At 36.9% G+C, this 68932-nt stretch overlaps 3 protein-coding genes, 1 long non-coding RNA gene and 1 other non-coding gene across 6 annotated transcripts; 2 read left to right on the plus strand and 3 right to left on the minus strand.

The window, feature by feature from the left end:
- The first annotated feature begins 3144 nt into the window (after positions 1-3144).
- LOC141709461 (small nucleolar RNA R71) lies at positions 3145-3251 on the plus strand. Its single transcript, XR_012570036.1, has one exon. It is a non-coding gene; the product is annotated as a small nucleolar RNA R71 (small nucleolar RNA).
- Positions 3252-7674: 4423 nt separating this feature from the next.
- LOC141705889 (uncharacterized) lies at positions 7675-11022 on the plus strand. The gene is made up of 3 exons (XR_012568521.1): positions 7675-7862; positions 8955-9065; positions 9250-11022. It is a non-coding gene; the product is annotated as an uncharacterized LOC141705889 (long non-coding RNA).
- A 2657-nt stretch (positions 11023-13679) lies between these two features.
- LOC141707242 (protein NRT1/ PTR FAMILY 8.2-like) lies at positions 13680-16868 on the minus strand. Of its 2 annotated transcripts, none has more exons than XM_074510289.1 (5): positions 16694-16868; positions 16055-16219; positions 15543-15760; positions 14771-15147; positions 13680-14630 (listed from the first exon to the last, which is right to left on the minus strand). In XM_074510289.1, the coding sequence occupies exons 1-5, from the start codon at positions 16722-16724 to the stop codon at positions 13796-13798; spliced, it is 1626 nt and encodes a 541-aa protein (XP_074366390.1). In that variant the 5' UTR covers positions 16725-16868; the 3' UTR covers positions 13680-13795. The 2 variants fall into 2 exon arrangements, with proteins under 2 accessions (XP_074366390.1, XP_074366389.1); XM_074510288.1 differs by having other exon boundaries at positions 14771-15324.
- Positions 16869-23600: 6732 nt separating this feature from the next.
- Positions 23601-29403, minus strand: LOC141687479 (uncharacterized). The gene is made up of 7 exons (XM_074492773.1): positions 28305-29403; positions 27246-28183; positions 26141-26833; positions 25825-25959; positions 25579-25689; positions 24591-25058; positions 23601-24307 (listed from the first exon to the last, which is right to left on the minus strand). The coding sequence occupies exons 1-7, from the start codon at positions 29401-29403 to the stop codon at positions 24053-24055; spliced, it is 3699 nt and encodes a 1232-aa protein (XP_074348874.1). The 3' UTR covers positions 23601-24052.
- A 501-nt stretch (positions 29404-29904) lies between these two features.
- LOC141707243 (large ribosomal subunit protein uL4c) lies at positions 29905-32719 on the minus strand. Its single transcript, XM_074510290.1, has 2 exons — positions 31726-32719; positions 29905-30216 (listed from the first exon to the last, which is right to left on the minus strand). Exons 1-2 carry the CDS (start codon positions 32579-32581, stop codon positions 30179-30181), a joined length of 894 nt encoding a protein of 297 aa, XP_074366391.1. The 5' UTR covers positions 32582-32719; the 3' UTR covers positions 29905-30178.
- Between the last annotated feature and the right edge of the window lie 36213 nt (positions 32720-68932).

Here is a 68932-nt window from a genome sequence, read left to right on the forward strand (position 1 = left end):
CTGTTACTTTCGTACCAAGTAGATAAGATCGAAATTTCTCAAAACCAAAGACTATAGCCAAAAGCTTCTTCTCAGTAGTGGTGTAGTTCAATTGGGCACCATTTAAAGTCTTACTCGCATAGTAGACCACATGGAAGAGGTTTTCCTTGCGCTGTCCCAGAACTGCACCTACCGCATAATCACTCGCATCACACATCATCTCAAACGGTTCTGTCCAATCTGGCGCTGTAATAACTGGTGCAGTGATCAAACTCTTCTTGAGAGTCTCGAATGCTGCCAAACATTCATCATCAAATTTGAAAAGCACATCTTTCTCAAGCAAATTGCACAACGGCTTAGATATCTTTGAAAAGTCCTTGATGAATCGTCGATAAAAACCCGCATGACCAAGAAAACTACGGATTCCTTTCACAGAATTAGGTGGGGGAAGATTTTCAATGACTCCCACCTTGGCCTTGTCCACCTCCAGACCCTTGCTAGAGACCTTATGCCCAAGGATAATGCCTTCACGCACCATAAAATGACATTTCTCCCAATTGAGCACCAAATTAGTTTCCACGCATCTTTTGAGTACGGCGCGCAGATTATTCAAACATTCATCATATGAATGTCCAAAGACGGAGAAGTCGTCCATGAACACTTCGACGTTATTTCCAATCATGTCAGAGAATATAGCCATCATACATCTCTGAAAAGTGGCTGGGGCGCCACATAACCCAAACGAAACTCTGCGAAAAGCAAATGTGCCAAATGGACAAGTGAAGGTAGTCTTTTCCTGATCCTCTGGTGCAATACAAATCTGATTATACCCGGAATAACCATCCAGAAGACAAAAATACTCATGACCCGCCAATCTGTCAAGCATCTAATCAATAAATGGAAGAGGGAAGTGATCCTTCCTTGTGGCTTTGTTCAATTTTCTATAATCCATGCATACTCTCCATCCTGTAACTGTTCGAGTAGGGATGAGCTCATTCTTTTCATTTTTGACCACAGTGATACCTCCTTTCTTAGGTACACATTGTACGGGGCTCACCCACGAGCTGTCAGAAATAGGATAAATGATGCCTGCATCTAGCCATTTCAGAATTTCTTTCTTCACCACCTCCTTCATGATGGGATTCAGTCTTCGCTGCTGTTCCACAGTTGGCTTACTACCTTCCTCTAGCAGAATTTTATGCATAAAATATGAAGGACTTATCCCCTTGATGTCTGCTATGGTCCATCATATAGCCGATTTGAATTCTCTCAAAATCCTTAAGAGCTTGTCTTCCTCACTACCTGAAAGGTCAGATGAAATAATAACAGGTAACGTAGATGAATCACCTAAAAAAGCATACCTCAAGTGTTCAGGTAATGGCTTGAGCTCCAAGGTAGGTGCTTCCTCTATTGATGGTTTGAGCTTCCCTTCAGCATTCTTAAGGTCAGAAGTACCAAGAGATTCAAATGGTATGTCCAGCTTTCGCTTCCAGGGAGAAGCGTTCAGATATTATAATTGCTCGTTGCCATCTTCATCATCGCTGTCAAAATCCCCCACTAAGGCCTTTTCCAATGCATCAGACATTAGCATGCGATCGAGTTCCGAAGTAACCGCAGAATCAATCACATCCAATTTTAAGCACTCCTCATCTTCTGTAGGGAATTTCATTGCCTTGAATACGTTGAAGGTCACATCCTGATCTTGGACCCGCATAGTAAGTTCCCCTCTTTGCACATCTATCAAGGTACGGCCAGTAGCCAAGAAAGGCCTTCCCAAGATTATGGGAATCTTCTTATCTTCCTTAAAATCCAGAATAACAAAATCTGCAGGAAAGAAGAGCTTATCCACCTTGACGAGCACATCCTCAACTATGCCCCTTGGGTAAGTAATGGAACGATCAGCCAATTATAGCGACATGTATGTGGGTTTTGGATCAGGCAGATCCAGCTTTTTAAAGATCGACAATGGTGCAAGAAATGGTGAAGCTTCCTGGATCTTTCAGTTTTGGTGGTAACTTTTGCTGCAGAACAGCGCTGCATTCTTCCGTGAGAGCAACGGTTTCAAGGTCATCCAGTTTCACCTTCCTTGAAAGAATAGTCTTCATAAACTTCGCATAACTAGGCATTTGTTCCAGAGCCTCAGCGAAAGGTATATTGATGTGAAGTTTCTTGAACACCTCCAGAAACTTCCCGAACTGTCTATCCAGCTTTTGTTGCTGCAATCTCTTAGGAAAAGGTGGTGGAGGATAGAGCTGTTTCTCCTCTGTATTAGCCTCAGGCAGAGTGTGTTCAACAGTAGTCTTCCTTGGTTCCGCCGCTTTCTCCTTTTGCTTAGATTCTTCATCTCTAATTTCAGCTTCTCCTTCTTTTGCCTTTTCAGCATCAGCCACTTTTCCAGACCTTAAGGTAATAGCCTTGACTTACTCTTTAGCTTCCTTCCTGCCCGGTACTTCCGTGTCACTGGGAAGAGTGCCAGGTTGACGATTGAGCACTGCATTGGCTAATTGACCGATTTGATTTTCCAAGGTCTTGATAGAAACCGCCTGACTCTTGCACAACAGCTTAAGTTCCTCAAAATCAGCACTAGTAGGTGCAGCTGTACTTCCCTGTTGAGGATATGATTACCTTGTAGCATACTGCTGTGGTTGCTGGAATCCAGGTGGGTTAAACTGTTTACTCACTCCTTGCTGATATGGTGGCTGAATAGCATTCTGATTATTCCCCCAGCTGAAATTTGGATGATTTCTGTTGTTAGGATGATAGGTCGCTGGCACAGGCTGCTGTTGTTGCTGATAATTATTCACATACTGAACAGATTCGTTGACAAGAGAACACTGATCCGTAGCATGAGAACCTGCACAAAGCTCACAAACCATAGCTATTTGATTAACTCCATATGTAGCCAGAGAATCAACCTTCATTGATAGCGCTTGGAGCTAGGCTGCAATAGCGGTGGCTGCATCAACTTCCAGAATACCTGCTACCTTGCCTGACGTCATCCTCTGAGTTGGGTTTTGAGGCTCATTTGCAGCCATCGTCTCTATAAGATTATACGCCTCAGTATAGCTTTTAGCCCATAAGGCGCCTCCAGCTGCTGCATCGAGCATGGGCCGAGATTGGGCCCCCAAACCATTATAGAAACCAGTGATCACCATCCAATCCGGCATTCCATGATGTGGACATTTTCTCAACATTTCCTTGTAGCGTTCCCAAGCCTCGCACATAGATTCTGTAGGTTGCTGCGCAAACTGAGTAAGAGCACTCCTCATAGCAGCAGTCTTTGCCATCGGATAAAACTTCACCAGAAACTTTTGCGCAAGATCTTTCCACGTAGTGATGGACCCAGCTGGTTCAGAATGTAACCAGTCTTTAGCCTTGTCCCTCAGTGAGAATGGAAAAAGCCTCAACTTGATAGCCTCATCAGTCACGCCATTATACTTAAAAGTGCTGCAGATCTCGACAAAATTCCTTATGTGCATGTTGGGGTCTTCAGTTGCCGCTCCTCCAAAAGAAACAGAATTCTGCACCATCTGAATAGTGCCCGGCTTGATTTCAAAGGTGTTAGCTTGAATAGCCGGATGAAGGATGCTTGACTGAATATCATCAATTTTAGGCCGAGAAAAATCCATAAGAGCTGGATCTGCTTGAACAATACGATCTCCCATGTTTACTGGTTCTTTCTGCTCAGTTCCTGAATCCGAATCCTCAAAATCTAACTTCTCCGGAATATCAAGAACTTCGTCTGTCTCCTCAGCTGTATCTAAAGTCCTCTTGCGAGCACGAGAACGAGTTTGCATAAACGCTTGCTAAAGTACCTGAAACACAACCGAAAAAAATAAGTAACTACTACTTCCTAATCACTGAGTCCTAATGACCAATGATGGTAAGTACATAAACTAAACGAATACGCCGAGTCCCCGGCAGCGGCGCCAAAAACTTGTTAGGGCGAAAACACGCGATAATATTCACGCAAGTATACGCGTTCGCAAGTAATATAGAATACTTTCTAGTTCGTTCCCACAGAGACTCAGACTAAATTATTGTCTAATTTAACTCACTCACCAATGTATGATTACTTCTCAATGTTAAGATACTAACACTTAAAATTGTTGATTAAATATTAACTACAATCAACTACTTAATTAATCACTTAACTAACACTTCAATTTATCAATAATAAAACACTCATGAGATCACAACTTCATTATTACTTCCTTCTATAGCCATTGTTATTACCTTTAGCATGTGACAGTGATGATATTAATCGAATAACACAAAACTGATAAAAGCCAACTTTCATTGTACTAATACCATTCTACCAAGCATCCACAATTAAGATAGAAGTTGAATAGTCATCAATTATGTTGAGTTCCTATATGTCTACAGAAATTGACAACACAACGATTTAAACACAAGTTATTCCTTTTGATTACATAGGGCAAATAAAACTGTTAGAGTTACCCACTAATCATGCACAACGTACATGAACCTATGCTAGCATGGCAAGTTCTAAATCTCAAGATCCACCGTCGCTTCACAAGATATTAACACCCTATCTTATATGTTCGCGACGCACATAAGACGAATACGCACAACCAATACTAGATATCATACAATCATCACACACTAAAGTATTAAACAATTAAATAAGGAATTCCATAATAAATCCGTTATAACCCCATGATCACGATTAGCCCATAATAGCACTTGTCGTTATCATGGGTTCATATGAAATCATGATAAACAAACACAAGAAAATAATAACTAAACTAATTATATTAAAACCGAGTACGTCACAAGAGTAAATAAGTTCAAAGCAAGAAAACTAGCATCCAACGTTACAACGAAACAAGAATCACAAGAAGATATGCTTCCTCTTCGTTGCGGTGTGCTAAATCGGTCTTCTTCCTTATCTCCTTCGCTTCTTGCATAAAAACACAATCTTCTTCAATCCACACTTGTGAAAACGTCTCAAATCTACTTATATAATAGTCCCATAAAACTCAGATTACATAGAAGTGGAAACCAAACAGAAGTAGAAGTCCAGAAATATTATATCTTTTTTCCCGACCCTGCGCGGCCGCTCAGCATAGCTGAGTGGGCGCTCAGCTTGCTGCGCGGCCGCTCAGCAATGCTGAGCGGGCGCTCAGACCTCTACTGGAAAAAATCTGATTTTGCTCCGTTTCTTCACCGTAATCTGCCCGTTTCTTTCCTCTCGCAATGGTGAACACATGCCCAGGCTTATTCTTGATGATTCCTCCCCCGAAATGCAACTAAAACCCTGAAATGCATAAACACTAGAAAAACGCATCAAATACACAAAATACTTGATTTCAAGACACCAATTTAAGCCATTTTAAGACGTTCTAAGTGGTATAAAATGCCACTTATCAGGGAGCGCAGTACCATTTCTTGTATTGTATGTGGATGACATACTTCTTATAGGAAATGATATACCGATGCTGTAATCAGTCAAAGTGTGGCTATCGAAGAACTTCACTATGAAGGACTTGGAAGAAGCATCATACATTCTCGGTATGAAGATCTATAGAGATAGATCTAGAAGAATGATAGGTCTTACCCAGGGTACATACATCCAAAAAGTGCTTAAAAGGTTTAGCATGGAAAACTCCAAAAGAGGTCTCATACCGATGAGCCATGGAGTATCCCTTTCCGAAAAGATGTCTCCTAAGACACCTGAGGAAAGAGAGCGTATGAGTAAGATTCCTTATGCTTCAGCAATAGGATCTATCATGTACGCGATGTTATGTACTAGGCCTGATGTTGCTTACTCAATGAGTGTGACGAGCAGATATCAGTCCGATCCAGGTGAAGACCACCGGAAAGCAGTGAAGAACTTCCTTAAGTACTTGCGAAGGACTAAGGATATTTTTCTTATTTTTGGTGGTGGATCTGAGTTGAAACTAGAGGGTTATACTGACTGTAGTTTTCAATCAGAAAGTGATGATAGCAAATCCATGTCAGGGTACGTGTTTACTCTGAATGGTGGTGCGATTAGTTGGAAGAGTTCCAAACAGTCAACAATGGCTGACTCCACAGCGGAAGCAGAATATATAGCTGTAAGTGAGGTTGCAAAAGAAGCCGTTTGGATGAGGAAATTTGTTTCTGAGTTGGGAGTTGTTCCTAGCATTGAGGAGCCTATTGTGTTGTATTGTGATAACAACACAACAATAGCACAAGCCAAGGAACCTAGGTCTCATAAAAATTCCAAACATGTTTTGCAACACTTTCATTTGATTAGGGAAATCATTGAAAGAGGAGATGTCAAGATTGAGAGAGTTGACACACATAACAACGTAGCAGACCCACTCACAAAGTCATTGTCTCATATTCACTTTGATCGTCATAAAGAGAAGATGGGTATTAGATACCAGGGTGATTGGCTTTAGTTCAAGTGGGAGATTGAAAGTGTTTGTCCTAAATCCAATCATGTATGATGAGTTAGGAAGAACTTTCTTGTATTCCTATTTGATTTCATTGAAATTAATAAAAGACTTATTTTGGTTTTATTATGGGCTTTATCTATTTAAAGTGTATTAAATAAGATGCTCCATAGTTTAGAGTAAAGTTTCTAGAATTATAATGAGATTATAATAGTGAGATATAGAAGATGATAACTCTAGACTTAAACAGTTTTTGATCATAGGATAACTAATCGGATGTTAGTGGATCCGCAAAGATTGGTACATACTATGCTTGCTCCCTTCAGGAGGATGTCTGTTCTCATAGGCATTTGTGTGGTGACACTATAACTAGTATGTAGGTGCTTATTAGGGATTAAGTTCACTGAACATGACTCGATAAGTTGAACAACTAATGGAGATTACTCGTGTGTCAATAGTTATTCACTGAGTGATAGTTGTACAAGTGTCCTTAGACTTGAGATCGTTAAAGTTATCTTGTATATAATGAACTGTGCTTTGGTTTAGTCCTTTGTCTCAAGGACATCCATTAGGTCTGTTTTGGGCATAGGGATTTGTGTATAGAGATAGTTAATATCAATAGAGGATCTACCCCTTCCAGTATAGGAAGAGAATATCCTATGTTATTCTTAGTATGCGAGTTCTGGAATCTCTGGCCAGAGTGTATGAAATTAGAAAGGAGTTTCTAATTTGCATTAATATGAACTTTGCATTATGAATAAGAAATCATATGATTAAATTTGATAGGCCTGACACAAGATCCATGCCTTGTATTTAATCAGGATATTGTAAGGGTAGAAGGAATTCATTGTACGGTAACTAGTCACTGACAGGTTCTTTGTATTCTAAGCAGTGAATTCATATTATCCGGATAGTCGCGATATGTTGAGAAGCATCACTCACGATATAGAATAAATATAATTAATCAGTTAATTATATTTAGTGAATTTTAGTATTCATGTAAATAATTAATAAAAGTTTATTATTATTTATTTCTACTACCGGTATAATATTGAACCTACAGGGTCACACCATAAAAGAATATTTTCTTTGATGAAATAATGAGAGAGAATTATTTTCTAAATAGTTTAGAAAATGAAATAATGATTAAAATAGTTTTAATTATTATTAAAGCATTTTATAAAGATAAAATGTGGGGATAATATATATAGATATATTAAAAAAAACCCTAGGAGAGCCTTATAAATAGAATGAGATGGCTCATTCTAAACACACTTGTTTTTGTGAAAAATCTAAGAAGAAACTAGCCTCCATCTTCTTCCTCTCTCTCTTTCTCTCTCCCAAAACTCCATTTTTATAAAAGCTTGGTTTTATAAAAAGCTTCATCGAAGAGGATTATTCTTGGTGGATACTGGTAGAGTGATTCACACACTGAGAAGCAACTGCTAGCAACCATTTTATAAAGCTTCGATTTTTAAGGTATGGTTACGATTCCTCCACTCCTTTTTGATTTATACGTTTTTCTATATGTGCGATACATGGTTTTTACGGAATAATTGTTATATCACGCTTTCGCTCATCCGTAAATTTCTTCAATATCATCATCAAATATATAACTTTCCTGAATCACCCTGTCAATATTAACACAATATTTTTGCATTAGTAACTCTTGACAAAGCATCTGCAGCCAAATTCTCCTTCCCGTTTTTATATTATATTTCATAATTAAAACCTAAAAGTTTTGAAAGCCAAAACTGTTGAAAAGGAGTAGAGATCTTCTGTTGTAATAACCATTTTATTCTCTTTTGATCAGTTTTGATTATGAAATGATTTTCAGTAAGATATTGCTCCCACTTTTGTACAGGAAATACAATTGCAAGCAATTCTTTCTCATAGACTGACAATTTCTGCCATTTTGTCCCTAAAGCTCTACTAATGAATGTTAAAGGATGGGAATCTTGCATTAAAACTGCTCTTATACCAGTTTTAGAAGCATCAGTTTCCACCACAAATTCCTTGTTGAAATCAGGAATAGCCAAAATAGGGGCAGTAGTTAAAGCTAATTTTAACTTCTCAAAAGATTCTTGTGCCAATTCATTCCACTGAAAATTTCCATTCTTTAACAAGTCCGTCAAATTTCTGCTTATAGTCGCATACCCCCTCACAAATTTCCTGTAATAATATGTTAGCCCTAAAAAACTTCTTAATTCTTTTACAGACTTAGGGACATGCCAACTATCCACAATAAATATCTTACTAGGTTCAGTTTCAATACCCTTCCCAGAAGTAAAATGACCAAGGTATTCCACCTTGTCCACAACAAAGAAACACTTGCTCTATTTAGCATAGATCTGATTGTCTTTCATCAAAGTAAACACAACAGCTAAATGAGACCAATGATATGTTTTACTCTTGATATACACCAATATATCATCAAAGAAGACTAATACACATTTTCTTAATAAAGGTTTAAAAATTGCATTCATCCAACTTTGAAAAGAAGCCAGTGCATTTGTAAACCAAAAGGCATGACTAAAAATTTATAATGGCCAGTATGTATCTTAAATGCAGTTTTGAATACCTCATCTGGATGTAGCCTGAGTTGGTGGTAGCCTGCTCTCAAATCCAATTTGCTAAAACACTGTGCTCCAGCCAATTCATCAACAAGCTCATCTATAACAGGTATTGGGAACTTATCCTTAACCGTCTTCTTATCCAATTCCCTATAATCGATGCACAGTCTCCAAGTCCCATCTTTCTTTCCCACTAACACTACTGGAGACGCAAACGGGCTTGAACTAGCTTGAATTATACCTTTGTCCAACATTTCCTGAATTAATTGATCAATTACATCTCTTTGTTTCAGGGGATACCTGTATGGCCTGATGTTTACAGGTTTAGCATTAGGTTCCACAAGAATTTTATGATCATAAATTCCTCTATGTGGAGGTAGCTCATCTAATTCTGCAAAAACAACAGCAAATTCCTTCTGCGACTTTTCTAGTTCTGACCCATGTTTATTCTTTTATGGCTTACTAGAATGAACTGATTGGTTAGGGCTTATTACAGATAGATCTTGTACCTGAATAAAAAAATATTGAGCTGCTTGCTTAAGCAATTTGGAAGAAGGAGGTTTATCCAAAACCTTCAGCTTATGACATGGTACTCCCTGTAATTTGATAGCAGCTCCTTTGAATACAAACTCCATCTTGAACTCCTTAAAATCCCACTTGACAGGACCTAGTGTACTTAACCACTATACTCCTAATACCATATCACATCCTCCTAATGGAATCAACATAGCTTCTGTACTAAAAAATCTACCACCCATTTCCCAACACAATGACTTACACAATTGATTACAGGGTATGTGATTACCATCAGCCACAGTAACAACTCGAGTATCAATACTTTCCAGATCACAATTCAAGGATTTTATCAGATTAACATCCACAAATTATGAGTACTACCAGAATCCACTAAAATAGAAATGACCTTATTTTTAATAATACCTCATATTCTCATGGCCTAGAAGTTTTGCACTCCTGCTAAAGCACTCACAGATATGCAGGGTTCACTTTCTTCTAAAACAGACTGAATTATTTCTCCTTCTTCATCAATCTGTTCTACATCACCTGGTACTTCCACAGTGAATAATTGTGATTCTAAACTTACATTTATGGTCTCTTTCATAAGGTTTATCACAAAAATAACACAACCCTTTTGCAATCTTTTCAGCCCGTACATGAGCTGGTATAAATCTGTTGTTTATAGCCTGCCTTGGGTTAAATTTTGTTAAATTCGGTTGATCTGATTTAGTAGCAGGTGTTGGTAGCAAGGGAGTTAGAATTAGCTAACATAGGAATAGATTGTATAGGTTTTGGAGCATTTTTAAAACTATACCTAGTTGACTTCTGAGAAACGACAACTAATGATTCTTCTTGCAATCTTGCATACTCTATAGCTTGAGAGATTGTTTTAGGCTTAAAATCTCTCACAAACGGTTTCACAGACGGTTTCAGACCACCAATAAAACTATCAATAATGTAATTATCTGGTAAATGTGATTAATCATAATCATAATAGACCTCAAATCTTCAAAATCATCAATGTACTTCTCAAGACTCTCATTCTGCATCATCTTGTTAAACTCTGTTCTACTATATTACTACCATTTTCTTCCTTATATCTTATTGTCAAATCTTCAGTAAACACCCCCCATTTTACATTTTTTCTTATAGCCAAAAGCTATTAACCCAATTTTCTGCCTTATCCAACATATGCAATGATGCTAAATTTACCCTTTGATCATGTTGAATTTTACACAATTCAAAGTATTTCGTAGCCTTCTTAATCCATACCCTAGAAATTAGACCCATCGGACTTTGGAAATGCAAGTTTTGGCAAGAAACTTAATGATCGAACACCAGAAATTGTACCTGAATCATTGTTAATTGGTACTTCTTCGCGTCACGATGCATTCTCTAGAGATTTGATTTATTCCTTTATGTCTGTAATTACTTGCATCATCTTTATCATGTTATCTTCAAACCTTTTAATCTGAGCTTCTTGTTTTCTTGTACTTGTCTCCGGTAAAATCTTGAATTGCTCTTCCATAGTCGTCGTTTTGCGATTTCTAGACGCCGGATTTGATGAATATACTAACACACCATGTGTTTGAGTAATTGCGTCAGAGAAATACATGATAGAACAACTCTGATATCAATGTTAAGGGATTATTCTGAACCCTTAAAGATTACTATAACATGCTAACATACAACAAATCAAGAATAAGAATTTACAGGAATTAAAGAGAGAGAAAGAGAGTTTAGAGAGAAAAGAAGAGAGATGAGAGAACAGATTGATAAGTTGTTATTTCATTTCATAAAATGAATCAGGTGTCTCTTAACGGTATTAATACAATATGTCGATAACAGAATTTCCCGCTTAAAGTTCAGTTTGAGTTTTTTCTACTAAAAGAATAAAATTGTAAAAAAAAATGAAAATCATTTCTATTTTAATCCTGTAACAGAAATCAAGTTGAAATTCGAGTTGTGAACAAGTTCGAGGCGAACCGAACTCAATTCTTTATCAACCTCAAATGCCTATTCGCTCGAGTTCGAAATCAAGTTGACTCAAGCCCATTTTATTTGACCGACTTCAAAGCCACTCAATTCAATTTGAATTACAAGCCTAAATACAAGCTCTCAAGAGAATTTCATGTGATGATGTATAGGTAATTCTTGTATTCTGAACAAGGTATCAACATTTATGAACAGAAGAAGGGATATCAACATTAGGGCTGTTCACGAACCGAGCTGTTCGTGAACAAGCTCGAGCTCGGCTCGTTAAGAGCTCGTTCGGCTCGGCTCGTTAACGAACTCGAGCTCGAGCTCGAACAGAAAAATATGTTCGTTAAGCAAATCGAGCTCGAGCCGAGTTTTGGGTTGTTCGGCTCGAGCTCGGCTCGGCTCGAACTCGTTAGTTAAAATTCAAAAAAATTCTAATATATCCTAAATATTTTTATATAGGTATGATTTTTTTTTTAAATCCGACTTCACTGTATTTTTTTTTATCTTCCAACGATAATTTTGCATACCATATGTGATATATTTTGAGGTGATTTAGAAATTTTATATTTTAGTTTCTAATTTTAAAATGTAGCTTCATAATTATATTCTAGTTAAGATTTTTTTTAAAATATTTTTCATCTATCCAACCGTATGTATGTTATAAAATATATATTTCAATGATATAACCAAAGTTTCACATCAAAAACAATTTTATTTGATTTTCTATTTTATGGTCAGGCATTAGTTTGACTATTAACGCTAACTAGTGTTTAATCCGGATTTGTTGTTTCGATTATTTTAAAAATACTTTATATCGATCCAACTGTATGGATGTCATAAAATATATATTTTATTGATATAACCAAAGTTTTAGATCAAAATAAATTTATTTGGTTTGTTATTTTAATAGTCAAACATTAGTTTGACTAGTCTTGATAACTAATGTTTAGTCTTGTATTGGTGTCTCGATTTATTTAAAATTATTTCTAATTGATCCAACCGTATGGATGTCATAAAAAATATATTTTATTAATATAACCAAAGTTTTAGATCAAAATAATTTTATTTGGTTTGCTATTTTAATAGTCAAACATTAGTTTGACTAGTCTTGGTAACTAATGTTTAGTCTTGTATTGGTGTCTCGATTTATTTAAAATTATTTCTAATTGATCCAACCGTATGGATGTCAAAATAAATATATTTTAATGATATAACTAAAGTTTCAAATCAAAATAATTTTATTTGGTTTGTTATTTTAACAGTCAAGTATTAGTTTGATTATTACCGCTAACTAGTGTTTAGTCCTGATTTGTTGTTTTGATTATTTTAAAAATACTTTATATTGATCCAACCGTATGGATGTCATAATACATACATTTTATTGATATAACCAAAGTTACAGATCAAAATAATTTTATTTGGTTTGCTATTTTAACAGTCAAATATTAGTTTGACTAGTACTAATAACTAGTGTTTAGTCCTGTATTAGTATCTCGACTTGTTTAAAATTATTTTTAATTGATCCAACCGTATGGATGTCAAAATAAATATATTTTAATGATATAACCAAATTTTCAGACCAAAATAATTTTATTTGGTTTGTTATTTTAATAGTCAAGTACTAGTTTGACTATTACCACTAACTAGTGTTTAGTCATTAATTGGTGTTTCGATTTTTTTAAAAATATTTTTTCTCGATCCAACCGTATGGATGTCAAGATATATATATTTTAGTGATATAACCAAATTTTCAAAAAAAAATAAATTTATTTGATAAGTTATTTTCACAGTCAAACATCGGTTGACCGGAATTTTTTCTGGCTCGGCTCGGCTCGGCTCGACTCGGCTCGGCTCGTTTATGTTCGCGAACAAGCTCGTGTTCGGCTCGTTAGTTAACGAGCTCGAGCTCGAACACGTTTTTTGTTCGATTAGAAAGCTCGGCTCGGCTCGGTTCGTCAGAAAAAAATTAAAGCTCGGCTATGTTCAATCAAAACTCGGCTCGACTCGGTTCGTGAACAGCCCTAATCAACATTTTAAGAGTAGAAATTTCTTTATGAATTAATGATTATAGTTAATGCGGAGTTTAAATTCTGACGGATTCAATAAAATTCTAGTGAATCATGTTTTAGCTAACACTTGTAGCTATTGGCTTTGGAGTCTTGGAGATGTTCAATTTCGAGATACCTCATTTTAATTTATCACGATAATATAGAGCATTGATAGGTAAGGCCAATTTTCTCAGTACTCGAACTTTTGCAAATTTAACTGTACAATATCTGTGTATTGCTCTATCTTCTTCCTTTTTCTTCACATACTACATTGCATACAATTGTAAGGCCATCAATCTAGAGGCTTAATGGGCCTTTTATATGTGTACCACCTTGACACCAAGATAAAAACTCCTAAATTGATGGTCCCTAATATGGCCAACAGCCCGAAAAAATAATGTAGACGACCATAGTTCAAGTTGTCTGTGATCCATCCAACATCTCCATTTCTAGTACTAAATTTTGTAACTACAGTTACCAGAAATGAGCTCAAATAGCAACCAAGAGCAGTGGTAGAGAGTGAAATCGCAGCCCCAATGCTTCGCATTGAATCAGGCGACTGATCGTAGAAAAACTCCATCTGTCCAATTTGAGAGAAAACTTCTGCACACCCCATTATGAAGTACTGAGGGATCTGCCAAAAGATTGACATGGGCACGTGATCGAGCTCGTAGTAATTATGTCGTCTCACAAGTTCAAGTCTTAAAAACTCCAATATCCCTGCACATATCATAGAAATGATTGATATGAAGAGGCCAGTACCGATACGCTGCAGCTGTTTTAAGCCATATCTCTGGCCCGTAAATTTTCTTGCTAGTGGAACGATTATTTTTTCGTAGACTAGCACCCAGAACATACAACTGATGGAGTCAAATATATTAACTGAAGCTGGTGGGAACTCAAAGCCTGATTTTCCCACACGAGTATCCATTGTACTGCCTTGCAGCACAAAAAAGATGCCTGTTTGGACATACATCATGCTGAAGATTATACCAGTAGCCCATAGAGGAAGCAACCGTATTAGAGCTTTTAGCTCCTCAACTTCAGTCACTGTGCAAAGACTCCATGTGTTTATTGAGCCTTCTATAAGGTCCGATTCCACCTCCACGGCTGCCTTGTCGAAAAACCTGAAACATGTTTTAGAATTTAGAGGACAATAATTGTGAGTGAAGAAACCAAGTCTCTCTGGATTCACTGGAAAATGACTAGTCATCGTGATGCGCAGAGCAGAGTACATAGTGCAATTTCTTAATAGAAACTTAATTACCTTAAACTGTCGGTGTGATCGAGCTTACGGCTTCTTGTCGAAGTAGTCTCTGCATCAGCATTCTTATACAAAACTGACTCATCACTTGGCACCTGAAGATTTCTTTTCTTCAAAGAAGCCACAAGAACCCTGCAAAGGCGTGTCAGAGGGCTACTTCCTGGTGTCTGGTTCCTATACAAGATGGTTCCCGAAAAGAACCAAATAACTGCTATTACCATGGCCCCCGTTGCGATGCCATAACCTATTCCCCAGCCAACATTAACTTGTATCCAGACCAGCACAGAATGAGAAATGAGCGAGGCGGAACTCACTAAAAAGTAAAACCAATTGAACATAGAACCTTTGTGCTTTTTCTCAATCTCATCAGCATCATCAAACTGATCTGCAGCAAAGGAGGAGACACAAGGCTTAATTCCTCCGGTACCTATAGCAACTAGATAAAGTGCTATGAAGAAAACTACAGTTTGAGCATTTGTTGCATAGCAAACATCTCTGTCATTGCAGATTGGTTTTAAGCCAGGGACTGATGCTGATAATGTCAAGAGTAACATCCCCTGTATTAGAACGTCATTTATTGAGTACTAATTTACAATAACTACACAAATCAAGAGACTAGTAGATACTGTTTAACACTAGTTATCCAAGTGACTATGTTGATTATTCTTCTCGATAAAAATTCTAATACTTTCATATTTTTTGCTAAATAAAATTCGATTATTTTTTTTAGATCCAAACTAATCATTCGGATATGATACGAATAACATAAACCTACCATAGCATAGATGATAGAGAAGGTAGCAATCATCCCATATCTTCCGAGATACCTATCAGCCAGAAACGCCCCAATCAGAGGCATTGCATAACATGTTCCGCTCCAATTTGCCATATTTTTGGAGGCAGTAACACTGTGCTCATTGAGGTTATTCTTCAAGTAAAGCACCAGATTGGAGCTCATCCCACAGTATGCCAGTCTTTCGGAGAATTCAGCTCCTGTGGATTAACATAAGCACAATACATGTATTTAGCCCTCTAACAACCAAAAGTTTGGGGGGACTCTGTAATTTAACATGGTATGAGAGCTCTTCCCGGGAACCCCAGTAATCGCAAAAAGATAATTTGGATACTAATTTTAATCATTGCTCCAAAGACGGGATTGTAGTTATCAATTCTGTAATCCCGAAAAATGGGCTTTCAAGTAAGGGAAAGTTTTAACATAACATGATATAAAAATTAAGCCCTCCGTCTAGCAATGTTGTCTAACAATGTTCAAGAGTTAATAAGTACCAAGGATATAGCTACACGCTTTCCAGTTTCCAGTTGTTCTTCTGTTAGCAGCATTACCAAGATAATCAACTGTTCCATCTCCTGTATATATATCATCTTCTTCGACGTCTTCTAGCAACCGGTATGTATTTACCAAACTGTCTTCTTTCTGAGATGTCGCGAAGCCTAATTTGAAATAAAATAGTCCAGATTACATAATCAGATACAGAAATTTTAAAATCACAATCTATTGTATCTGATCTAAAATTCTGAGAAAATAACTTGGCATGGGGTTCCGGGTTGCTTAAAAAATCCTAGTTATCATAGTTCGCAGCTATCTTCGTGTTGGTGTGATCTCGAACAAGTTATCTTATGTAACTCAGAACTTAAAATATAATCATTTCCTTCCAAAATTATCATAGCAGAAACTGCAGATAGTATGAATAGAGTTCAATGGTCAATATGCATCTAATAGTATAGCTTTAAAATTGAAATTCTGGTTTATATAAACATATGTCTGGGACAAAATAGAGCATGATCTTCAAAGAGTGATTTACCAAACTCAGAAAATTTCTTTCTGAAAGGTTTGACTTTATAAGACAAACATATATAATATCAAAGAACTATCTTTCACCATTACACACCAAGAAAATTACCAACCTGAAGCGATTCCTATACGATTGTTTAGCATGTTAAACAGATTGAATGGAGGGATTGGATATTTGAAATGGTCCAACAGCACACCGAGACGTGATGATGCTCTGCTGCCTTTACTATAATTTTTCTAATTTTTTCATTGTCTTTCTAATATTGTGGCCTTTATGCTTTTGTCACTTGGAGAATCCACTTGTTTTACATGTATGTATCATGATTGAAGATTACAAAGACCCTACCGGGGCCGATGCCAATTTGCAAAGTCGCATCTTTGTAGTCTGTATAATAAGCAGTTTTGTCTTTTTAGCAATTTGAGAACCTTCTGCAACCGATATTTAATTACAAGTTTTCAGGTCATTTCTAAAAATTTAAACAAATCAAATAAAGAAATGAAAGCTTCAACAGAGGAGAGTTACAAATAGGTTAGTCACTTGTGTGTTTGGTTTAATAATATGTTTGTGGCTTTTAAAACAAATTTATGTCTTCATTTTATAGATAACAATGAACTGCAAAATTTTCTCAAGTTCTCGATTACAATTAAAAAAACTCAAAAATGGTGATAGACAGATGACATTAGATGTGTGAAACTTGAAGGATCATTTCATATTATCCCTTTATAAGTATAAAACATACTGTTTCTGGATATTAATACATGAGTCCCTGAACCGAAAGATGTGATCTGGTAAATCACGTACTATTAGGTTCGGTATCTCGATATCTTTACTAGTTATTCTTGTCACACCATGTAGTACAAGGAATGTTGATCGATGCTGTATATCAGACAACTTAAATTATGGTGACCAGCTGCAACTAGTACAATCCTGTGATTCTGTGACTATTATGTTCTTTTACAAGCGGCAAATGTGCAACTACTTCTCCCCTGTGTAATCCAAATCTTCTTCTCCTTTCTCCATCTTCAAACTCAATTCCTTAACTTTCATCCTCACACATTCACCACTTTTCTTCACCAATACCTTTTTTAATAACATTAGCAATCTCCTCTCGCTTGAATTTTTGTTCATTGTTTCTCATTATCTCCATGCCAACCCCAATTTCCATAGCAAGCTTAGTGATAGTGATAATTCCTGGGTGCAGGGCTGCTCATTCGACGACGCGATTGGATCATTCGCTGCAGTTGAAGTATAACTGTTGTGGGGTTTCTGCAAAACAACACCGAATTATCACTAAGCTTTTGGAGAAGATGAAGATAGATAGGAATGTAAGGTGGATGTGTGTGTATGAGCGTGAGAGAGTCATTAACCCTAAAATCTCCCAGCTAGGGTTCAACTCCGCTCTAGGGCGAGCCAGGCTCTTGGGAGGAGCCGAGGTCCAGCTCATCCAGGAACAAGCCAATCCTATGCCTATCATGGGAGAACACGTGGGAAATAAGTCTAGGCGCGTGACAATGACAACTATCGATCACCAATAATTGGGACAGTCAAGACACACGTCAATACGCCCTTGGCACATTCTAAGACGGTCCTTTTCTAGACACGTGTAAGAAATCCATTCAAGTCAAACATCCTCCGCCCCCAACAACGAACAATCCTTATCGAAAGTTACCAATTCCTAAACCCTATCCTCGGACTATAAATACTCAAGGAGAAAGAATTTAGGGATTACGCTCTCTTCTACACACTCATATGCATACACCCACAACCACCTTATATTTCTCTCTTCATCATCCAAAAGCGAATTTTTACTCTCACACTGGAGACACTGCAGGGCTCAAACCCCCATCCGCTGTTATTTTGTAGACAACCAACGACAGCTACACCGCAAGAAGGGTCCAGGCGCAGCATCGGAAGGCCCAGACCGTATATTGGAGTTATCATTTTACGCTAAAAGGAGAGCGGCTCCGTCCTTGGGTCTCGGTGCCCCTGGGCTCATCTTAATCAGCAAGCTCTGAAAAGAGTCCTTTCTCTCATTTGTAAGAATCCAAACAACCTAGATCTATCGTAAACATGAATCCTTTTGTTTTAAGCCACATTTGTGTGTGCTCTGTTTGTTTGTTTTAAACCTCGTTTGTGTAAGCTCTATTTGCTTATTTTAAGGCACGTTTGTGTGTGATATAGCTAGATTTATTTGTTTACAACCCAGTTCTGCTCCCTCTTGCATACAATATTCATATCTTGAACACAGATCTAATTATTCTAAAATGTTGTTGATTTACAGCCCGCAAACTTGATTTTATTTCCGCTAATACTGATTATTGGTAAAAGCAGCCTTAGATCTATTTTATGTCTCGAATCTTGTATTAGTTATTGTTTGCGGGGTTCATTTCTCGTAAAATCTTGTTATTTGCAAATTTGTACCCTTGTATTTTGAGTTGTTGAATCATGGCTAGAGGAGGAAAAACTCCTAGCACCGGGCCTTTTGCCAGCACTCAGAGGTAGGACCTGGACCCAGACATCAACCAGGGCGCGCCCCTAGAGCAACCACTTCCTGTTGACCAGGAGTCGATAGTCGATGCCCGTGCTCTTATTACTCTGAACCTATACAAGTACACTGAAGTCCCGGTTGCCGATGAGCATATGAAAAACCTAACCAGCAATGAGCTGGCAAAAGCTATTTGGTTTTACCGAAAACACCAAGTTCGGGCTCAAGAAGCACCAGACCAAGTTGAAGATTCTGAGAAATCCGGGAACTCTCACCAATCCCATCGTCCGTTTATGACCGATAAAAACAAGAAGAAAATACAAAAGGATCAAAGCTAGAACAAAGAGATGGAAGCAACCAAATAAAAGAAATTGGAGGTAAAAAAAGCATATTCGAAGTGAGGAAGAGGCAAAACTTGAACTCAAGATCCAAAAGAGAATGCAACAGGAAGAGGAAAAGCTACTGGCTAGGTCCAGGACCAAAAGGACCCAGAGGGACCCTACCCCGGAGACTATCTCAGATAACGATTATGATGGTCAGCAAGATCTCAAAAACATGGTCTACGAGCTACAGAGAAAGGTGGGAAGGGACTCCGGATTAGAGATTTAAGAGACCTTTACCCCCTTTAGCTATTCCCGGGAAGCCATACCCAGGCAGAAAAATCTCAAGCACCACAATTTTGACTCGTTTGATGGGATGGGAGACCCAGAAGAACATCTCAATTATTTCGAGCAAATATCCCAGATCTACTACTATAACGATCTAACCAAGTCCCGGTTCTTCGCATCTACACTTAAGGGAAGGTCCCAGAGATTGTTAAGTAGGATCCCCGCCCGATGCATCCACAACTGGAAGGAATTCAGGAAATCCTTCCTCAGAAGATTCTGGGCTAACAAGACCTATGAGCTGCACATGTGTCACCTGAAAATAATCCGATAATATGATAATGAAGCTCTCTCGACTATATGAGGTGTTTCCGGGAAGTAATCCAAAAAATCTCCAACTTGGACGAAAGAGAAACATTAAGCATCTTCCGGAGGAGCCTAGACCCAGATCACAATGAAAGGTATGTGGTGGAGTTAATCAACAAAGAGCCCCAGAGCCTGGCTTCCGCCTATGTCGGGGCTTCCAGGATCATCAAGGAGACGAGCGTGCTCAAAGCTATGAGAATGACCCGAAACGGGGGTTCCGGGAGCAAACATTTTGATGACTGTCCGAAAGGGGGTTACCATCATGATAAGAAATTTAAGCAAAATCAGCATACCAACTTTGTTCAAAATACTCTTATCTCTCAAAGGCTTGGTCCCTGGACTAATTCCAAAAGGGACCCCGGTCCTACCAGGCCTGCAAAGGAACCCAAACCAGAGCCAGATTGGACACCCTTGAACCAAACCCAAGTAGAAATCCTGAAGGAAATTCGGGACAAACCTTTCTACTACCTGCCTAAACCAACCATACTCATCTTAGGATTCGGACCTACCGGAACCAATGTGATTACCATAAAACCCAAGGACACAAAAATAATTTTTTTTCTAAACTACTAGGCCACAAAAAGAAAAAACTTTTTTTAAGCTATGATTACTAATCTTGACCCAGGTAGAGGTCGGATTAGGCCACAAAAAAAATACTTTTTCTAAGCTATGGCTACTTATCCTGACCTAGGTACAGGTTCAAACTCACAAAAAGGAAAAACATTTTCTAAGTTATGACTACTAGTCCTGACCCAGGTATAGGTCCGGACTAGGTAATAAAAAGAAAAAAAAACTTTTTCCAAGCTATGATTACTTGTCCTGACCCAGTATAGGTGTGGACTAGGCCACAAATAGAAAAAGTTTTTTTAAGCTATGACTACTAGTCCTGACCCGGGTATAGGTCCGGATTAGGGCACAAAAAGAAAAAACTTTTTCTGGGCTATGATTACTAGTCCTGGCCTAGGTATAGGTCTGGACTAGGCCACAAAAAGAAAAAAAATTATAATCCATGACTACTAATCCTGACCCAGGATTAACTCTACTTGTTCAAATTGGTTCTATACATCCTCAACCCGGATTGGGGGGGGGGACAAAAAGCAGCAAATTTTCTCAAGTCAGCCAAATTTTCTATCCTTGAATCCGGATTGGTATCCATATTCTCAACCCGAATTTGGGGGCAAAAAACAACAAAATTTTCTCAAGTCAAGCAAATTTTCTATCCTTCAATCCAGATTGGTCTCTACATTTTCAACCTGGATAGGGGCAAAAAGCAGCAAATTTTCTTAAATCGACCAAATTTTCTATCCTTTAATCTAGATTGGTCTATACATCCTCAACCCGGATTAGAGGAACAAAAAGAAACAAATTTTCTCAAGTTAACCAATATTTCTATCCTTGAATCTGGATTGGTCTGTACATTCTCAACCCGGATTAAGGGGCACGAAGGCATCAAATTTTTCTCTCAAACCAGCACAATTCTCCATCCTTGAATCTGGATTGGGGGCAATAAGCAGCAAAATTTTTCTCAAAGGCAACATTTTCTCTCTTACATACCCAACCCGGATTGGGGGGGGCAAATCAACAAATTTTTTTCTCAAGTCAGCACAACTCTCTATCTTTAAATATGGATTGTTCCTACATACCCAACCCGGATTGGGGGGGAAAAGCAACAAGTTTTTCTCAAGGTAACCATTTCTTCTCCACTTGAATTCGAATTGGTCTCTACATACCCAACCCGGATTGGGGGTAAAAAATAACAAATTTTTCTCAAGACAACCAAGTATTCTCTACTTGAATCCGGATTGGTCTTTACATACCCAACTCAGATTGGGGGGAAAATAACAGTTTTTTCTCAAGGTAACCAAATGTCCAAATCTTCTCTACTTAAATCCGGATTGGTCTCTTCATGCCCAACCCGGATTGGGGGCAAGGAATAGAAAATTCTTTTCAAGACAACCAAATATCCTCTACTTGAATCCGAATTGGTCTCTACATACCCAACCCGAATTGGGGGCAAACAGATGCAATTTTTTCTCAAGAAATGCAAATTTTTCTCAAGAAAACCAAATTTTCGCTACTTGAATCCGGATTGGGGGCAAGAAACATCAATTTTTTCTCAAGATAAACAAATCTTCTCTACTTAAATCTGGATTGGTCTCTACATACCCAACCTGAATTCGGAGGCAAGAAGCAGCATATTTTTCTCAAGACAACAAAAGAATCATGAGCCAGGCTTATAAGAGGATCCGAGTTCCAACCCAATCTAAGTACAAGTCAATCTCCCAACTATGGTTTAAGACTGCTCTAGGGTGAGCCAGACTTAATGGAGGAGTCGGGGTCTAGCCCAATCCAGGAAAAAGCCAATAGGGTGAGCCATGGTCACAAGAGGAGCCGGATTCCAGACCAATCCAGGAACAAGTCAATCTCTCGGTTAGGGTTCAACCCTGCTATAGGGTGAGTCAGGCTCAATGGAGGAGCCGGGGTCCGGCTCAATTGAGGAACAAGTCAATTTCCCAGTTAGGGTCCAAGCCTGCTCTAGGGTGAGCGAGACTCAATGGTGTTTAGCCCAATCCAAGAACAAGCCAATAGAGTGAGCCATGCTTATAAGAGGAGTCGGGTTCCATCCTAATCCAGGATCAAGTCATTCTCCCAGCTAGAGTTCAACTCTGCTATAGGGAGAGTCAGGCTCTTGGGAGGAGCCGGGGTCCAGCCCAATCCAGGAACATGCCAATCCTATAGCCCATTATGGGAAAACACGTGGGAAACAAGTCTAGGCACGTGACAATGACAACTATCAATAACCAGTAATTGGGACAATCAACACACGCGTCAAACGCCCTTGACACATTCTAAGGCGGTCTTTGTCTAGACACGTGTAATAAATTCATTCAAGTTAGGCGTCCTACGCCCCAGCAACGAACGGTCCTGATCGAAAGGTACCAGATCGAAAGGTACCAAAACCTAAAACCTATCCTTGGATTATAAATATCCTGAGGAGAAAGGATTCATGGGTTACGCTCTCTTCTACACACAGCCATGGTCACCTTATATTCCTATCTTCATCATCTCAAAACAAGTTCTTATTCTTATATTGGAGGCATCACGGGGCTCAAATCTCCTTCCAATTTTATTTTACAAACACGTACCAGCTGCACTGCAAGAAGGGTTCAGACGCGACATCGAAAGGCTCGTACCGTGATGGAGTTATCAATAAAGTTGTTTAGTTAGCTGTGTTAGTCGGCTTTGTCAATGCTTTTTCTAATGTATACAACACACGATCCTTAAAAAAAATCTAGAACTCGTTTTTGATTCGGTGGCTATATATACTACAATCTCCAGGTCCAGTTCCCTTTGAAAATGCATGTTAAGGATTTGAAATATGCAAGTAATATTTGGGACTGCAAAGAGGATGTCTTATCTTCCAAAGAAAGAGGCTCAAGGTAACAATATGTAAATTCTATAAAATTATTATTAATATTATAATCAATAAAGTATGAAGTTGACATCGTTTGTAAGGGTGACAGAGCATTTTTCAAATGTGAGTGTAAAAAATGATATGTACGGAAGAGAAATAAAATGTAATTATGTAATAGGGTAAAATTGATATTTTTTGAAGGGGGTCAACCACTATAGTTGCTCCGAGACTAGACAAAAAAAGTTCTTCTTCCGGTCAAAATCAAAGTGCTTGATTACATTTCAATCTATCTTTCACTAATATCTCTCGCTAATAAAGTACTGTACATGAGAAACAAAGATATGTGCATCAGAAACAGCTGATGTTCTGTTTTTTTTGCCCGTAATATCCAAGAATTTGATAAGTCAAAGTTCCTGACTAATGCTAATTGCTTGAAAAGTTGTCCAGAACTTGCCGAACCTGCTCCTGGAACTTTTGGCTTCTAAACTATGAACAGAAAAGATATTTAATGGATATGATCTACTATTATATCTTCCAAGCTCCTAGGTTTATGACTAATGATGTTATGTATGATATGGTCCTCTACTTGTGATCATCAGATTAATTCTCAACTTCACGACAGTTAGCGAGGCCACCTTCAATCTCTGCTGTAGATTTTGAGTCCGAAGTAGCATCAAGTTCCGAGGAGTTATGAACACCTTCCGGTCTGATTACGTGTTCAAATGCTTCTCCACTGTGTCTGTTGACAGACTTTATATCACTAGCATCCGATTTAGTAATTTCTGGATCATTTTGATTGGCCGTACTGTTGTTGCCTTCCTCCATTGTTCTTCCCAGAGAAGGATCTGATGGTTCCTGTTCGACATGTCAAATGTCAAGTCTAATAATCTATTTTCCTCTATAGATCAAACAAATTTTATGTGATATGTTTCAAATCCTCCTACTGTGTTTATCCTGTAGGATAAAGGAACTTTGAGAAATAAAATTACACTCGTAGAGCCGGTGCATAACACGAGGAGGGTAAGATGTACACATTCCTTGACCCTTACCTCTACCCCTGGCCAGTTTCAGTAAACACACCTAATTTTTAATATAATTACATATACAAACGAAAAAATAGCCATTGGCATTATCTTACCTTTATGTCCACATGTGCCACAAGATTTCCTGTGTTAGTACTGGACTCGGTTTGCTTTTGGTCCAAGACTGCGTTAAGAGCTTTACTCGCTACTGAGCTATCTTTAGCCTCAGCTTCATGTGGTTGGTTTGAAAAATCATCTAGTGTTGCTTCATGTAACTCATTCAATCTAAAATCAGGGCCTGATTCTGATTTCCCTTCTGTAGATTTAGATGTACCAGAGGTACCTTCCTGTCCATTTATTTCCCTAATACCTTCTTTCGTATCTTCAATGGATTTTGAACTGGAAGAATTTAATGGTTCCGTAAGAGCTGACTGTTCTATTGATGCCTCGTCATGGTTATCACCTTCAATATTTTCAACAGACTCTAAGTTTGTCCTCACTTGATTGTCATTGACAACTAGGTTGTCAATATGATTACTGGTGTCAGCTTCTTGGTTGAAATTGCTCTGATGAGGGTATGGATCCTGTTCAATACTTCATTAGTAAATATATTTCAAGAAGAACCAAAGACCTACAAAATATTACTTGGTAATGTGATGAAACAACTACCTCCATTAAGATGCTCACTCTTCAAATTTGTAATATTCTTTGTTTATATCCTTATCCGTTTTTTATTCCAATGATATGATTTTCGAGTAAGAACTGATAGCATGATCATATTTTAAAACTTTAGGAATCTAAACTATTTTTTTAAAAATATAATTATTGTTCATCTTGAATAAAGATTATGTGAATGCTAAACAAATAATTACACAAACTGGCTTAAGCATATAGAAGAGTACTCCAGCTAAAATTTGCAAAGCTAAAGAATGCAAATATATTCATACAGAAATATTGAAACTTAACGTATTTCATGTATAAGCTTTGTATAAGCGTAGGGTCTATGGTCCTTCAAACTTTATCTTCATGTGATGTATTGTGTTGTAATATTAGAGCATCACACTACTATGACAAATATATATAGAGAAGAAGGGTGAGATTTACATGTATGTCCTGATAGAAACTGCTGGCCGAAGTTGATATCGAAGCATCATGATTTTGACGTTCTTCAGACCGGAAAGGCTTGCAATACAGAGCCTCAACAAATCTCGGGCTCTGAAAGTCATTATTATTTAAAGAATGTTATTATAGGCATACAGATTATGTCACTAGAGTTGCAATAATATCTTCTATGATAAAACTTTCCAATAGAAGATATCTAAATTACTTGTAGGGAGCATACTATCTCACCTGAAGTCTTTCTATGTCATGTATGTCCTGAATGAAACTGCTGTCTGAAGTTATTAACGGAGAATCATGATTTTCACCTTCTTCAAGTCTGGATCGGATAGGCATGCAATAGAGAGCATCCACAGATCTTGGGCTCTGAAAGTCAATATTATTTTTAAAGAATGTTAATATAAGCATCATGAAGCTACAGTGTGTTATTTCTGTGATCATTAATCTCAATGTAAATTCTGTCACCTCAAATCACAATAATCTCTTCTTGGATAAAACTTTTTGATGGAAGATATCTAAATTACTTCTAGGAGGTATACTATCTCACCTGAAGTCTTTCTATGACATGAGATGGTCGAGAAGTCGAATTGTCTTCTCTGGGGGATGCATTTTGAAATGCAGAATGATTGAAATCCACAACCGGTAGCACTGAATCATCCTCAACAATCAGACGATGAGCTTGTTGATACTCTGTGGATGTCCCCTGATTGAGATTCATCGAGGAGACATTATCACTTGAAAACTTTGGTTGCAACACGGACTTGGGAGAGGAGCCTGAAGATGAGATGTTAGAAACTTGCTCAGTTTCAAATTCTGACACCACATCAGAAGCTTCATTCTCAGCAGAGGATGCAGGGACCTCAACTTCTGAAACAACTTCTTCGTTCCTTCTGTTTTCAGGTGATCTTAAACTGTGATTGCTCTGAACAGACGTTGGGTTTTCTGGAAAAATATCCTGTGAAGGTTGATATTTTGATTCTCCATGATAATCTCTTTTCTCGTTTTTCCGATTTTGTAAAAATGACTCCGAGAGATCCTGATGGTTGACAGAATTTGAGTTACTTCCACCAGATGATTCAGGAAGGTCCCTTGGTTGTATTATTTGTTTGGGGGTACCATTGTCAATGTTATTCCCTGTGTTTGAATTTTTCAGGTCATCGTTAATTGGAGTCTCTGAATCTCCCAGATTATTATCAATAATATTGCCCGTATTGCTCTTCTCTGAAGATTCCGGAAAGTCCTGTTCATCATCACAAGTGCATTAATAAGGCCATTAACTGATACTGAGACACTTGTTAAGGATATCCATATTAACAAGCATAGTACACAATGGGAACTGTTTGTTGGCTGCTTAAGAGGCTTAAATAATTACATATGCAGTGATAGTTGCAACTATTAGCCCCACACAAACATTGTCCAAGTAGAGTTCCCAAATTCATTAGGCTTAAAGAAAATCAGGGAAGTTAAGTGTTGGATGCTGATTTACTAGTGAAATAGAAAATGTTCTGCGACGATTAGACCAATCCCCACCCCACCATCTCATTAAAAATGTATGGTTATAATGTTTACATCGCCTTAAGGCCACCTTCTACGTGATTATCTTTACTTTACAGCTCTATGTCCATCGTGCTTCCATTAAAAGTATGACTAACCTCTATGTTAGAATTCATTGAATGGGTTTGAGTGCTGTCCGGTAATCCGGTCTTTGAAGATGACAATGAAACACTTGAGTTGATAGAATTCTCTTCAGAAACTTTCTCTGAAAGCTGATCTGATGTAAAAGCTTCTGCATTGTGGATTATTTTTGATGCCCCTCCAGAAATGTCCTGCTGATCATTAATTTCAGGTACTTCTCTCGAATTTGATTCACGGCTTGTATCCATCTGAGATGGATGGGAAGAAATTTCCTTTACTTCTTCATTTCCTGAATATTCTTCATCTATAGATGGCATGCTTCTAGGTGAACTCATTTCTGAAACCTCCACTAGCATGTCTGAAGCTAAAGAATTCGTACGAGCATGATTATTCATAACTCGAGCAGCATATAAGAAACCATCATCTGATTTTATGTTATTTAGAACGATTTGATCATTATCATGTGTAAGACCATTCACTTGATACTCATCATCTGTAGCTATCCTCCGGAAAGAAGCAATGGATCTTAAAATTGCATCTTTGTTCGCCCTGCATGTTGGCAAACTTTCTTCTGACGAAGATGATGAGCTTAATTCAACACCAATATTGTCATCTACTATTTCTTTCTTCAGCGTGTCACTCTTATCTTCCTTGTGATTTATGTCAATAGAATCAGGTCCTTGTTGAGCAGCTTGGCCTTCTTGGGTGACATGATCTTCAGCACTGCCTCCATTGGATATTCCCTGTTGAGCGGCTTGGCCTTCTTGGGCGGCATCTTCAGCACTGCATTCAATGGACATTGCATGTTGAGTGCCTTGGTCTTCTTGGGAGGATACTGCCTGTTGAGCGGCTTGACCTTCTTGGGTGGCATGATCTTCAGCACTGCATCCACCGGATATTACCTCTTTTTCTTGAGATGATTCTTTTTCAATCATCTCTGCTGCATATTTATTCTCTACAAGAAAAAAGCGTGGAGAAAAAAGATCAAGAACTACATTGACTTAGATATACAAAAGAAAGTAAAAGAATTTTGTGATTCAGTTTGCAGAGGTTAAGGATATAACACCTTATTTTACCTAAATGACTTCCTAAAGTTACCATTGGGTTTTTAAGCTTCTGCGGAGCCCTTAAATTAATTGAAATATCATTAGAAACCGTTTCATCTTTATCGCCAAGGGCATCTAATGCAAACAAAGCACCCCAACTAAAACTCGTTTGCCTGCAGAAACTCAAGTCCCTATTTTCTGCTAAGAACTCATTCTGGAAACTCTCATCAGTCAGGTTAGGTCTTTCCTCGTGTGTGTCGTAAGGGAGATCAAAAGGATTCTGCATTGGTACCAAAACTGAAGGAGCTGAATCAGGGATAACATGATCAATAGAATTGTTGGAAATAGGGTAGTTGCTTCTGGGTACCAAAATAGAGGCAAGATGCTCAACAGGGTCATTGTTGCCCGCTTTCATCAGTTTATGCCTCACCTGAAAACTGAAAAATTTTCTTGCTTTTCGTCTTGCAATCATTGTCTCCAACCTTATGTTTCTTTCAACATCAGAGACTCCTGGATCCAAAACAGTCTCCTGTTTACCCTCATGTCTATCTTCTTGTGAAATCTCAGAGGTTTCTGAACTTTCCTTATTGCGATAGTATGTTTTTGACCCTTCATCACAACCAACATCATGTTCATTAGCCTTACATGTAGAAAACTCAGTATTCTCATCTTCAGAATCTAATTTCACCTCTTTAACATTCTCTTCTACATTTGCACTTTTGTCAACCTTATCGTCGTATGATCCGGCAGAACATACCATATTTCTGTCCTCGATATTACTCCTCCGCGTAAACTTTTTTCTATTTTTATTATTGACATGATCCGAAATGCTACCATTCGTGCTCTCTTTTGAAGGGTCTCCGTCATTTTTCTTATAGCTTTTCAAACTATCAGTAGTTGTAGTATCAAGATTAAGGTAAACTCTATAGAAACCGAAAGCACAGATCAAAACAAGCAAGGAAAATATTATAAAAGCGAAAAATGTAGGCGAAAACATGTAAAGAAGGATAAAGAACGAAGAAACAGAAGAAAAAACAGGATTTTCTGATACAAACTTGAAAAAAAATTGCAAGGAAAAACTAACAATCTTCCATGAACAAGTTAGTATACTCTTTGCATCAATAGCCATCTTTACGTTTTAACAGAATTTGTTAGAAAAACAAATTACAAAGAAGATAAAGAGTAGAGACCCTCATTTATCAAGATTAAACAAGAAACTGGAAAAATATAATAGAGAGATATGGAATCAAATTCAAAGCTGGGATGAAGAAGCATGAGAAAGAGAAAAATAAATCAAAACTGTGGAGGGGCCTGTAAAAATTACCTAAAATTAATCTGCAACAAAAAGAATTACAAAAACCTAAAATTGAAAATTGGTTAGCCCCCTGCTTGTTTTGGTTGTTAATAATAGAAATGTGTTTCTTTGGTTCATGGCTTTTGTTGATCCCCTGTTTCAGGACAAAGTCCGTAATGTATTTTTAAGTATTTTTACACATTTAATCATTTTATTTCATTTAAAGCTTTTTTTTCTCTTGAGGTTTATTTCATTTAAAGCTTCAATAGATTGTTATAATATATCTTCCTTTATTCAAAATGTTAGAAACGAGAGCAAATTGAACAGGCTGAAGAGTAGATGAACTAGACTAGAATTTAACAAAATAAATTAATTACAATTAGAATACAACATGATTACATCTTACAAAAAAGGGTCCATACGATTTCAGGTAACAGATACAAAGTATAAAATTTTGATATATCAACGTTAAAATTTTCAACAAATTGTTACAAACCCTAACAGGCAAGCACTTAGTACAACCCTAATGTGAATTTTAATGCATATACTGATCTGTCACTTTTGACGACAGAAAGAAAAACTCTTCTTGGCTATCATCAGCAAGAGTGCATTACTCTGTCCCATCAGAGTTCATCTCTCCATCAGTTGCTGCTCTCAAATCAAAGGAATGGATATTAAGAAACAAGAAATGTCAAAGAAAGCAATGTTGTGCAAACGATAATCATTTTAACAGTAAAAGTCACGTTTTCACTCCATATGATAATGCACAGTAAAAAAAATTGGTCTCGTAGTACAGTATATCACATCAGAGTACAGGGTTTCTTCTGAACTGTAAAGATATGTCAATTTTCGTTTATGAACTTCATTAGATGAAGAGGTATGAGCATAAGAAAAACTAATCCTACCGCAAACAATTAAGACGTGAGATATAATAGTGACGTGAGAACAATTGAGCTGAGCAACCATGAGACAGAAGCATACCATCTTTTACAATCTAGATGTACAATTGTGTACGTAGATATATTATTTTTTCACCAATTAATAATTCAAGAACGCAAATAATTCAGAATTTTAAAGGTATTCTTAAAAGTCGCCAATTCAAATATGTTGTCATGTTAGAACCCAGTAAACACTGTTTAAAGACATCAACTTAGCAAAAATCGCATAAACATACATCTAAATACAAAATATGTGTATCTCATGTTGGAACCCAGTAAGCACTGTTTAAAGACATCACCAACTTAGCAAAAAATCGCATAAACATACATCTAAACACACAATTGCATATGCAAATTGTTCGTTTTCCATAAAATACTTGACATTTTATCTAAGTGAATTATATAAAAAGCTATTGCCCAACAAATTTTAATGTATTATATACCTTTAAATACAATTTAAATACTTAAGAACTGGTAGCCCAAGGCCTTAAAAAGTACTACATTCAAGCTACTAGTACACATTATCCCACAAAGTCATGAAAATGGCAAAGCTGCCACTTAGGAAAAAGTTCTTCAAACTCTACTAACTGCATTTGAATACCAACAACTATTGGCTCAACCCACATACTCAACATTATGATAATGCCAAAAATATCACAATTTCAATCAGGAGGATAGTCGAGAATAAAACAATTAGGAAGTAATGAACCAAATACTAAATAAAACAGACATTTTCAATATGCGTACAAGGCAAAAGGAGGATATACTCATTTCTGACTTGTATAAATTAGGGATTCGTGTTTGTCAAATGCACTCTCTGAAGATGCATTTGGGAAATGCATACTTCCCACTTTTTTTTAAAAATATATGTTTAGAGATGTGTATTGCCTCCCATAGGTTCACGATTCGTATCCCTCGTGTGGGTTCAGAAGTGATACAAGTTCAAATTGTCATATTTGGGAGCAAGAATTATAATTTGCAGTAAAGATGATCATCATTCCTGAACAAAATTCATCTTACCCCGTAAATATAAAATATCCAATACTCAAGTTTCATTTTAAAATGTACATTTTTCAACCAACATTTTAAATTTATAGTATCAAATAGCATATGCAAAAAATATCATAAAAGCCTACTACTAAATTAAGCAAAAATTCCTACATTGCAAGAACAAAATCATCCTAAAATTTCTTAACAAATAATAAACGAGAGAACTAACCTTCACCCTCATCGGCACCCTCATACTCGTCCTCGTCAACCTCACTCTCCCCATCCAAATCATACCCGTACGCCTCATTCAAATACTCCACCGCATCCTTGGTAAAAACCAACTTATCGGAATTCAAAATATCAAACAAATTCAACGTCCTCGGTGTCAACATCTTCAAAGTCCCAATATTTCTACCAGAAAGCCTCACATTATCCGGAACATCAGTCATCAAGAACAACGATTTCTCACACGGGTCAATCCCTAACCTATTCAACAACCCAATAAACTCTTTCGTTTTCGGCTTCTCAAACCTATCACCAAACTCCTCAATCACAATTCCATTCCCTAATGCACTTGCCAATGCAGTAGAAATAGCTAATCTCTTCTCTTTCTTATTAATCTTAATAGACCAATCTTTGGGCTTCGGCCCAAACACCACTCCTCCACCGGGCCTAAGAGGGGTTCGTCTCGACCCCTGCCTGGCCCGGCCCGTCTTCTTTTGCGGGTACGGTTTCTTCCCACCTCCTCGAACCTCCGCACGTGTAAGCGTGGAAGCTGTCCCGCGTCGCCTGTTGGTCAGGTCTGTAGTGATTCCACGGTGAACAACGGCGCGTGCAGTCTCCGGTGGCGCCGATTTGAGGGAGAGTGTGGTTTCGCCGACTTTCTCGCCGTCGAAGGAGAGGATAGGGAGAGTGGCGAGCTGGGAGTGGATAGGGCGCGTGGGGGAGTGAGAAATGGAGAGACTGGAAGTGGGTCTTTTAGAGAGAGTGCAAGAGTGTGTGAATGTGTGAGAGAGAAAGAGTGATGAAGAAGAGAAGTATGCAAGGGTTGAAGATGATAATGGGGATGTTATAGAGACTGACATTGCTTAGATTATATGAGAGAGAGAGAGAGGGAGAGAGAGAGAGAGGGAGAGAGAGATGTTATCTTCTTGCTTATCTTGTTTCTTGAATTGTTGTTGCTGAGGAGTGTTGTGATGTTATTTTGGTAGAAAAATTAAGAACAATTGAATTACGTTTTTTACCTGGTTTTGACCCGTTCGGCCCAATATGGATAGCCAGGGATTGGGAAAGTGGGCTTGCAGAAAGTGTTTTCAAAACAAAAGATTATGTAAAGGATTTGATAAGTTTTTATAAAGGCCGGATGACTTTTGACTCTTCAAATATTGGTCGTATATTTTGCTTTTTATAGTATTCGTCTCCCTATCTTTTAATTTCTTTTTGTTCCAAAATAACATATTGATGAATCTCGGAGGATAAAATCAGCTTTTTACTAAAATTGAATATTGGAAAAGGGTTAAAAATTATGAAAGCGGATATTATAGGGGTCAAAAATTATGACTTTATACAGTTGGGACAATTATGAGAATCGGAAAATCTTTTTCAGCAGCAACTCAAATCGTCTAAGATACGATGCTCTGAGTCTATCAACATGTAACGTTTTCACTTGTGAAGAAACTTTTTCCTAACTTAAAGCACTAACATCCAATTCATCTATTAGTTTAACAAAGTTTAATCTACAACATGAAAGGGGAAAACAAAGAAATCGTCAACATATGAGCTATAGACACAAGATTCACACAATATTACAACAAGATGAACCGAAATACGACATGATTTGTGTTTATGAGGCGAAGAAACATATGGCGGGGTTTCTTTATGAGATGAAACAGAAGATTTTCCTGGTTTTGGTGTATTAGATGAAGGGGAAACTACACTTAATTCATGTTTATGAGGTGGAGGATCATTAGATGGCTTCTCTTTGCTGAAAAACGCAAGTTTACGAAGTGGAAAGGAAGTTGGCTGCTTTTCTGATGACGCATGTTTATGGAATTTCTCTGTGCGGGATGGAGGATCACTAGAAACTGGTTTCTGATTATGCAAATATACATGAACACTATTATCCTTGGTAACTTTCTTGGCCCTTGAAAAATCTTGTTTAATAACAGCTCAGAAATTATCAAAGCAAAAATTAGTGCTAGAAAATTCACTAGTTATACTTAACCTCCAACAAAATTTATATTTGACAACGAAACCCTTATCTTACAATATATATATATATATATATATATATATTTGAAGAAAAAATAAAAACATGATTACACAGTTATTAGACAATTGGTTCGAAATTAGTACCAACAATAATTCATCTCACACATTTACATTTATCTTCCTAGCTCAGCCCTGATACAAATTCCGAAACGTAAGTTTGATCCAGGTCCGAATAAAAACCTCCCAATAAAATTCAACAATATTTCATGTTGTAAAAATCATATTTTTCCACTAAATTTTTAAAATAATTTGCTAGACAATGCTAGACACAGTACTTAACTATTTTGCTAGTCATGAATGTCCATTTATTTTATGTCCATTCATTGTAAAAAGAATTATATTAATTGGAATCATATGAAATGTATGAAATCATATCTTTTAACCCCTATAGTATCGGTATTCATATCTTTTAACCCTTTTCCGATATTCAAATTTTAGTAAAAGTCGATTTTACCCTCCGATATTCACCGATATTCACCGATATGTCGTTTTGGAACGAAAAATGGTTAAAAGGTATAAAGACGAATACTATAAGGTCAAAAGGTATGACTTCATACATTTGAGACCAGTCGGTATAATGACTCATACTTTAAGGGTCAAAAGGTCATTAAGCCTTCTATAAACGCACCTTATAAATTATAATGTCGGTAACCGTTCTTTATACATTAAAATTATTTTATGCAGAAAATTATGAATAAAAATGTTATGACTGCAGGCTCGGCTGAATAATTTTTATAGGATATGATTTGCTATTCAACGAGGTATTATGACGCAATTTGTTACTTGATTAACTCATACACTTGTGTATACTTTTTTTATTCTTACTATATTTTTGTTTTTTTTTTAAATATAAATTTAATTACAAAATTGAAAATGACAAATAAATTGTGGTAAAGAAAATACATCCAAAAAAATAAGAATTTGTCAGGTTTAACTAAAGTTTTGCCAACTTCTCTCACAATTCTTGCACCTGAATGATGATCGAAAAATAAATATATTTTATATAAAACTTCAATTTTAGAAGTACATATAAATCAAAGAGAAATATACTTATTGAGTTACTCGATACTTAGTGAGTTACGCGAGTACGCGTATTTAAATGTAAATTTAGTAACTTTTAATCAAGAAGTGACTGAGTTATAATAATGAGGCAGCCTCGGTAACATCCAAAAAATATATTATATTTTAATGTGCATTAGCTGACTAGCATAAACTCCTTAAAATTTATACAAATAACGATATTTTGATAAATATTTATGACCTATATTTTTAAAAATTGACCAGTGGGTCGACATATTTTTTTAAACATACTATAATTTATACAAATTAACCTAGATCATAACTATCTAATACTTAAATGGGTTTTAAAATAATTAAAATATTAGAAACATAATCAATTCTGCAATAAAATATTTTCACCAATATTAAAATACACTAATTTTATATAATTACCCTTATATTTTATTTTTACTCAATTAACTTAATTTAATTATTCTTCAGCTATATGTACAACCTTAATAAAGCTAAGAGACATACAACAATTATTCATTGAAAAGTATTATGGGTTAGGAAAAAAACTCTATGGCGATCACATTTTTATCGGATACCTCGGAGACCGCCTATGTTCTGCAATTAAAATATTATAAAGTATGTTCTATATGTTAAGTAAACAATCGCATTAAAACTTTAGGGCCTATTTGGATGGGAGGTTGAGAGGGGAAGGATTGGATTGGGATGGGTTAGTGTGGCGCCCCAAAATCCGGGGTCAGGGATCTCGGAGGCCACGTCATCTCAATCACTATAAACCACATACCACACATCACAATATATAAATACGCACACATTACGACCCCATACTTATCACACACACATTTACAGGTTATTGTCTTGGAAACAAACCATTCATTACTAAAGTAAATCAACCCGCAAAGTGATAATTATTACAACCCAAAAGTAATTAAGTCTTACCGGGGAATAACCTTTAAGTAAGGCTAGTCCGTCGGCCAAATATACGTTTCTTATTTATTACCTTACATAAGTCATACTTATAAATAAGCTGAACTAAAAACAACTGAAAACCAATCTAGCTTATTCAGGCTACCTGTGGTACCACACCAAACAACCTACAGAACAACTAGCCATTCCCTACCCGTTTCCTGGCTGTGAGTCTCATGGTAGGCACCTTGATTCACTATTGTGTTGTGTCAATTTAAGAAAACAAGTGTGAGCTATAATGCCCAACATAATAATGTACAGTATGAAAATGACTGTATGATAAACTCACGTAAAATATCATATATGATAATTATGTTTTATTCAAAAAATAGTTTTCCTAGGTGATACACACCTTTTTATGAAAACAATTCTTTAGTGGATTTTATTATCCTGCGAATACCTTAATAGTAAACCCAGCACCTAGGCTTGAGTTACGGTATTGCATCACAATTCTAATTGGAAGAATAGGACATTTATTGAAGCCACCGCATACGATGATCAGTCGTGCTACGATAATAGTAACCTTTTCTACTAGTAGAAGGACGACACCTTCGTATCCTGGTTATCACCCTTGCCGCATTCGGGCTACGTGTCCCATTTTTGGGTATACACATACTTCACAAGTTCCTGAGTACACAGAGTACCTTCGCCTGCGGTATCTTTGGTAGTCCATCTAGCACACATAGTACCAGAGTCTACCCCTCCCTTGTCCTTTTTAAAAGAATTATATCATATCTCGAGAACTCGAACCACATCGAAGTTCCCTCAAGCGTTTTGCTTGTTGATAGGCACATTTTTACCTCATATATATATATATATATGTACTTCCGAAAATTTTCGGAGGAAGTACTAAGGATGTGAGTTGACCGTTGTCAACATATAATTAAATAAGGGGGGAGTTTCTTTTGAAACTATATTCAAAATATTTAAAATAAGTCGAGATAATATTCTTCGATGATCTAAAATTTTTCGAATGATTTTCCGAAAATCAGAAAGTATTTTTAAATCAGGTTCTATGATTTTTAAATCATATATAAACCATTTAATAAATAATAATTAAATAAATAATAATCGATAAATAATTAAACCTCGAAGGAGTTTACTTTTAAAAGAATATTTAAAATAATATTCATCAACTAATTTATGTTTACGTAATTTAATAACCTTTAATGTTCAATCGGTTTTGAAATAAATAATCGTTGGAATATGCTTTTCCCATAATAAATGAGTAGGTATATAATATTTATTACTCGAACGATAAAATGTAGTTAAGGGAATACGATCTTTGAAAATCATTTTAATAAAAGTTCGAGGTGTTTAATGTTTCGTAAGTGGACGTTGGGTCCCTTAATATGCAACTACTATGGACTTTTAATCGTCCCGTAATATCACCGGAATGATTTCCGGGTTTTTATTTTGAAATCCTGACCGATTCTCGGTCTTATAATAATACGTCACGCTTATAGCGGAATTAAACATTTCACGGTATATACTTATCGTACAACATCGCTACATTATGCGAAAATTCAATTACTATGTATCATGGCAAGCATGGTATCTATGCAATGATAATAAAACAATCCTTTTACAACACAACATTAAATGGAGTTGGGTTCGTAAACTTTCCTGGGTATCTTGAGGTGGAGGATGCTCTAGGTTCCGCTCGGAAATCTATAATCATAAACACAATTTGTTTTGTTAGGTCCCGTTCTAATTTACGGCGACTCGCACTCATGCGCTACTTATTATACACCCTCTCAACTTATATTACTGTTGTGCAAGACATGCCTGTATTATAACAAGACTAAGTCATACTGACAACCCTAAGATTAGTTGTATTGTAACCTTATTCTGTAATTCATACTTGTAACACTTAATGTCTGTAAAATGTAAATGGAGCAGACTGGAGCATTTTTCTCTAAACAGTATCAAGCCTAAGAATTCTATCTGGAAGAAGATCAAGAAGATCATGCCTCAGAAGAATTATGAAGAAGCTTGGAGTTGAATAAATCTGTTTGGTGTAAAACATTCTAAGTCAAGATCTCTACAAGTCACAGAATTAGTGTTATAGAGAAATCATTCGAGAACTCCAGAATGACTTATCGAGAAGTCATTTAAGCTCCAGAGAGTACCAACGGATGAATAACATCTACCCGACGGATGAGCAATATCTACTCGACGGATGAGCAATGTCTACCCAACGGATGAGCAATATCTACTCGACGGATGAGCAATGTCTACCCGACGGATAAGCAACATCCACCGGGTGTAGAGAACTCGGGAATTACTATTGGAGATATCGATTAGTCAGATACCCATTCGAGAACTCAGAGATATCGACAAGTATACATTCATTAGAGAACTCTGAGTTATCGATAAACCAAAGTCCATTAGAGAACTCTGAGTTATCGATAAACTAAAATTCACTAGAGAACTCAGAGTTATCGATAAGTCAAGTTAACAATGAAGTTTTAGAGATATCGACAAGCCAACATGCCTATCGAGATGTCGAGTTCTCTACAGCTTAATTGGAGATCTCGAAGTGAAGAAATTTCTCTAAGTACAGAATTGCAGAACAGTTCAATATCCAAGGTTGCAAATCAACAAACAATTCACACAGTTGGATTGACAAGTCTACAAAAAGCAGCTTGAGAGATGTACAAGTTCAATGACAAAGATTAACTTATAGAGGAGATTAATGTAATCACGGGATACTAAAGATATGCTAAGCCAGAAATGGAAGATTTGCTTTTCTATAAATAGAAATGACAAGTGACAGTTTAGAAAAGCTAATAGCATGCTTATTATCCATTGTGTAAACCAGTAGTTAACTGAGTTATAAAGTTAACACTGGTCCTCTAGTTAAGTAGAACAATCAAAATAGAAAATTTGTGTGTTCTCTCTCAAGAAAGAAGCTAAGTTCTAAAATAAGAACTTAGAGATTTTGTAGCAAAATACTGCTTGATTTTTAATATAAAATTAAGTAAGTTTTGAAGATCTTTGTTTTACATATTTGCACAACTATTTATGTTTAACATCCATTCTACTAAATCATTAACAACTATCAACTGCTAAAGCCTAAGTCGATCGAAAATCAAACATTTAAGCCAAAACACATTCACCCCCCTCTGTATTGTATTCATACCTAACAAGTGGTATTAGAGCAAAATCTGAAAGTAAACAGATTAGATCTTGGAAAAATGAATACACAGAAAATCAGTAGTATCAAGATTCCTCCCTTTGATAAGGCCAATTACACTTTATGGAAAAAGAAAATGTTGCTGTTTATAAGAATGGCCAATCATCTTTATATTGGTATCCTCAAGAATGGGCCCTTCACTCCTGTAGTTAGAGTTGAGGAAACCACAGATGGAGATATGGTTATTCCAGCTCATTATGCTCCCAAGGATCCTTCTGAGTATACTGAACCTGAAAGAGAGAAAGTTTCCCTAGACAGTGCTTTGCAACTGATACTAATTGAGTCACTTGACAATGTAATGTATAATAACATTGTCAACTGTGACACTGCTAAACAGATCTGGGAAAAGATTGAAATACTTTGTGAAGGAACTGAGGAGGTTAGGTCAAATCAAAGAAGGATATTGATTTCTCAGTGTAGGGTTTTATGGCTAAACCAAAGGAGGGTATTACTGATGTGTTTGAAAGGTTTAATAAGCTGATAAATGACTTGCAGCTTCATGATAAATTTTATGATGTCGAAGAAGTGAATTTGAAGTTATTTCTTACTCTCCCTGATCACTTGGAACAGAAAATCTCTGCAATTAGAGAAGGAAGGGATCTGAGTAGAATCACACTAGAAGTGCTCTATGGGGTTCTGAAAACTTATGAGCTTGAAATGATTCAAAAGAAGTCATTAAGGGCTGGTCAAGGATATGCAATGGATGGCTCAAGTGCACTGATCGTGAATGATGGCCAGACTTCTAATGATGAGCAAAGATCCCCAACTCCAGCAATTTCTACAAGTGAGAAAAGAGTCAATGACACTGAAGAGCAAGTCATACTAGAATTGGATGAAGAAGATGAGTTCTACACTCTTGATGAGCTAGACAAATCAATGGCTTACTTGGCTAGAAAATTCTCTAATATTAGAGTAAAGATACCAAGATTTTTCAAGAGCAAAGGACAGTCCTTCAACAAAGACAGCGGCTGGAAAGGAAAAGGGAAGTACACTCCTGATAGCAAAACTGGCTACAAAACTGGATCTGTTGATAGATAAAAAATAAGGTGCTTTAACTGTGATGAGTTGGGCCATTTTGCTACAAAATGTAGGAAACCCAAGAAGGCAAAGAAAGATAAAGCCTATCTTGAATTGGAAGCAAAGTATGATGCTCTTCTAAAGAAGCAACAAGGGAAAGCTTATATTGCTGAGGGCATAAAAAATAAGGTGCTTTAACTGTGATGAGTTGGGCCATTTTGCTACAAAATGTAGGAAACCCAAGAAGGCAAAGAAAGATAAAGCCTATCTTGAATTGGAAGCAAAGTATGATGCTCTTCTAAAGAAGCAACAAGGGAAAGCTTATATTGCTGAGGGCAAGAGCTGGGATGATTCAGATAATGATGAAGATGAAGAAGTTGGAAACTATGCATTCATGGCCTTGGAGCAAGAAGATTCTTCATCATCTAAATCACAGGTACCAACTCTTACCATAATTGATTTAAATGTGAGTCAATATAAGGAAACTGTTGAAAAGATGAGCACATAAATGTTCCACATTCATACAAGCATGGTTGCTGCAAATGAGGAAGTTAGTAGATTGAAAAAGATCAACGAAAAACTTGAGAGTGAAAAACAAGAGACTGAATTGTTGCTGGTTGAGCTTGATACTGCTAAGCAAGAAAATGCATACTTAAAGAACAAATTAAAGTGTGCAAGTGAAATTGAAGCAGTATTGAGAGAAAAGCTGGAGAAGAATGAAGTGAAGCTGAAATCCTTCAGAAATGTTTCTGAATTGATTGGCCAATATCATGAAAAGAACAAGCCATGTGCAAACATTGCCATTGGTCTTGATTATGAGGATTTGAACAACAAGAGGAAGTCTGTCAGTGACAAAGGGAAATCAACTGAAACTGAAGATGTTCCAATTATTTTGAAGAAAGTTGAATCACCTTTGTTTAAGGCATGTGAAGTGAACTTCAGTGAAGAAGAGTTGATCATCAAACAGGAGATAGCTGATGAGGACAAGGAAAAGAAAATTGATGAGACAACTCAGTCTTCCATATCCGTTGAAACACCAAAAGCCAATCAAGAAACTAAGGAGCCTGTGAAGGAGATTAAAGCTAAACAGGTCAAAAAGAAATGGAAAGATTGGGATAAACAAAAGCGATAATTTTGCTTATGTTGCAGATGCTCCTAGAAAGAGGTATGAGAATTGTGGATCAATGAATCACCTAACTCATCTTTGTAAAAAGACTGTTAGCAATTCACCTAAAGGAGTTTGCAAGTACAATGAAGCTAAGGCAAATGATCCCTATTCATTCTGTGATAAGTTTGATTGCATTCCCTGCAATATGAAAGTGATGAAGAGTTGCTACAAATTGAGAATTGATCTCATAGAATCAAAAGTTGGTTCTAAATCTGAAAGGGAAAATGCTCAACAGTCTATGAATTCCATTTTATCTCAAAATTCTCATTCTACTTCTGCAAAATCAGTTAACAAGAAGAAAGTTCCCAACACAGCTTGGGTAGCTAAACACACTTAATCCTCATTGTGTGCAGGGCAAAGGGAAGAAGGTCATATGGATCATTGATAGTGGATGTTCCAGGCATATGACAGGTGATAAGGCCCTGCTATCATAATTTGAGGAGATGGCTGGCCCTTTGGTGACCTTTGGAGACAACAGCAAATGATTCATAATGGGATATGGCAAGATTGTTTCTGGAAATGTTGTCATTGAAGATGTAACACTAGTTGCTGGATTAGAAGTAAATCTCCTAAGTGTTAGTCAATTTGCAGACAGAGGTTTTCAAGTTGTTTTCAACAAAGAAGATTATGCTTTTACTGGTGAAATTGTTCTTAAGGGAGTAAGAAAGGGAAGCTTATTTGTTACAGACTTAGACTCAACAAATAAGGAAGAAGTGTGTTGTTTCTACACCAAGGCATCAGAAGAGCAAAGCAAACCGTGGCATAAAAAGCTATCTCACTTGAATTTTAAAGCAATCAACACCTTAGTCAAGAAGGAGCTTGTGAGAGACATGCCCAGTCTGGAATTTACTCAACTAGAAGTTTGTGAAGCTTGTCAGAAAGGAAAGATGAAAAGATCAAGTCACAAGTCAAAATCTGTGAATTCCATAAGTGCACCTCTGCAACTTATTCACATGGACTTGTTTGGGCCAGTAAATGTCTTGTCCATTTCAAGGAACAAATATGCCCTTGTCATGGTTGATGATTTTTCAAGATACACTTGGGTTGAGTTCATGTACTCTAAAGATGAAACTCCAAACATTATAATTGAGCACATCAAGAAAATTGAAAAGCAAGCTGAAGGAAAGGTTAGTGTGAAAAGATTGAGAAGTGATAATGGAACAGAATTCAGAAACTCAATATTAAGTGAATTCTGCAAAAGCAAAGGCATTGTTCAAGAATTTTCAGCAGCTAGAACACCTCAACAGAATGGAGTAATTGAGAGGAAAAATAGAACATTGGTTGAAGCTGCTAGAACTTTACTACAAGATGCTCAGTTGCCAACTAGTTTTTGGGAAGAGGCTGTTAATACTGCATGCTACACTCAAAACAGATATCTCATCAACAAAGCTCATGGAAAATCACCCTACTCAATCATGTCTAACAGGAAGCCTACAGTGAAGCATCTACATGTGTTTGGAAGCAAGTGTTACATTCTAAAAGATAACTCTGAATATATGGGAAAATTTGACTCTAAAGTTTTTGAAGCAATTTTTCTGGGATATTCATTGGAAAGAACAGCCTATAAAGTTTATGTGATTGATCAAAAGAAAATTATGGAAAGCACAGATGTGACTTTTGATGATGATAATTGTCCAGGCTTGGAATGCCTTGATGAAAATGATGCTGAAGCCCTTGCATTTGGAAATCTAACCATTGATAGTGATTTTGATGAGGAAGATGAAGTTGTGACACAACAAGTGACAAATGAAGAAACCTCTAAACAAAATCATGGAAATGAAAGCTCTCTTCAGGCACCTGAATTTGATGGCACAAACTCAGGGGGAGAAGGAGAAAATAGAAATGACAGTCATGGTAATACTGAAGAAAATGATGAAGGCACTAGTCAACAGACACACACCAGAAAGTGGGATATGAGTCATACAGTAAAAGCTATTATTGGTGATCCCTCAGCTGGTGTGAGAACTAGAAGTGCAATTACTAATGAATGCCTACATGCATGTTTTCTATCTCAAGTAGAGCCCAAGAAAACTGAAGAAGCCCTAATGGATCCTGACTGGATATGTGTCATGCAGGAGGAGCTGGATCAGTTTGAGAGAAATAAAGTTTGGAAATTAGTTCATGCACTAAAGAACAGAAGCATAATTGGAACTAAGTGGGTGTACAGGAACAAAATGGATGAAAATGGAATTGTTACTAGAAACAAAGCAAGGCTGGTTGCTAAAGGCTACTCACAAGAAGAGGGAATTGACTATGATGAGACTTTTGCTCCTGTTGCAAGACTAGAAGCAATAAGAATTTTTCTGGCATTTGTTGTACACTCAAATTTTAAGGTGTATCAAATGGATGTCAAGAGTGCTTTTCTCAATGGTGAACTAGAAGAAGAAGTTTATGTGCAACAGCCACCTGGCTTTGAAGATCCAGAATTTCCTAACTTTGTTTACAAATTACTTAAGGCTCTATATGGATTGAAACAGGCACCAAGAGCCTGGTATGACACACTGTTAGAATTTCTACTCAAACATGGTTTTACCAGAGGTACTATTGATAAGACTCTCTTCTACAAGAAGCATGGTGAAGATATGATCCTAGTTCAAATCTATGTGGATGATATCATCTTTGGATCTACAAATGAAAAGCTTTGTCAAAGATTCTCTAGGCTAATGCAGAGTGAGTATGAAATGAACATGATGGGAGAATTGAGTTACTTCCTTGGCCTTCAAGTTAGTCAAAGAAGTGATGGTATTTTCATCAGCCAAATCAAATATGTGAATGACTTATTGAAGAAATTTGGTATGGTGGATAGCTCACCAACATCTACACCAATGTCTACTGCAACCAAGTTGGATGAAGATAAGAAAGGCAAGAGTGTGGATATTTCAAGCTATAGAGGGATGATTGGATCATTACTGTATTTGACTGCTAGTAGATCAGACATCATGTTTGCTACTTGTCTATGTGCCAGATTTCAAGCCAATCCAAAGGAATCACATTTGATGGCTATCAAAAGGATTTTCAGATACTTAAAGGGAACTACAAACTTGGGATTATGGTATCCTAAGGGAACTGGTTTTGAAGCTGTTGGATACACAGATGCAGATTTTGCTGGATGCAGGGTTGATAGGAAAATTACTAGTGGAAGCTGTCAATTTCTTAGTCAAAGACTTGTGTCCTGGTATAGTAAGAAACAACAATCTGTGTCAACTTCCATAGCTGAGGCTGAATATATAGCTACTGGAAGTTGTTGTGCTCAGGTGTTTTGGATTAGAAATCAGCTAATGGACTATGGTCTAGTGTTACACAAAATTCCTATTATGTGTGACAATACTAGTGCCATATCTATAGTAGCTAATCCAGTTAATCATTCTAGAACAAAACACATTGATGTTAGGTACCATTTTATCAGAGAACATGCTACAAATGGTACCATTGAGCTCATTTTTGTTCCAACAGAGAAACAATTAGCTGACATTTTTACTAAACCTTTGGATGAAGCAACCTTCACTAGACTTGTGAGTGAAATTGGAATGCTCAATTCTTCATCCTAAGGCAAGAACTCAGCTAATGTTTTGTAGCAGATTAATTTCTAATAAATCAACCCAGTTAGATTTAATTGGAAATTAACTGAAATATGAATTATAAATATTTCAGAATCTCTGTATATTTATTTTTCTTTAAAAACTCAAAAATTAACTTAGAATATTTTAAATTCTAAGTAATCTGCTTAGTTGTTAATTTACATCTTAAATGTGTAAAAATTAGCACAAGGCAGAAAAACAGTACTCAAAGGTATAGAGAACTGAGTCCTCGATAAGTCAAAATGACTTATCGACAAATCATTTTGGAGTTCTCGAGTGAGTCCTCGATAAGTCTATTTACAGACTTCTCGAATGACTTCTCGATAAGCTCTATTATGACTTATCGATAAGACCATGTAGAGTTCTCTAATAGTGTTAATTCACAGAGTTCTCGACAAGGATATTTTGAGAATTATCAGTAACTCAGAACTAAAATAATTTAATTCAATGAATTATTTTAGACAAATACTTTTGGAAAATTTATTCTGATTTCAATTTGATTCAATTCAAATAAATTAGAAGTATTTCAGTCCTTTTTGGACAAACTGGGCATTTATCAGAGTTCTCGATAAGTCACTTGACTTCTCGAATGTACCTTTTTCATATTTAAAATTACTTCTCGATAAGTTTAATATCAAATGTTTATTTGACTTCTCGATAAGTATTTTACCTTTTTCGATAAATACCCAGACTTCTCCATTAATATTAACTTGGAATTTCTCAAAATTCTAAGTAAACTGAATATTTATTACGTCATATCTTCAGTATGTGAACTTAATAAATAACAGATCAAAAGAAGCAAAAAGTATGAAAAACTGAACAAATTTAATTCATAAATTTTGTTCATAAAAATACTTTTGACATACTTAGTCTCTAAATTTCTCTGACTTATTGACACATTTACATGCTTATATGATTTCTTGCTTACGTGGAAATATGTTAGTCCAATGTTAGTAGACTAGTACATTATTTGTGTTGCTTTGCGTATGCTGATAGTGATAATTTTATCTGATTGCTTGCTGATAGGGAGAGTTACTTTTTGTGTAGGGAGTACACGCTTATTTGCATGGGGAATAGTTACTCTTTAAAATAAACTAATATTCTTGAGTACTTGTATGGGGAATAGTCACTAGTCATTTCTAGCTGTCTAGTAGGCTTATGTGATTATTACTCCTATTATCTGGGCAACTCAAGAGTCTCTTGATTTCTATCTTTACCCCCTCTATAAAATAAAACGATTCACTCTTTATCACTCATCACTCTCCTACTCTCAACAAAAACATCAAATTTCAAACTCACCTTCTGTTCATCTCTCTCTCTCTCTCATTCAAATGGATGCCTCAGTCTTCTACAGACTTGTTAATGAGCTTATCAACCGGTCCATCATTTGGATGATGATCTAGTGTACTTTGATCCTTTCGGACTTCTTGTTCGCCTCAAGGGGGTTGTTTACAGCCCCTTTGATATTCCACTTGAGGTCTTTTATAAAATCTCGTGGGATGATCAAATCGACATTCTTTTCTTTGAGATGGAAGCCTCCTTCGAGCAGGAGAGACATGCAAGGGTGGCTGAGCAGCAACGCCTTGCTACTTTGGAGTTGCAGGAGAGAATCATCTCTCTTGCACACTCTATGTCCAAAGCTTACCAGCGCAGGGGAAGGAGTTTGGAGGTTGAGAAGAAGAAGTCTAAATTAGAGTAGTTAGGATTAAGATTCACTTGATGTAATCTGCATCTTAATGAACTCTGTGTTTAATATTAATGAAATTATCTTCTTCTTTATCAATTTGTTTTTGTTGCTTGATTGTTTATGTCATGATTGTCTTGTGTTTACAAATTAATTGATTATTAGTTTTCCTGTCATAATGCTTGCAACTGCATGTCTCAATGATTATGCCTAATCAATATGCTTGCAACTTCATGTCTCAATGGTTATGCCTATTCAATATAGATAAAGATGTTCAATGCATTACAGGTTCAACACAATCCACTCAGACAATAACAGGAGATTCAAGTTTCAATCAACAGGTATTTGTGTTACATTGCAGCTAAAACATTTCAAAACCAAATTACGGTTTACCCAGGCACAGCAACACAAACACAAACTCAAACACAATCCCACTTAGGTAACTCTCAAAAGGAACCTGTTTTACAAAAGGACAAAATTCCCAAAATGTTCTTCGGTTGTTCTAATTGTTTGAGAAAAAGAAACTGGTATCACAAACATGGAAATTTATCAGCTTTTCATGAATATCACTAATGCACCTTCATGTGCAAAACAGTCTTAACAGACTGATAGGTTTGAGGGTAGTACTCCTGAGGGGGAGCTATCTAAATCCTCTCCAATTCAATTGGAGGTTCCTCAAGAAGGAACAACTTCCCTCATAACTCTAGCAGAAGCTGTCTTAGCAGTCAAAGCTAGAAGAACAATTGCCTATGACAATGTCATAAGAAGGGCAATCTTATCACATTTATGTGACAGTGCTCTGCAAGGTGCACAAAGGTTTGAGGCTGGTGTACATGACAGTAACCCAGTCAAATCCTCTGCAATTCCGTTGGAGGTTCTCACTATAAGTGGAGGACAACACACTGTCACAACCACAGAGTAATCTGTGAGTCAAACTGTGACCCCAGTCATAGATGCTTATGCACTCATTTTTCTGGTGAAATGAGTATGATTAGCCCTACAAGGTCTTTCTCTAATCATATGATCACAGATTACCTCTTCTCAGCCACCTCTTATTTCTGTAGGTCAAACAACATTTGAGCCTTTCATGTGAGGATAAGAGAAAAGATTGAGTAAAAAAATAAGAGAGACAGGATCCTTCCTGGGAAAAGGAGAGGTAGATGAATGTATGGATTTAGAAATCCTTGTGAGGGAACTCTGACTCTCAAAAGTCATGAGACTAGTGCAGTGAGAATTGGTGAGACTACTTATTCAAAAGAACAGAGAGTTTAGGACTTTTATCACTAACAGATTTTTCTGCAGATCTAAGTGAAACTTCTATTATTTAAAGCTTATCACCATGAATCTCAATGAAGCTTAGAGTTGCAGACAGTGTTCCAAATGGACATTGACAGCAGCTTGAACAATGTACAATTAGCTGGATCTTTCTTCCCGGATATAACGTCAAAAAGGGGGAGAATATATCTAAATGCCAAAACAGCTAATGGATGTTGAATAAATCTAAATGCAACTCAACAAAAGAAGACCTGATGGGAAGACAGGTTTTGGTTTCTGCATTTAGTTAAAGTTTTGACATCATCAATCAGAACTTGTGCATAATTTCATAATGAACAAGTTGGGGGAGATTGTAATATATAATAGATGATGTTAAAGAATTATGCCTCAGAAGAATGTCAAAGATTACCGGAGCTAATAATATCATCAACATCTATGATCTGAGTATATCAGAAGATCAGAAGAGTTGAAGGCAGCAGGCAAGAGCAGAATATCAAAGGATGGAAGATTTATGAATATAAAAGCTGGCTCTTTGTCAAGTTATAGGATAGGGATGTTAGCTAGATATCCAAAGCCAGATTTGCTGAAACTAATAGAGGCTCTAACTGACACCCCCATCCTAGAAGAATTGGAAATACTTGTGCAAATTAAGAACATAATTGAGAAAGAATCAGACAGCTCAGTCTTTACTTAATTATTGTAAACTGTCAAATATTCATTGTACAAGTGTTGTATCAGCTTTTGTATTATTTTATTTTCATTCTTTAACTTGGGGTTAGTCTTGTTAACATGCATGAATTTGTGATAAGCAATCTTCTCACAAATTGGGGGAGATTGTTGTGTAAGACATGCCTGTATTATAACAAGACTAAGTCATACTGACAACCCTAAGAGTAGTTGTATTGTAACCTTAATCTGTAATTCATACTTGTAACACTTAATGTCTGTAAAATGTAAATGGAGCAGACTGGAACATTTTTCTCTAAACAGTGTCAAGCCTAAGAATTCTATCTGGAAGAAAATCAAGAAGATCATGCCTCAGAAGAATTATGAAGAAGCTTGGAGTTGAATAAATCTGTTTGGTGTAAAACATTCTAAATCAAGATCTCGATAAGTCACAGAATTAGTGTTATAGATAAATCATTCGAGAACTCCAGAATGACTTATCGAGAAGTCATTTAAGCTCCAGAGAGTACCAACGGATGAATAACATCTACCCGATGGATGGGAAATATCTACTCGACGGATGAGCAATGCCTACCCAACGGATGAGCAATATCTACTCGACGGATGAGCAATTTCTACCCGACGGATAAGTAACATCCACCGGGTGTAGAGAACTCAGGAATTGCTATTGGAGATATCGATAAGTCAGATACCCATTCGAGAACTCAGAGATATCGACAAGTATACATTCATTAGAGAACTCTGAGTTATCGATAAGCCAAAGTCCATTAGAGAACTCTGAGTTATCGATAAACCAAAATTCACTAGAGAACTCAGAGTTGTCGATAAGTCAAGTTAACAATGAAGTTTCAGGGATATCGACAAGCCAATATGCCTATCGATATGTCGAGTTCTCTACAGCTTAATTGGAGATCTCGAAGTGAAGAAATTTCTCTAAGTACAAAATTGCAGAACAGTTCAATATCCAAGGTTGCAAATCAACAAACAATTCACACAACTGGATTGACAAGTCTACAAAAAGCAGCTTGAGAGATGTGCAAGTTCAATGACAAAGATTAACTGACAGAGGAGATTAAAGTAATCACGGGATGCTAAAGATATGCTAAGCCAGAAATGGAAGATTTGCTTTTCTATAAATAGAAATGACAAGTGACATTTTAGAAAAGCTAATAGTATGTTTATTATCCACTGTGTAAACCAGCAGTTAACTGAGTTATAAAGTTAACACTGGTCCTCTAGTTAAGTACAACAATCAGAATAGAAAATTTGTGTGTTCTCTCTCAAGAAAGAAGCTAAGTTCTAAAACAAGAACTTAGAGATTTTGTAGAAAAACACTGCTTTATTTTTAATATAAAATTAAGTGAGTTTTGAAGATCTTTGTTTTACATATTTGCACAGCTATTTATGTTTAACATCCATTCTACTAAATCTTTAACAACTACCAACTGCTAAAGCCTAAGTCGATCGAAAATCAAACATCTAAGCCAAAACACATTCACCCCCCCCCCTCTGTGTTGTATTCATACCTAAAAATTACTCTTATTATTCCTTTAAGTCCTTGTTCTTGTTATGGTCGCTTCCTTTTTCAAAGTATCTTATGTCCGTTTTCATTTTCGCCGTCGGCTCCGCAATCTACGGTTTTCTGATCGCGCGGTCTTGTCTCCGATATTTTTATAAAATTGAAAAATTATTATTTTCACTTAAAATTTTTATGGAAGTTAGGAAACTAAATTTACTACTCTATGTAAAAATTTCATGATTTATGAACATTTTTAAGTTGGTCATTTTTATTTTCAAAATTCGTAATTCGTAGCAGTTTTTGTCGCGTAAATCACTTTTAGTAAAACGGCCATAACTTTTGATCCGTATATCGGAATCAAGCGATTCAAGCACCTAGACGATACTTATAATATTGTCTATCATAATCAAGGATTATATTTCAAGAAACTACAGTTTAAATCTTAGGTACTTTCTGCAGAATCTTAAAGTTATGTTTTGTTCGTTTTAGTGAGATTACGGTTACGATCGGAGTTTCGTTTATGCCTTAAATCATTATATTACCACCAACAATCAACCTATCATCATCACCAAACTAAATCCTCTCAATAACATCATGTTATTGAGGCAACAACAATCAACCTTAAATCTACTTAGCTAAACATCAAGATTACAACAGTACTTCCACCAAAACTAGGTTTACAACTATATTCTAAAAGGATCTTGAACTTAAATCTTAAATAAGGTTGGGTCAAAGATTCATACCTTTCTTGAGATCTTGATATGTGTTCTAGATGATGGTGAAGTCTTGGGAGAGCTTAGTATGATTTTTGGAACCTAAAACATCCATTAAAATCAAGAAACCGAAGAAGAGTTACTATTCACACTATTCATTCTCATCTTTGTTGAATTTATTTCACCCATTAAATCTTGATAAAAAGAGCTCAAAGATTTATCTTACCTTATTTTAGGTGGTATGAAGCTTGAGAATTAATGGGAGGATTTATCCATGGCTAGAGCTTGGAGATTTGAAATTGGTTTCTTGGTTTTTCTTTGAAAAAGCCAAATGAAGAAGAAGAAGAAATGGGGAGAGAAAATTTTGTTGCTTCTTGGTTGCTTCTTGTAATAATTTTTGTGATAGCTTGTAGTTTATTGTTATTCCTTAGTATATATCCTAGGATTTGATCTTGGTTGCTAAATGTAGAGACAAAATTAGCTAGCCTTTGTAGTTTACAAGCTAAGCTACTTGGTTTAGCTCTTTAGCTTACTATTTGCTAGCCCTTGGTTGATCATCCTATGCCTTAGCTTACTATTTGATAAAGTAACCATGGTTACTTTTCTACCATGGTTAGTTAGTGCGTTACGTTTATTTAATCGTTTACGCGTCTGCTCGGTCGCTTAAACGTTTTCGTAATACTTTCTCGTAAATGGTTCGCGACGTAATTTCTTTCGTATTTATTCCTTATGTTTTGAATTATCATACTTGGATATAAATCCATAGGGTTTTAAATTCGTAATTATATTGTGATTCCCGTAATCCTCGATGATTCGTAAATATGGTTGTTTTTCAAAGTTTGTTTTCTTCGAAAACTAATAGCGTTTACATACACTCATTTGGTACGTATAATTATAATATCAACTCCGAAAATCATTCTCTCATACACTACATAGTGTGGGCTAAAACGTTTTCCCCATCCGTCAGGGTTACTATTCATTAAACGTTTTTACAAAGTCTCAAAAGTTCGAATTATTACAGTCTTCCCCTCTAACAAGGATTCCGTCCCGGAATCAATCAGAAAATAGGTGGGGATATCTATTTCTCATTGCGTCTTCAAGTTCCTAAGTTGACTCTTTGACATTTTGATTCCTCCACAAGATTCTAACCAGCTTCACTGTCTTGTTCCTCAACACTTGTTCTTTTTGGTCCATTATCCTTACTGGCTACTCGATGTAGGTCAGGTCTGGTTATAAATCTACCTACTCGTATTCTATTACATGTCGTGCATCTGCATGGTACTTCCTTAACATGGACACATGGAACACGTTGTGTACTTGTTGCAGATTAGGAGGCAAGGCGAGCTCGTACGCTAGAGGTCTTATTCTCTTCAAAATTTCAAAGGGTCCTATGAATCTGGGACTCAGCTTCCCTTTCTTCCCAAATCTCATCACTCCTTTCCATGGAGATACCTTCAATAGCACTGAATCTCCTACTTCATATTCCCTATCCTTCCTGGTCTGGTCGGCGTACTTCTTTTATCTGTCCTGAGCTGCTACCAGTCTTTTTCAGATGAGTCCCACCATTTTCCTGGTCTGTTGGACTAACTCCGGTCCTATTATCTTATGTTCTCCAACTTCATCCCAACATAGGGGAGAGCGACATCTCCTTCCGTAAAGAGCTTCATACGGAGACATTCATATGCTAGCATGATAGCTGTTGTTGTAAGCAAATTCGATCAGGGGTAAGTGGTCATTCCAATTTCCTTTAAAATTGATGGCACACACTCGTAGCATATCTTCTAGGATCTGAATAGTCCTTTCGCTTGGTAAGCGGTACTCATGTTTAGTATGGTGCCTACGCATTCCTGGAAGCTTTTCCAAACCCGGGAATTAAACCTTGGGTCTCGATCTGACACTATGGCAACAGGAACGACGTGTCTCACTATAATTTCCTTTAAGTAGATATCCACCAGCTTGTCTACAGTGTACCTTTCGTTGATTGGTAGGAAGTGTGCAGACTTGGTCAGTCTATCTATGATAACCCATATGGCGTCGTGATTGGTCTTTGTTCTTGGTAGGCCTGTCACAAAATCCATGGCTATATGCTCCCATTTCCATTCCGGAATTTCCAGGGGCCGTAATAGTCCACTAGGTCGCTGATGTTCAACCTTCACTCTCTGGCACATCAAGCACTTGCTGACCCACTCTGCTACTTCTCTCTTCATGTTAGGCCACCAATAATATTCCTTAAGGTCATGGTACATCTTCGTACTTCCTGGGTGGATTGAATATTTGGAGTTGTGCCCTTCGTGCAGCAGCTCGTCCTTTAACTCTTGCACATTTAGAATCCAAATTCGGGACGCATACCTCATGATCCCTTTCTCGTCTTTCTCGCATCTCACTTCTTTACCGATCAATGTTCCTCTTTCTTCACTCATCTTCTTTCCTGACATACTCGTATCTTTTCAGTCAGTTCCGGCACTAGCTTAATCTTAAATAATCCTGTTGTTCCTTTACCGGTCATTCTCACGTCAATTTCCATTTTCTCAAATTCTTTAATTAATTCCTCAGATGTCATTATCATTTTGAGTCTTTCCTTTCTTCTAAGGGCGTCAGCCACCACATTAGCTTTACCTGGGTGATACAAAATTTCACAATCGTAGTCCTTAATCAACTCTAACCACCTCTTCTGTCTCATGTTTAGTTCTTTTTGAGTAAAAATATATTTGAGGCTCTTGTGGTCTGTGTAAATCTCGCATTTCTCACCGTACAGGTAGTGTCTCCAAATTTTCAGGGCAAACACTATGGCTGTTAATTCTAGGTCGTGCGTTGGGTATCTGATCTCATATTCCTTCAATTGCCGAGAGGCATACGCGATAACCTTTCCGTGCTCCATAAGCACACATCCCAGTCCTTTATGCGATGTATCGCTGTATATCACAAACTCTCCCTTTTCATCGGGAATAGCAAGCACTGGTGCTGACACCAGTCTTCTTTTCAGTTCTTGAAAGCTTTCCTCACATTTTTCTGTCCATACAAACTTTTCTATTTTCCGGGTAAGTCTAGTCAGTGGGCCGGCTATCTTAGCAAAGTCTTGCACGAATCTTCGGTAATATCCTGCTAAACCCATAAAACTCCTAACCTCTGTTGGGGTAGTCGGTCTTTCCCAGTTGGACACCGCCTCTATCTTGGCGGGGTCAACTAAAACTCCCTTGCTACTCACCACATGTCCTAAGAACTGAACTTCCCTTAACCAAAACTCGCACTTTGAGAACTGGGCATATAATTTTTCATTCCTCAGGATTTCTAAGACTATCCTCAAATGTTCTGCATGTTCTTGCTCTGTCTTTGAGTAGATTAGAATATCATCTATAAAAACTATCACATAGATATCTAGGTACGTTTTGAACACTCTGTTCATCAAATCCATAAAGGCTGCGGGTGCATTGGTTAGCCCAAACGACATGACTAAGAACTCATAGTGTCCAAACCTAGTGCGAAAGCAGTCTTTGGTATATCCTCCGGTTTAATTTTCAACTGGTGATATCATGTCCTCAAATCTATTTTGGAAAAGTGCACAGCTCCCTTGAGTTGGTTGAATAGGTCATCAATCCTTGGGAGAGGGTACCTATTCTTAATAGTCAGCTTATTCAATTCTCGATAGTCTATGCATAATCTCATACTGCCGTCCTTTTTTTTACGAACAGTACTGACGCTCCCCATGTCGACACACTGGGTCTTATAATCACATTATCTAATAATTCTTGCAACTAAGAAGCTAATTCCTTCATCTCAACTGGGGCTAGCCTATATGGGGCCTTGGACACTGGTGCCGTTCTTGGTGCTAATTCTATGGCGAATTATATTTCTCAGTCGGGTGGCAATCCTGGTAAGTACTCTGGAAATACATCCTCGAATTTATTTACTATAGGTATGTCCTGTATGTTAGGAACTTCCTTCTTTGTATCCATCACATAAGCTAAATAGGCCTCATTACCTTTCTTTAACAATCTTTTTGCCTGTAGCATGGTTAGAAATTTTTGGGCCTGTCGTTGACCTCTAAACACTACAACTTTTCCATTTTGCACTCTTATCTTTACCCTCTTCCGCTCACAATCTATTTGCGCTCCATTACTGGATAACCAATCCATTCCTAAGATTACATCAAATTCTCCTAACGCAAATGGGATTAGGTCAACTTCGAAGACTTTTCCTTTTAATTTCAACTTGCATTTAGGGTGTACTTGATTTATAGGAATTATTTCTTTGTTCGCTATTTCCACTTGTAATACCTCACGCAAGGGTACGGCGTTAAATTTTAACCTTTTATCAAAATCTCGAGATATAAATGACTTGGTTGCTCCAGAATCAAATAGGACATTTGCATGTTCGGAATTTAACAGAAGGGTACCTGCTATCACGTCAGTGTTTCGGACAGCATCCTGAACGGTCATGTTGAAGGTCCTAGCAGCCGGGGGTCAGTTGGATGCAGCTCTGCTCATCCCTGAGGCTGGGGGCTTCAATGTCGGGCAATCCTTTCTCATATGTCCTACCTTCCCATATTGGAAACACGTCACATTGGGTCGGGTGCAGTTGTTGGCAAGGTGTCCGGTTTGGTCACACCTATAGTATTTCAGAGGGGCTCTCGCCTGGGTACACACTTCAAGGTGTCTTTTTCCACATGTTTGACATTCCGGTATTGGGGCACGGGGTTGGCTATGAAATGTTGCCCTAGATTGCCCGCCTCCCTGGCCAATGCTCTCACTTGGGGTCTTTCTAAATCCGGGGCCTCACGCAGGTTAGGACATCACTCCCCTGACGAACCTGCTTGGAAGGCTCCTGTTCCCGGTTCTTCCTCCTTGGCTTCCTATCTTTCTCTTCCTATTTTACTTTTCCTTCAAACTTTGTTCACTTCCAGCTTTAACAATCGAGGCTTTTTGTACTAAGGTGGCATAATCTGTCAGCTCTAGTACTGCCACTCGGTTCTGAATCCACTGTTTCAGACCAAGCTGAAACCTTCGCGCTTTCTTCTCTTCGGTATTCACGAACTCAGGCACAAATCGTGATAGCTCAGTAAACTTGGCCTCATACTCTGTCATAATCATCTTATCTTGTTTCAACTCCAGAAACTTAATCTCCAACTGGGTTTCCATAAACCTAGGGAAATACTTGTCTAAGAATAGTCGGGTAAATCTATCCCATGGAATCACATCATCAGTCTCTAGGTTTTGTTTGGACTCCCACCAGTAATTAGCTTCACTTTCAGCATGTAAGAAGCGAAAATGGTCTTGTGTCGTTCCCCTACACCTAGTATCTAGAAGGACTTTTCTATCTCTTTGACCCAGGCCCGTGCTTCAATGGGGTCGGCAGATCCTAGAAACTCTGGGGGTTTGAGGGATTTGAACGCCCTGAAGGCAGTGGCTGCAGTCTGTTGGGCAGTATGCGGCTGTGGTGGAATGGGCTGTTGGTTCAAATTTGCTCTTAAAAGTTCCATAAACTCATTCATGGGGTTCCCTCCCTGATGGGTATCCTCAGCCTCTTCTTCTGCATATTCTTCCTCATCATATTCATTATAGTCTAGGTCCTCTTCACTTTCTTCATTCCCTACAGGGCCAGGTTCATTCCATTGTTGGTTAACAGATTCTGCGGGCTGTGCCCTGGTTCCTCTTCTACGGGGTGGCATTATTCTGATAATGAAAATTTATCATTATAGTTGCAATTATTTTACCATTGGATTAATTTATTTATATGTAAGCATGTTATTTATTATCTAGCATGTTTTTATCAATGCAATAATATGGAACTCAATTTCTTAATAACTGCTAGATATATATACCATAGGGTCTCCCACTTATATCTGGGGAACAAAACAACTAACCGAGTTCATACATGGCTTGATTATAATACATTATTACTTGTCCTGAATACTGAAATGCAAATACATAAGCCGTGTACCCTGAAGGGCTAGGAACGCTATCTATTACTAGCTATCCAATCAAAATTGGTGACAAGTCACCCAGCCTTCTTCAAGGTCCATAAATAGTCACTAGTCCCTCAGTCACTTTCACTGCGTGTGAGGTCACACACCCTCCTCATCACTCCTGCCAACATCAGCTCTGCGTCAACTACTGGGATGTATCCTCCAACCTCCGTCATCCTCATCTGAACCCGGGTACGGAGCTCGATCCCATCAATCTCTCTGCGGGTTGTGGCTGGGGAAGCAACTCTGAAATCCCCTGGGTATCCTAGTCTGATGGCTCTCTCAGCTGTCAGTGCCTGGCGTAACTCCACAATATGGGCAGATACCGCAGTGATCTCAGCATTAAGCTGAGCCACTATCCAGTCGTCTGCAGCTACATGTATGGTCGCCGGGGGTGGTAGAGGTGAGTCTGGGTCGCTAGAGGATATGTCATAAGCCTCGTAGGTCTGTGCATCCATCCCATCCTCCTCATCATCATCAGTATAGGGTAATGGGCTCTACATCCCTGGGTGTGGTGTAGGAGAGCGAACAGTCGGGAGAGGGTACATCTCTACATCCCTCCAGCCTAAGTCATCTCCCTGGGGCATCTCAACGTCGTCAGCTATGGGGACAGGATGGTCAATCTCCTCCTCCGGGGCATCCTCAGTAGGGTCATCATCTGAGTCATCAATGGGTGGGTCCTCCGGCTCAGAAGTAGGGTCATGCTCAGGGACTATAGCATCATCAACAGGGTCAACCTTCCTCATAAGCTCCACGGGTACTTGACACAATAGGCAAGGTGTTACTAACTTAGAGTCGGAATTCCCTTGAGGGTTAAAACTGTCAAGACCACCCGTGTAGCCCGACGACGAACTTGACTTGAGCTCTAATTGATTATTTATTATTCTTATGTCTACTTATTTTATATCCTATCGTTTCCAAGATTTGATCACCTAAGGCTCTGATACCATTTCTGTGGCGACCCAAAATCCGGGGTCATGGATCTCGGATGCTATGCCATCTCAATCACTATAAATCACATACCTCGCATCACAATATATAAATACTAACACTTTACGACCCCACACTTATCACACACACACACACACTTACAGGTTATTATCTTGGAAATGAACCATTCATTACTAGAGTAAATCAACCCATAAAGTGATAATTATTACAACCCAAAAGTAATTAAGTCTTACTGGGGAATAACCTTTAAGTAATGCTAGTCCGTCGGCCAAATATAAGTTTCTTATTTATTACCTTACATAAGTCATACTTATAAATAAGCCGAACTAAAAATAACTGAAAACCAATCCAGCTTATTCGGACTACCTCTGGTACCGCATCAAACAACCTATGGAACAGCTGGCCATTTCCTACCCGTTTCTTGGCTGTGAGTCTCATGGTAGGCATCTTGATTCACTGTTGTGTTGTGTCCATTTAAGAAAACCAGTGTGAGCTATAATGCCCAGCATAATAACGTACAGTATGAAAATGACTGCATGATAAACTCACGTAAAATATCATATATGATAATTATGTTTTATTCAAAAAAATAGTTTTCCTAGGTGATACACACCTTCTTATAAAAACAATCTTTTAGTGGATTTTATTATCCTGCGAATACCTTAATAGTAAACCCAACACCTAGGCTTGGGTTACGGTATTGCATCACAATTCCAATTGGAAGAATATGACATTCATTGGAGCCACCGCATACGATGATTAGTCATGCTACGATTATAGTAACCTTTTCTACTAGTAGAAAAACGACACCTTCATATCCCGGTTATCACCCTTGCCGCATTCGGGCTACGTGTCCCATTTTTGGGTATACACATACTTCACAAGTTCCTGAGTACACAGAGTACCTTCTCCAGTGGTACCTTTGGTAGTCGATCTAGCACACATAATACCAGAGTCTACCCCTCCCTTGTCCTTTTTAAAAGAATTCTATCATATCTCGAAAACTCGAACCACATCAAAGTTCCCTCAAGCGTTTTGCTTGTTGATAGGCACAGGTTTACCTCATATATATATATATATATATATGTACTTCTGAAAGTTTTCGGAGGAAGTACTAAGGATGTGAGTTGACCGTTGTCAACAGATAATTAAATAAGGGGGAGTTTCTTTTGAAACTATATTCAAAATATTTAAAATAAGTCGAGATAATATTCTTCGACGATCTAAAAGTATTCGAATGATTTTTCAATAATCAAAAAGTATTTTAAATCAGGTTCTATGATTTTTAATTCATATATAAACCATTTAATAAATAATAATTAATTAAATAATAATCAATAAATAATTAAACCTCGAAGGAGTTTACTTTTAAAAGAATATTTAAAATAATATTCATCAACTAATTTATGTTTACGTAATATAATAACCTTTAATGTTTAATTAGTTTTGAAATAAATAATCGTTGGAATATGCTTCTCCCATAATAAATGAGTAGGTATATAATATTTATTACTCGAACGATAAAATATAGTTGAGGGAATACGATCTTTGGAAATCGTTTTAATAAAAGTTCGAGGTGTTTAATGTTTCGTAAGTGGACGTTGGGTCCCTTAATACGCAACTACTATGGACTTTTAATCATCCCGTAATATCACCAGAACGATTCCCGGGTTTTTATTTTGAAATCTCGACCGACTCTCGTTCTTATAATAATATGTCACGCTTATAGCGGAATTAAACATTTCACGATATATACTTATCGTACAACATCACTACATTATGCGAAAATTCAATTACTATGTATCATGGCAAGCATGGTATCTATGCAATGATAATAAAACGATCCTTTCAAAACACAACTGTAAATGGAGTTGGGTTCGTAAACTTGCTTGGGTATCTTGAGGTGGAGGATGCTCTAGGTTCCGCTCAGAAATCTATAATCATAAACACAATTTATTTCGTTAGGTCCCGTTCTAATTTATGGCGACTCGCACTCATGCGCTACTTATTATGCACCCTCTCAACTTATATTACTCTTATTATTCCTTTAAGTCCTTGTTCTTGTTATGGTCGCTTCCTTTTTCAAAGTATCTTATGTCCGTTTTCAATTTCGTCGTCGGCTCCGCTTATGAAATCTACGATTTTTGTTAGGTCACACAACACTGTAGAAGGGGGTTGAATACAGTGTTATTACAATCAAATCGATCTTGAACACAAGTAACAGTAAACATATATATTCAATATAATAAATTCTGTTACAATGGAACTGTTCTCTCTCAGTGATGAACAAATATCACTAAGAGCTGCTAGGTTATAATGAATAATGTATCTCGATAATGATAACACATATAGTGTAAACCTATGTCTGTGTTTATATATTACACAGTTACAAGATAACTTCTAATTGATATGGAATATAATTATGTCTCCTAAAATATATCAATCAAATATCTTATACAAGTCTTCCAGTCTTCTAATTCTTTCCATGCATATCTTCTTTTGGTTTAGTCTCGATCTTCTACTGTAAATCAGCTTCCTTCCTTAACTGTAAGTCCTCTGGTACTTAAGTTCTGATATGACCTTAAGTTCTGATATGAAGTTCTGATTCCTAGTAAGTACTGATTCTAGTAAGTCCTGATATTTCCTGTTTGTTAAGATCTGAAAACTAAACATGAAACGTATTAGACGACATCTCAAATATATCTAACAATCTCCCCCAACTTGTAAATTATGCAAAATATACTAGTTAATAGATTTGATGATGTCAAAAATATTTAAGTTCAAATGCATAAAGAATTTAACTATATAAATAACTACAACTTACAGTCCTTGTAGTTTTTACCAATCTCACTGAGTCAATCTGAATCTATAATGATTCTTAACAAAGTGTGATATCAGCTTTCCTTCTTTAATCCTCGGGACTTGAGAGAGTGTAGTCTTGACTTGCTTCATCTCTTCATTCTGACTCCCAATCTGATAGATTGCAGTCCTTAAAGCAGAGATATGGTTTCTTTCTAAACCATTATCCAATCTTATTACCCTATGATGAGAAGAGTCTTCATTGTAGCATAGACATTTCTCTTTCAGTATTACCTCAAGCTTAGCAGAATCCTTCTTCATAGGAATTTCATTTCCATCATCTTCAACAATACATGGAATGAATTTTGTAAACCCTGAACCAGAAATTCTTGATTTATCTCTGATGGTCTTCAATATGAAATTTGACCATCTCCTGGTAATATTAGACTTTACCTCTAAAAAGTAATGAAAGAATTAAAGTTCTTTTAGAGTTTTGTTCAGTACATCTGATTCTGACATCTGATATGTCCTTCCATCTTCAAGAAATAGAATCAGATTTTCTTTGATGTTGTGCTTATCATGAGCATCCAGTACCACTTGAATAGAGATAAGCTTGTTAAGGTGTTTCTGAGTAACATCTTCAAGAGGTTTGTCAGTTAGTAAAAGTGGATCTCTTGTAGCAACTTCAAGTCCTGTTTTGATTTAAGCTTCATCAGAACCTAGTCCAGCCCTGTCTCTTGGTTCTCTAGCATTTAACCCAATAGACATGAAATCAGACAACAATTGGCTTTTTTTTGGATCTGATGGTTTGACATTTTTCCATAGAAGTTTCTTTTTATCAGCTACTTCCATTTTGTCTAAATCAACTTGAGCACCGTCAGAGGTTAACTTCTTGACTTTATCAGAACTTGCTGCTTTTGCTTTTGCTTGCTGTTCTTCACTCTGAACAACTTGAGGTTTGTCAGAGGTTGTCTTTGATTCTTCAGAAATCTTCTTTCTTTTCAGATTTTGAACATCTTCTTCAGTCAGAGTATCATCATCATGAATTGTAGTTTGATAGACAGGATCTATCACAACTGAAGGTATTTTCCTCTTTTGAAACTTTGTAGGTTCATCAACCTTTTTCTTTCCTTTCCATTTAAGATCAATCTCAGATTGTGATCTTGTTTTGTGCTTTGATGCCTCAGAAATTGTCTTCTCTTTGATCACAATGCCTTTCTTCTTAGGCCTTGGAGGTTTCTTTGCAACAGAAAATTTTGACTTTAGATTTGTCTTTTCAGCTTTAAATCTAGCTTCTTCCTCCTTGAGATTATCTAAATCCATTCCTGGATTATGTTTCAGAAATAATCTTCTAGCAATTTCTTCATCAAGTGTCTGAATCTTGGGATCCTTGGAGTAGACAGTAGTCTGTTTTCTCTTGAGCTTCAGAGTTTGCATGAACTTTTGAGAATCTTGACGTCCACCTTGTATCAGAACATCAGGCTTTGTCAGACTTTGCTCATCAGAACTTGATCTCAGATTTTGAATATCAGTACTTGCTATCATATTTTCAGTTTGACCAGCTTCAGAACTTGTCTTCTTTTGAATAGAAGATCTGCTTGCATCAGAGTTTAGTTTCACTTTGCTGCTTTGTTTACTCTGAGTTTGACCTCTACCCTGACTAGGGTTTCCCTGGTCATCAGTTTCATTATCTGTCTTCTTCAGTATTTGATGATCTGAGCATTTGGACTTAACTATCTTCTCCCCCTTTTTGGCATCATCAGATAGTAGGAGTGAGAGAAGAAGTTCTACTGAAGTTTGAATCTATTGAGAAGCTTGATTTGCCAGAATCTCAGTAATTTGGATCTGTTGCTTCTCTTGAGTTTTCTCAATTGCTTCTACCTTTTTAGAAATAGGTCTGATAAACCTCTTTTTATCAAGCTTGGCTTCCATATCTAGCTTTTTAGCCTTTTCTAGAAGTTGGTAAACCTTTTATTGAGTTGAACAGTGTAGACCTTGAAGATGCTTGGTAGAGAGAGCAGTGATCTTGAGTTGTGTCTTGAAATCAGAATTTGATAATAACTCATCAGCTTTTGACACATGCTCTATCAAAATGTTAGAGCTTGGAATGAAATCAGAATCATTCCACTTGGTCCACTCAACTCCCCTGCGAGTATCTTCCCAAGGTATAGGGGCATCCTGCTCAATAAACTTCTTTACCAGTGCTTCCTTTCCTAGAATGGGAACTGGAGTCTCAACAGAAATACTGTCTTCAGAACTTGAAGAAGATTCATTATGTTCTGACAGAACAACAGTGTGTGAGGCAACTAGAGATTCAGGAATAACCTCATCTACTGTAGGAATTTCAGCATGCTTTGGAGAAACATGTGGAGTTGGTATCTCAGCATTTAAGATTGGAGATTGAACTGGAGATTGCTGAGCTTCTGTAGGAGCTTCCAAATAAAGAACAGTTGGAATGTGCAGCCTAGTGATATCAATTTCAGGACATAATCTTGAATCTTCAACTGTAAAATCTTCATGAAGAGGAGAGACTGGAGGTGTAACCACTGTATCAGGAACAGTATCTTGGTCTTTAGCTGGAGGCGGCAGAGATTCAATTATAATTGGCTCTTTTGAGATCAGAGATTCCTGACCTCCTTCCTCAGCTTCAGTTGTATCTTCAGATGGAGATTTAGCATTATACCTCTTTGCCCTTATTTTCTTCAATCTCCTTTCCAATAAAGGAGTTGCTGTTGCAGCATCAGAACTTACAGATTTCCTTTTCAAAGTATCGGAACTTTGAGCTGCAATTTCTTTCTGAGAAGTAACATTTTCAGCTTCAACTGTCACAGGTTCTGAAGCATAAACCTGTGCTTCCTTTTCAAATGTAACTTAGGATATGTCAATTCAAATTCAACATTTGTTTGTCAAATCAGCACAAATTATTAGTAACCACAATTTTAATCAAAATATTCATCAAGAAATACAGTTTAAGTGGATGAAGTAAAGATTAATAGGTTTCAATGATAACATTCACATTAGACGAAATAAACAAAGACCAAATCTTGCAATTAAAAGAAATTTCATTAAAATAACCAAAGAGTACATTCATAAAATTTATAGATTACATGCAAAAGATTACAAGATATTCCTAGTCTAAGATAGTGAACATCAACAGCCTTAGTCTAAGAAGGAAAGCTATCGATTAGTCCCTCTTGCTGCTGACAAAAATCACTGCAAGACGGATGATCCGTTCTTGCTGAAGAAGAGCCTCTCTCCGTTCTTCTTCCAAGCGATTAAGATGGAGTTGATAGTCCATCTGGAAGAACAAGAGATTCGTCTGAACCTCTTGTGGAATCATGTTCCATATCTCAGTAGGAATGGCAGTGATGTGCCATTCCTGTTCCCAGTCACCACAGCTAAACTCCACATTGAAGGTGTCATAGTTCATGAACATGTTGACAAGAACCATTTTGATGAAGGAAGAAAATGGTAAAAATTAATAGAGAGAGAGAATGATATTGTATGAGAATAGACGATGCTTTGTTTGAGATGAGATATAGGTTAAATAACCAAAGGAATATCAAGGGACTAGAGGACTGATTAATAGTTATGTGTAAAATTAATGATGCCTCGTCTCCCTAGACTAATGTGTAAAAAGAACAGTCAGTAAAAATGAAAGCAGGAGTTAATGGGCACGAGAAATAAGTAATAATTACTGTGCACGTGCAGTTTTTCAAGACAAACACATTTACCACTAACCCAAATGATTATGACTGTTTTATCTCACTTAATTATATTCTGAGTAAATATGACCGTTTTAGTTTCTACCACAAATAAGTCAAGTAAAGAATAATGCCACGTAAGCATCAGAGTTTCCATCAGGATTTAATATCAGAACTTTAACTTATATCAGATTTTAACAGTCATCAGAATATGGCTTATCAACTCAAAAAGCGAATATCTTTTTCGGTGATTCTTCATACAAATACTGACTTGATTCTTCAGAGTTTAATCATCTTAACTTGTCCTCAGAAATTATACAAATGACACTTAACTGTTTGTCAAAAACAACTTAATCACCACAGTAATTTTCATCATTCATATGGAGTGATAGTGTGTGCATTTAGAAGAATATCAGATAAAGATTAAAGTCTGATAAACTTCAGTACATCTTAGAAATAAGGCATATCACAGAACATTCAAATCACTATTAGAGTATAAAGATCCACATCAGATAACAATCAATATTTAATGAATTTCAATTTAAGAACAGATTACATAAAGATAAGAGAATCTGTAAACATTGATTATAAAGTCTGATGCATGAGAACAAAAATTAAGCAGATTTAGAGAAAGAACCTGAAACCATTCCAAGTTTATTTACCAGTCTTGTGAAAGTAGTTTCACATAGTGGTTTTGTGAAGATATCTGCTAGTTGTTGATCTGTTCGAACAAAATGCAATTCCACTGTACCTTCCATCACATGTTCCCTTATGAAATGGTAACTAATGCTGATGTGCTTTGTCATTGAGTGTTGAACTGGATTACCTGTCATAGCAATAGCACTTTGATTATCACAGTAAATAGGGATTTTAGAAAATTCTAACCCATAATCCAGTAACTGATTATTCATCCAAAGAATCTGTGCACAACAGTTTCCTGCAGCAATATATTCTGCTTCTGCAGTTGATGTGGAAATTGATTTTTGTTTCTTGTTAAACCAAGAAACTAATCTGCCTCCAAGAAATTGGCAGCTTCCACTTGTGCTTTTCTTGTCTATTTTGCATCCTGCAAAATCTACATCTGAGTAACCTATTAGCTTAAAATCTGATTCTCTAGGATACCACAATCCTAGATCAGCTGTACCCTTAAGGTACTTGAAAATTCTTTTCACAATTATTAGATGAGGTTCTCTTGGATCAACCTGAAATCTTGCACAAAGACAGGTAGCATACATGATATCAGGTCTACTTGCAGTTAAATACAGTAAAGAGCCAATCATACCTCTGTAGTTAGTAATATCTACTGATGAACCAATATCTTTATCTAACTTGGTTGCAGTGGCCATGGGAGTGGATGCTGTTGAACTGTCTTGCATTCTAAATTTCTTGAGTAAATTTCTGGTGTACTTGGATTGACAGATAAAAGTACCTTCTTCATTTTTCTTGACTTGAAGGCCCAGAAAATAACGAAGTTCTCCTATCATACTCATTTGATATCTTGACTGTATTAGCTTTGCAAACCTTCACAGAGTTTGGCATTTGTAGAACCAAATATGATATCATCAATATAAATCTGTACCAAAAGTAAGTCCTTTCCATGGTTGAGGTAGAACTGTGTTTTATCAATTGTACCTCTGTGAAATCCACTTTCCAGAAGGAATTGAGCTAAAGTCTCATACCATGCTCTTGGAGATTGCTTAAGGCCATAAAGTGCTTTGTCAAGCCTATAGATATGATTTGGAAATTTTGAATCTACAAAGCCCGGAGGTTGTTCAACATACACATCTTCTTCCAATTCTCCATTGAGAAAAGCACTTTTTACATCCATTTGAAAGCCTTTAAACTTTTTGTGAGCAACATAAACCAAAAAATTCTTATGGCTTCCAATCTAGCAACTGGTACAAATGTTTCATCATAATCAATACCCTCCTGTTGAGAGTAACCCTTAGCAACCAGCCTTGCTTTGTTTCTTGTAATTATGCCATCACTGTCAGTTTTGTTTCTGAACACCCACTTTGTGCCAACAACTGATCTGTTCTTTGGTCTTGGCACTAGAGTCCAGAATTTATTTCTTTCAAATTCATTTAACTCTTCCTACATTGCTTGCACCCAATCAGCATCTTGAAAAGCTTCTTCCACTTTCTTTGGTTCAGTTTGAGATATAAAAGAATGATAGAGACATTCATTTGATGTTGTAGTTCTAGTTCTAACACCTGCTTCAGGATCTCCAATAATCAAGTCAGGTATATGTGATTTGGTCCACTTTCTTGCAGATGGAAGTTGATTTATAGAACTGGATCCTCCCCCATGATCCATGCTATCTCCATCAGCATTTTCTGATGCTCCCCCTGTAGTTATGCTCTCTGAGACTTTAAAATTTGAGTTAGATCCTTTAGTATTTGAAGAATCAGAGTTTCCAGAATTATCTGAATTTGGCTCATCAGAACTTGAATAGCCAGTGACAGGTTCTGATGCTTCTTGGGAGTCTTGAGTTATGGTAGGATCTTCAGCTTGCTCCCCCTGGACAGGTGCATTTTCCTTTGGAGTTGTTACCACAGTTTTAATGACATCAGAACTTACAGGATCAGAGTATAAGTCATCAGAATTTAAGTCTTCATTTTCAAATCTCAGCTGATCGTGATCATTGAAATCTTCAAGTCCAGTAATCTTCTTATCATCAAAAGATACATTGATAGATTCCATGACAACCCTTGTTCTTAAATTGTAGACTTTGAAGGCTTTTGTGGAAAGTGGATATTCAACAAAAATTCCTTCATCAGCTTTTAGATCAAATTTTGACAGCTGTTCAGGATGAGTCTTAAGAACAAAACACTTACATCCAAATACATGAAAGTATTTCAGATTTGGCTTCTTTTTCTTCACCATCTCATATGGTATTTTTCCATGCTTATTTATGAGTGTAGCATTCTGTGTAAAACAAGTAGTCTACACAGCTTCAGCCCAAAAGTAGGTTGTTATCCTTGCTTCATCAAGCATAGTTTGTGCAGCTTCAATGAGAGTCCTGTTCTTTCTTTCTACAACTCCATTTTGATGTGGAGTTCCAGGTACAGAAAATTCCTGTTTGATTTCATGCTCTTTGCAGAACTCTTCCATGATTGAATTCTTGAACTCAGTGTCATTATCACTTCTTATAATTTTTACAGAATCTTTGACCAACTTATCCAGCTGTTTGACATGATCAGTTAGAGTGGATGCAGTTTCATTCTTCTTGTGCAAGAAATCACCCACATGTATCTTATGAACTCATCCACTATAACCATAACATATTTCTTCTTGGCAATAGACATGACATTGACTGGACCAAATAGATCAACATGCAGTAGGTGATAAGGCTCAAGAATTGAGGATTCAGTTTTGCTCTTGAATGAAAATTTTCTTTGTTTTGCCTTTTGACATGAATTACAAAGGCCATCAGGAGTAAATACTGATTTTGGCAATCCTCTCACAAGATCTTTCTTTACAAGCTCATTTATGTTGTTGAAATTTAAATGAGAGAGTCTTTTATGCCAATTCCAGCTTTCTTCAATTGATGCTCCACTCAACAGACAGATTGCAGAACCATCAGAACTTGTTGAAAGTCTGGTTTCATAAATGTTACCATGCTTGTTACCTTTTAGAACCACTTTGCCTGTAGAATTGCTTACAACTTCACAGTGTTCTTCAAAGAAGTCCACATGATAACATCTGTCACAAATTTGACTCACACTTAGCAGATTGTGTTTAAGTCCTGAGACAAGAGCAACTAATTCAATGATGACATTCCCAAGATTGATATTGCCATATCCCAGAGTTTTTCCTATGTTGCCATCTCCATAAGAAACTCCTGGGCCAGCTTTTTTCACAAAGTCTGATAGCAGGGCTTTATTTCCAGTCATATGTCCTTAACATCCACTGTCCTACACTAGGATATCTTTCATGTTGCCTTGCAATCACAAAGACCACTAATGGTTAGTTTTAAGGACCCAGACTTGCTTGGATCCTTTGGCATTTTTAAGTTTGTTAGCATTTGCAGCGGATTTAATATCAGAGTTTATGCTAACATGCTGTTTATCAGAACTTATATCAGACTTTGTATCAGACTTTACACTAGAAGGAATTAAAGTAACTTTCTTCAAAGAAGGTTTTATTTGATAATAATCATAGTACAAACTATGATATTCCTTACAAGTATAAATGGAATGCCATAAACTACCACAATGAAAACAAGGATTTTGTGGCCTAAACCTAACAGACTGACTCTTAATTCCCGACTTAGGAGATAAAGAGTTTATATTCTTATTCTTCCTGCAAAAAGAAGAAAGATGGTTAGAGTTTCCACAGTTATAACATTTCTTTCTAGGAGCATTAGGAACATGTATATAATTATTGCTTTTATCCACACCTTCCTTACCATTCCTATTTTACCTAACTGCCTTTACCTTATTGACATTACTGATTTCTTTCAGCTTATGCTTAAGCTGCTTCTTTGTCATTAAGCCTATGTTAACTTCAGCTGGTTTATCCTGTTCTAATTTTTCAGAGATTGACTTTTCCTTAACTTCTGCTACAGACTCTTTCATCTTTTCAGAATCAGACTTTACAGTTTTAGCTACAAACTTAACAGGATTCATCTTTGGCTTAGCAGTATGTTTAACAACAATTGACTCAATTTGTTCAGTTCCTTTTTCACTTTTATCATCTCCATAACCTAAGCCCTCTTTCCAGTTTCCACTACTTAATAAATTCTGAGTTGTTCTGCCAGAGTTAGTCCAAGTCCTGATAATCTCTCTTTCTTTTTCTAACTCAGTTTTTAGAGATTCATTCAATTTTAGCACTTCATCTCTAATATAAAAAGTATCATCTCTACCTTTCTGAGTTTGGTGGAACATGACTAACTCTTTTTCTAAATAGACA

Source organism: Apium graveolens, chromosome 2 (assembly GCF_009905375.1).
Source record: "Apium graveolens cultivar Ventura chromosome 2, ASM990537v1, whole genome shotgun sequence".
In the NCBI taxonomy this organism is placed as follows: Eukaryota; Viridiplantae; Streptophyta; class Magnoliopsida; order Apiales; family Apiaceae; genus Apium; species Apium graveolens.

Bases quoted from the DNA above. Each gene is read 5' to 3' on its own strand.
- LOC141707242 (XM_074510288.1), bottom strand. From the start codon at position 16,724: ATGCTAAACAATCGTATAGGAATCGCTTCAG. The intron at 16,220-16,693 runs GTTGGTAATTTT...ATTTCAAATTAG, and splicing joins TCGTATAGGAATCGCTTCAG to GCTTCGCGACATCTCAGAAA. The intron at 15,761-16,054 runs GTACTTATTAAC...GTTAATCCACAG, and splicing joins AGCGTGTAGCTATATCCTTG to GAGCTGAATTCTCCGAAAGA.
- LOC141687479 (XM_074492773.1), bottom strand. From the start codon at position 29,403: ATGGCTATTGATGCAAAGAGTATACTAACTTGTTCATGGAAGATTGTT. The intron at 26,834-27,245 runs GTTAGTCATACT...GATGATGAACAG, and splicing joins CAATGAATTCTAACATAGAG to GACTTTCCGGAATCTTCAGA. The intron at 24,308-24,590 runs GTAAGATAATGC...CATGTCGAACAG, and splicing joins TGGCACATGTGGACATAAAG to GAACCATCAGATCCTTCTCT.
- LOC141707243 (XM_074510290.1), bottom strand. From the start codon at position 32,581: ATGTCAGTCTCTATAACATCCCCATTATCATCTTCAACCCTTGCATAC. The intron at 30,217-31,725 runs GTTAGTTCTCTC...ATTTGAGAGCAG, and splicing joins GGGTGCCGATGAGGGTGAAG to CAACTGATGGAGAGATGAAC.